General features: G+C 39.2%; 1 protein-coding gene across 9 annotated transcripts; it reads left to right on the forward strand.

The window, feature by feature from the left end:
- Window positions 1–2,419: 2,419 nt before the first annotated feature.
- On the forward strand, window positions 2,420–38,400 carry PEX4 (peroxin4). Of its 9 annotated transcripts, none has more exons than XM_089459611.1 (6): window positions 2,420–2,570; window positions 2,898–3,001; window positions 37,245–37,364; window positions 37,452–37,580; window positions 37,783–37,912; window positions 38,002–38,400. In XM_089459611.1, the coding sequence occupies exons 2-6, from the start codon at window positions 2,993–2,995 to the stop codon at window positions 38,094–38,096; spliced, it is 483 nt and encodes a 160-aa protein (XP_089315737.1). In that variant the 5' UTR covers window positions 2,420–2,570; window positions 2,898–2,992; the 3' UTR covers window positions 38,097–38,400. The 9 variants fall into 9 exon arrangements, with proteins under 9 accessions (XP_089315737.1, XP_089315739.1, XP_089315738.1 ...); XM_089459613.1 differs by having other exon boundaries at window positions 2,420–2,563; XM_089459612.1 differs by having other exon boundaries at window positions 2,525–2,678.
- The last annotated feature ends 33,689 nt before the right edge of the window (window positions 38,401–72,089 follow it).

Below are 72,089 nucleotides of genomic sequence, written 5' to 3' on the forward strand. Positions count from 1 at the left end.
CATTCTAGTACAGGTGGCACTACAACAAATTTATGTTTTATGGGCTCACCTCTTTATGATTCCTAGCTCCATTGTCAAAAATATTACATCTATAGTGACCAACTTTCTCTGGAACGGAGTAGGGACTCCGACAAGGATACATCTCTGTAAATGGTCAGATTTAACTATTCCAAAGGATTTTGGAGGGTGGGGACTCCTGGACAATTACTCCTTTGGAAAAGCACTGCTCATTAAATCCTTTTGGAGAGCAGTTAATGGAAGCGACATCTGGCATAACATAATACAATAAAAATACACGAGACATACAAACATAGAAGGATTATTCAGAAACAACATTTCTTACAGGAAAAATGGATCCATCATCTGGAGGAGCCACTTGAAGATTCTCCCCTAGTGGCGCATGAGGATGGAATGGGGGTTTGGGGATGGCTGGAAAATTCTGATTGGCTCAGACAACATTAAAGGAATGAATCAGGAGTAGAACTTACAAGGACACTTAGTAGACATCATTAATAGAAATGGATATTTTTTCCTTGGCCAATCTATAAGAGGCTATCATAACTGTTGTCCTATATGGAAAGAAGCATCAAAGATGGGACTGTCTGGACAACATGCAATCAAATGGCATGATTATACCACCACACTCAGCCAGTCTGGTCTTTTTTAAAATGGTCATGGAGACCACATTACTTGGGGTGGGAAACTGCTTAATCAAACACCAATCGTCACCAAAGCCTACAGATTCTATATTACTCAGAGATATAATCTTTTACAGACTTCTTGGTTCTACAAGGTATGGAAATTAAAAATCCCCATTAAACTACTTTTGTTTGCCTGACTTGTTTGGAGAAATAAAGTACCGACTTGAGACAATTTACTCAAAAGACGATATCATGATCCTGATATATGCTCCTTCTGTAGAGATTCCATTGAATCGGCAGAACGCATCTTTTTTTCCTGTCCCTCAACTACTCGGGTTTGGGGAAACATTGCACACTTCATGAACATTTCTATGGTTTTGAATACAAATCTTGAACATATGATGTTAGAATGGTCTAACAACAACACTCAAGGAAAGGTGATGCCCATATATATCATTTGGAAGATTTAGAATATAAGGAACCATTATATCTTTGAAGGGAAGCCCATCGATTACAATTGCATCTGTTTCAAAACTATATCATGGGCAAGCGACATTTCTTTGGACACAAGTACAAAAAAGATCAAAGAGCAGATGAGATCCCTCCCTTTGATTATTTTTCCTGCATGATGGTTTGGTGGTGCATCACAGTTGGGATTGTGTGGTTGTGGTGTGGTTCTCAAACCAGATAACAACACACAATACAACCTTCACTAGAATGGTGGCCTTAGGACCAACACCAAAGCTGAAATCATGGCACTTTGGGGGTTGCTCTGGTTTGCTGCGGAGAAACACCTAAATATCACCAACATTTATGGAGACTCCAAAGTTATCATAGATGGTATACAGGGCCACTCTGCATTCAACCCACCTCTATTAGCTGGTTGGATCAACAGGGTTAAACATTTGATGGCCTCCCTCTCATCCTACTCCATCTCACATGTATATAGATGACAACAAGGACGCAAATAGGTTATCAAAAGCTGGATTAATATATCAGTTCAAAATCATGCATTAAACTCTTTCTGTGGATCAACATATCGGAGAGGTTGGAGAGATCCGATTGCCATAACAATGGATCCTGATATACTGTTTAAACTTCTATATCTCATCCTTCTGATGCTCCTTGTTGTTATGACAATATTGCTCTCGTTTGTTGTTTTAAATTTTTTGAACATATGTTTTTGGATATGGTACATCAGACTGTACATCACATATTGATTTTTAGATGCCATGACACATCTTTTGTCTCTATGACCTATTTTGTTGTCTCTTTAAACTATCCATTTTCATTAGATACATATATTAGTCTTTTTACTAATATAAAAAAACCAATGGTTTTTTTCCTTTAAAGGAAAAATTTAACAATTTTAAAATAGAAAAATTCATGAGATAGAAAGAAGTTGGTGACAAAGAAGCCAACTAATAACCCACGAACTAGCACTTAGCAAAAAAAACTTATAACATAATACGAAACTAGAACTAAGCAAAAAAAACCTTATATCACATTAATGAAAGAGTCCCTCTTACAAAAGACATCTAACTTTTTAACTTTATGATATTCCACCCAAAGTTGCAAAAATATAAAATAGGAGAAGTATGACACCTTCTAACCATTAGAAAAAGCCACTCCATCTAAAATCAAACTCTTCTATTAAATAATATAATTAAATAGCAAACAAGCATTTAGCACGGAGTCAATATTAATAAGTTGAAGGGGTAAAGTAACCTTATGAGACTTGACATGCCACTAAGAACTGGTTTAAGGAACAAAGTTGAGTAAAAGTAAATTTCGTAGTAACCAAAGGAAAAAAGTATGGTTGTTTTCCTTCCGGATGATAAAACCAATACGCGATAAACTGGGGCTGTTTATCGGATTGGATTCTTGGTTAAAAGCTTGGAATCTTTTCAGATCTGAGGCAGGTGGGAGGTATTTATTATTTGTATTATTGTCATCGATCTTTGTTTTGGTCCTCCATTAGACGATCAATCCGAAGACCTCTGGGGCAATCCTTAGCATTGTTTTCACGTTTTTCAGGTCTTTGGAGGTTGTGTTTTATTTTTCCCGATGTTTCTGTGGGATTAATCTGTATGTTCCTGTCTTTCGTAAATATTTTTGATAGTTTTCGTCTGGCCTCTTGAATTTTGAATTTCGGCCAGAATCAGGGTTTGGAAAAAAACGGTAGTTTTATAATATTTTGTATAAGTAAGTTCTCCCGTGCAAACCTTTGAATTGTTGCCGATTTTTGTGGGTTAGACAGCCAGCTGTAGCTGTAGAATACTGGTTGAAGGTGACGATCTCAGGAATCGCCGTAATTGGGATTTGAAGAGAGCTTTACCCATTCAGCAATCATGATGCAGGTATGTCTTATGCCCAAATATAGAGATCCTGAAATGTGAAAAATATAAACTTGATGGCAAGTATTGAATACAAATTTTATTGCTCATGATTCCTACAAATATATTTATTTCAGGAATTAATCATATCAAAATGCTGGTTTAGCGAAATCTGTCTAATTACCCATTTGGAGTGTCACAACTCATATTTTTTTTACCTGTGTTGAAGCATTCTTTTTGGATGCGTTTACTAGTTTATGGTTATCATGATGTCCTCAGTTCACCCTTGCCCAATTTGGGAGAATTTTAGAATACTATGGCCAGCTGACAACATTCAAATGAGGAGTTTTTTGCTAAGCTGCTGTTGGTGGGGTATCTATCCTGGATGCGTTTACTAGTTTATGGTTATCATGATGTCCTCATTTCACCCTTGCCCAATTTGGGAGAATTTTAGAATACTATGGCCAGCTGACAACATTCAAATGAGGAGTTTTTTGCTAAGCTGCTGTTAGTGGGGTATCTATCCTGGATGCGTTTACTAGTTTATGATTATCACGATGTTCTCAGTTCACCCTTGCCCAATTTGGGAGAGTTTTAGAATACTATGGCCAGCTGACAACATTCAAATGAGGCGTTTTTTTGCTAAGCTTCTGTTAGTGGGGTATCTATTCTGCTAGCCCAGGACTTGCACCAGCCCCAATTGCTATCACAAGCACAGGCACACAGCAAGCACAGGCATGAATGTGTCATTATTAAGACATGAACTCTGATGAGTCAATAACAGCAGGCCACTTTTACTGATCCGGAAAGCTACCATTGATTGTACTGAAGCATTTGGCTTCCAATCATTTTGATAAAATAAGAATGCTACGGATTCCCTTGAAGAAACTCTTTTTCATTTTTTAACAAAAAGAGGAATTTTTATATTGCTTTAAAAAACCAGTCTTTTGCCTAAGCATGCCAGTGGCAGTGGCTCAATCATCTGCACTGATTTTGTTATTCTCTCGGAGTCTCTGAGAGAAAAATTGACCTCCTTTAGATTCACAGAGCTTCCTTCTATGTCACGCTCATTTTAGATATATCAGACACTTGGAAAAACGGCAGATAGATATAGAACATATATATGAACTGAAATATATAGATTGGCATACGTAAAAGTGAACTGTTGAAATGCGTTAGCTTCTTCATAATCTCAGCCATATTTGCACAGAGCTCAGATTCTTCATAATCGTCAGCCATAATTTCAACCAGAGATGTTATAAACATTGATTCACAGAACTGAGGCTTGCATTTTTTTAATGCCTGGTCAATAACGAGGATGTTAGTGCTCTTAGCAGATCCTTCCTATGAGACCAGGAACCGTGTTTTTCATATTTTTTAAAGCTGAAAAACTATGAAACTCAAGTGAATTCTGAGCAATCCGGGTCATTCGGTTTCAGGAGTTTGAGAACTCTATCTGGGATGGAGGCTGCATCGTCGGCCATTTATCAGCTACAGAATCAAACTTCCTTAGGACGTGATGGATTGTCGAGGATGACAAAGACTCTAGGAGACCATCTCATCTTTGAACTACTCTATTAACTTCTAAATTTTTAGCAACATGATCACCCTAGAGTGCCAACTATATTATCATTGAATCCCCTATGCATATGACATCTCCATCTGTGATCTTTTTTAGATCAAATGTCTAAATGCCATCACATACAAGATATCCAAGAATAAGATAGAAATCCTCTTTGCTTGATTATATAAAACTACCCTTAAAGTAGGGCAACTCTTTACGATGATATATTTGTGGAAGGAATCCACTCCTGTACACTTGCCTTTTAAGGTTGGGTGAGCTCTCGATGACCTAAGCTCCAAATACAATAAACTCCACGCATAATTGATAAGGAGGACTCTATCTTTATTTATAGCTAACAAGAAAACCTAATCACAACAACCTTCTTACTACCTAGTGAGCCTTTTTTAAGAGACCACATTACTACGTGCAGACACACACACACATATAGGTGTTTAGAGGAATTGGCAATTAAGCTGGGCTTGTACTTGCATGACATGGGGTTGATTCTAAGTTCTAAGTTCTACCACTATAACTTTAGATGCACTGCACACCCCCCAACTATGGCACACGGGTTAGCTGAGGTTTGAACCAGTGACGTCGCAAGGAGTGCCTTAACAATGCACTCTATTGCTACTGCTATACATCCCTGGAGGCTACATTTATTCAATATCAACTGCCATAGCAGGTCTTGTTTATAATAACAAAGATATTGGATCTATTCCAACTTACATTGAATAGCCTCCACTATTATTACTCTAATGGTTCCTTGGGCCCCTATTGCACCCTGGGGAGGATCCCAACGGAGAACTTCCATTGACTCTGCTATATTATTTGTGTTGTAGTCTATATTCAGGGAAAATTTCTGACTACTGCTATATAATTTGTGTTGTAGTCTATATTCCGGGAAAATTTGCAGACTACCTACAATCTTGGATCATAGAGCATCACACGCTACCCCCAAATTAGAAGGGCTGGGATTTCCTTTAGATGATCTATCAAACATTAGAACATTCTTCTTTTGAACTTTTACCCCACCGCCGACTCCTCCGCTATGTTGCTACTAGGAGGCAACAATTTTGGCGATCCTCTGGGAATCTGAACAGTGCTACTCTGCTTCAAGGTCCATTCTATTATACTTCAGGTGTCTGACCAGGTCCTTTCTCTAACCTCACAGGGATTAAATTCTCTCGTGCCTTGACAGTTTGATATTATAGATTCTGTAATCATGGCTACAATGGATTGTTTTCTGTTCCACTGGTTTCATTTTATCATTAAATATGGTATCATTTTGGGTCAGCAACACTTCCCAGCAAGTAAATCTGGGAATTAGAGACACAATCGCTTTTGCCAAGGGATTTTTGAATTTTCTGGAGGGAGTCTAGAATCTAGATACCTATTCATCCAGAGTTGGATCCCAGGATTGAGGTATACAGGACAAACGAATACCTGTATCTTCCATAACTAGGCTTGAAAGTTTGAAACAGACACTGAAAATTTGGATTCAAGAAAAAATTGGATGGAGGATTCTGGCTCTGATTTATGTAGGACACTCCAGCACGGGCCATGTATGCCATGTTTTGAAAAGGATTCTGGCTCTGATTTACGTAGTGCACTCCAGCACAGGCCATGTATGCCATGGTTTGAAAGGTTCTCAGATGTTAGGTTTTTGTCATCGGTTATGATCCAAATGATGAAATGCTATATGCTTCTTTCATAAAATAGTTGCCTGATATAGGTCCCCATGACAGGAAATATTTCTATTGATGGGATCAGCATATCTTATTTGCTGAAGCAGTTCTTTCCACAGATGATCCAGGTGGTATATGAAGGGCATTTCCACACTGGCACAGAGCCTTCCTTTCATATGGAGAAGTCAAAGACTGTTCGGATGTTCTTTCTACTGAGCCAAGATCTTAATGGCCCCGAAGTAGGATTTTCAGAAACAGGTCCATTTCTCATAATTGAAGCAATTCATAGGTCAATTTTTTGCCTATTTCTAGGAGCTCAACGGACACCAAATTTGATTGGTGAATAGGCCATTGATGAGTTCTTCATATTTGGGACCCCTCTAGTGGAGGAGCTCTAAAAGGAATGTTCCTATGTTGTTCGGATATTTTCTTCAAATAGTTTCCTTCTGCAATGCGTCTTTGTCGCTAACTAGAATCCATGCAATTTTGGCTCCCCTTGGCATGTCTGATAGAAGTGGATCTTTGCTATGTAAGTGTGACAATTTCAAGCCCTAGGTGACTAATGTCCTTACCATCTCAATCAGACAAGTAGACTGTTGAATTTAATTAGTGCTGAAATTAAATTTCTGACCATAGCATAAATTACACAAGCTAAAAATTAATGTCTTTCATTCCTTAAAAAAAAACTTACAAGGAAACCTCCACATACTGCCCAAAAAAATCCAGCACTGCACAGATATCAAAACACCCTGAACGGAGCTTGTACAGCCTATTGAAAAGACCGGAAACAATAGAAAACTGCTGCATGCCCTGTAGGACAGCCTGTACAGCCTATCGATATGACTGCATGGATCTGTCCATATGGTACTGTTTGTACAACTATACGGATCAGTATGAAAATGGACATACACTGTATGAACTTTCATACGACTGTACAGAACTGTTGTATGGTACTATGTCTATCGATCAACTTGCTCAACTGCTCAAGTGTATTGAAAACCTCTACCTTGCCCTGTCTTTATAGTTTGAGCGGAGAATCTATTTATAAGATTACTTCTAGTCTAAGTCATGCACGAGATACAATTTTAGATTCATCTACTAGTCTGCTAGAGAAGGTTGCATAGGACATCCTGCTAGTTGGAGAAGACTGCCAGCATTCAGGCATGCATCTTGAGGCCTTGAAATCAGCGCCAAGGCTAAAATTAGGAAGCTTCTTAACTCATGCACTTCTCCTAAATTTAGAGCAACATTTAACTAGTTGCACCAAGAGAAGCAAGGTGCATTCTACAGCTCAGTATTGAAGAGATTGTAATGTCTGCCCCATTTGGCCGTCCCAGCATATGTTGGCTGAATATAATATTTTATACAAATCTTTATACATACACACTCACACACACATTATGGTAATCAAATCATATCAACCTTTGGAACAAGAGAAATCTAAAGCACTTTTTGCTAGAAGGCATATACCAAGGATTACAATCAATCTATCTCTCTATCGATAAGCACACCACTGTGGATTCATCTTAACACCGGATATTTTAAGCATCTAGAGATTTGCATCTCAATTTTTCTAGATACCTCCCAGTGTTTAATAGATCTGAAGTTAAGATGAATCTATGTTGGTGCTAAACTAAGAACTGAAAGGCACTTTATAGGGGAAAAAACAACACTTTCTTAACTGGATCAACATCTCTAAATAAGGATAGTTTTATTCGAATTTAAGCTTCTGTGATATAACCATTTATATCATTAATAGTTGATTTATTTATATATATATTGATTAAATCAACTATTAATGATATAACCATTTAGTTAATAAGTTAATAAAAATATATATATTTATATATAAATTAATTAAATTAACTATTAATAAATTATTTAAATTTAATTAAATAATATTAAACTATTTCTTTTCCTCCCCTGGTCAAATATAGCCGTTTCTTTCTAGCTGTTAAGTTTGACCTGTCTCCCTATTTAACCTTCTTCCTGGATCTGTTTCTTCATCGTGTCCTAATGATGAACCACACTTGTTGGTTCGAAACGCGTCGACCAAAATCTTCAATGTGACTTCTTCCAAATTTTTTTTATACAAAGGATAGTTTTTCCAAAATCTAGATAACATCTATTAAATATAACAAAAGCTAAAGGTGGTGCATGCATGCGTCTCACAGACAGGCTTTCTTCCTAAATGCTGTCGTGCCCTTATTGCCACTGGGCTTGCCTCATATTTGCACAATCATTGAGGCTGTATGAATATACTGAGTGCGTTGCTACTGAAGCTACTGTAAAATCTGCCATTGATAAATTTTTTGCTGTGGAATTTTCTCATCACTTTGTGCCTTAAACAAGGAGAACACATATGAGTCTATGACACAACAGGTAAAACTAAAAGGAACACTCCCTATCTGTGAAGAAAGTGTTCTCCACCACTCCAAGTCTATCCCTCAACATCTTGAACTGTCCCTTAGTCAGTGGTGTGACTTGTATACGATTTTTGCCTTTTATTAACTTCACTTACTGCAATTCATACATATATGCAGCAACTCATTACACATGTGCATCACATAAGAATAACCGAAAACCATAAGCAACAACATAAACAATAAACAATTCACACAATTACATCATCACACATAAGACACAAGATTTCTGGTGGAAACCTTTCTGGGAGAAAAACCACCCTTGCTGCTGCTACTCTGCTCTGATTTTCTATTATGTCAAGAAATTTGTCTTTTACATAGTTAGCTAACTCCAATCTCCCTGGAGACTCATGCTGATATACAATAGGCCAACACCAATTGGCTAGAAGACTCAATTCTACTGATCATCTCAGAAGACTCTGTTCTCACACGGATCTACGACAACCAGCGACTGAAGGCCACCACAATCAGTTGATCATCGGCCAACTCTGATTGGATGGAGAAACTGTTCCTTTCGATGAAGCTTCAAAATTATTGCTCCCTATCTTATGAAGTCACTGCTTCTCAACACTATGTGGACCTTGTTTCATATATTTTCATATTGGATCCAAGATGCTCTGCTCAACATTAATTCACCTTTGCAATTATGCTCTCTGCAGCAAGACTCTAAATCATAAACAAAAATACCACCAACAATGTGCTCTCAATACAAGCAAAATAGTGGCTCATATTCATGCATCAAAACTGACTATCCAACAGCATAATCTTGACTCCAATCCTCCAAACAAAAACTCTGCCACAACAAACATAAATCTGATATGAATACTGATGCATTGCTTCAGAATTCTGCTACAACACTGCCATTACCCTCACACTCTGAAGCATCTAAGCTCTCAATCAAATCTAAAGCATTCCTCCACTATGCAACCTTCTCCTACACACTCTCATACTCAACCAACCAATGTTCAACTCCTAAAATGATGTATATAAAAATTGTTGGGCGAAATTCATCTTGGGGCTAGGATCAAGAGTGCACAAACTTGACAAAATCAAGCCACTAACATCACTACTTGTGCACTAAATGCATTCACACCCTTTGGAGGACTTAATCAACCATTTCCGACCTTTTCCAATTCATCTACATGTATCTAGGAATTTCCATGTCAATTTTCATCCAATTTGCTGCAACACTACCATTACCCTCACACACTGAAGCATCTAAGCTCTCAGTCAAATCTAAAGCATTCCTCCACTATGCAAGTTTCTCCTACACACTCTCATACTCAACCAACCAATGTTCAACTCCAAAAATGATATATATAAAAATTGCTGGGCGAAACTCATCTTGGGGCTAGGATCAAGAGTGCACAAACTTGACAAAATCAAGCCACTAACATCACTACTTGTGCACTAAATGCATTCACACCCTTTGGAGGACTTAATCAACCATTTCCGACCTTTTCTAATTCATTTAGATCAATGTTTTAAAACTCCGACTCCAACTCCAACTCTGACTCGACCGAGGGTCGGCTCCAACTCCGACTCGGTATCGACTCGGTTGGCTCAATTTCAATGACTCGGTCGTTGTAAAAAATACATTAAATATTTATTTTTTTATTATAAAAAAACATAATTTTAAAGATTTTCATTCATGTTTCCAAACACACAACATTAGAATATAGATAGAAAACAACATATGATCAAAGTAGGCTCATGAATATATCCATTATATCAAAATGGCACCCAATGCACTGTCCAATACATACATGATGATGATATAGAGATCAAAACAAAAACATATAACCAAGGAGGCTAGAAATGGCCTCTACAACAAAAGTAAATTGTGACCAGTACAATGATCAAGATCATCTCAGTCATTGTAAAAAATACATTAAATATTTATTTTTTTATTATAAAAAGAACATAATTTTAAAGATTTTCATTCATGTTTCCAAACACACAACATTAGAATATAGATAGAAGACAACATATGATCAAAGTAGGCACATGAATATATCCATTATATCAAAATGGTACCTAGTGCACTCTCCAATACATACATGATGATGATATAGAGATCAAAGCAAAAACACATAACCAAGGAGGCTAGAAATGGCCTCTACAATAATAGTAAATTGTGACCAGTACTATTGGCTACTACTAGAGGAACCAAGATCATCTGGCTCAACCTTTGGACCAGAGTCAGACAGGCCAGCCCATGGCTCCTCCTCATCATCATCTCCAACTGCAACTGTAGAAGTGGTAGCACTAGCAGGCTGTGCAATCGCTGCAAGCTGAGATAGACGAGATATGCGCTTCTGCCGTGGCTGAGCAGATGAAGCCCTTGCAACTGGAGGACTTGCTGGCCTTGAGGCTGGTACAAGTGGATCATGATCTGCATTCAACTGAACATTATGTTTGAGTGATGCTATCATCTCATAATCATAATCAATATCCTCATTAGAATGAAACTTTGCTAGATGACTCTCCACTTCCCAATCAGATGTTGGATCAATGTCTTCCAACACAATGGGATCTGAATCAGGTTTTTTGCTCAACAATTGGTTGCATTTGAGTCGGAGGTTGTATTGGACATAGACTAGATCATTTCACTATTTTTGATCCAAACAATTTCTCTTCTTCGTGTGAATCCTCTCAAAAGATAGACCAATTGCGCTCACACCCAGTAGCATTGCAAGTTTGACTCAAAATACGAATTGCAAACTTCTGCAATTCAGGACAATGGCTATCAAAAGCCTCCCACCATTGCGCTGCAAAAAACATAGGAGTGTAATGAGTTAGCTCAAGTTTCAACAAAATTACAAATTATATCCAACTTTCAAATTATAAATGATATAACAAAATAAGTATTAAGAATTTGAAAATTGAAATTTTTGTTTACCTGGCTCATCTGCGTCCCTTGCAATCTTTGCTAGGTTCTTCCCAAAGGTACCTGAGGCATTGCTGAAGATTGTGGCCTGTAGGTGTATGTCCAGCTGATCACACTCCAATGGGATCATGCGATTAATGCAGTCAATCAATCCATCTCTAACCTCCCCCTTCAAAGCTCCTGTCGCCTTAGCTTTATAATGATACTGTGGGTTCAAAAAATACTCAGCTGCATGTATAGGGCGATGGAGTTGATTGTTCCATCTTTCATCAATGATTGCCCAAATGGGCCCATACTTAGCCACTTTATCCTTGTATGCTCTCTTTATTTGTTCCTTTTCTTGATCCATAGCCTCATAAATGAAGCCCATATCCAATCTTTCCCCATCCACCAACCACAACACCTTAACCAGTGGCTCAGCAAGCTTCACAATCTCTGCTGCCTTTCTCCAAAATATTTCTTCATTAACTTTCTTTTTCAATTCTTTACCTTTCTGTCTGTGAGACCACTGGCTTTGATTCCATTCTTCACTGGAAAATATCTTTTGCAAGTTTCTATGTTGTGAAAGCATAGATTGCAATGTCAAAAGAATGAGTAGCAAATCTAGTGATGGCAGGCCTAATAATATCCCTGCCGCCCTGTGTGTCTCCTCATAAGGGTCAAAATCCATGAATGGTTGTAGATAAATTTTGTGATGCTTTTGGCATGATTTACAGTGTTTTTGACCCAATCTAATTTGCCAATTTCCTCAAGGATGAGGTCTATGCAATGTGCAACACATGGGGTCCAAAAGATGGTTTTGTGTTTTTCCTCTAACAGTTTACCAGCAAGAAAATAGTTAGAGGCATTATCTGTGATGACTTGAACAACATTAGCCACCCCCACCTCCTCAACAACCTCATCCAATAGCTGAAACAACAATTGTCCATCTTTTACCTTATCAGATGCATCAACTGATTTTAGAAACACGGTTCCCTGTGGGCAAAAGATAAGAAAGTTTCTGATGGTACAGTTCCTTTGATCAGTCCATCCATCTGACATGTTGGTACATCTTGTTCTTGCCCATGAGTCCTTGAAATCTTTCAAATACTCATTAATGGAGGCAATTTCTTTCTGCAAATGATACCCCCTTATCTCATGCATAGTAGGGCCTTTGAAGCCTTTTCCAGCGGCATGTATGGCATCAAACATAGGCTCATAATATGGTGAACAGGAAGCATTGAAGGGGATATCAATATCACCACCATCGACATATGTAATCACAAGCAGTCTCTCTCAATTCTTTTTTCCAATGGTCATCTAAAGTGGGCTGCAAAGTTCTACTAGCTTGAGGACCATGTGCATCTGATGGAGAGGAGGGTGTGACAGTGAAATAACTTTTGATATTCATATCACCCTTCTTTTTCATTTTACCCCTACCTTTTTCTTGAATAGACTCCAAAGAGGGAGGAACATATCGAAAGGGGTTGGATGCATCAGTACAAGGGATGGAGGAAGAACCCTCAAAATCAAAATGGGGGTTGGTAGCCAACATTTTTTGTATACTCCTCTTCCTCCCAATTTCAGCCTCTAACTCTTTTTGCCTAGCCTTTTCTTTTTTAAACTTCTCAAAGTTGGCTAACAATTCCTTCATAATCTCCCAAATTTCATCTGATTCACATGGAGTAATTTGGCCTCTAATCCCCGCCAAATGTTGTTTCAGCCTATTAATGCCCCCAGGACTTTCCTTAATTTTTCTATGGCAAAATTTGCAATGCATTTGACTATCAACCATTTCAACATATGCCCAAACAACGTATTTCACTCTAGGTGCCATTTTTGACTTGGAAATGAAAGAAAAAAAATCTGAAAATGAAAACAAAAAAATTAGCATTGCTTCAATGTTCATTTCTTTCACAAAAAACACTCTTTTCAATTTCCAGATTTGTACATAAAAATTAATAAGCAAAAACAGATTTTTACAAGTGAAAAAAAATACCTCTAGGCACAAATTGGCTTCTCAAGGTTGTTCCAACAAACCAACTTCTCAATGCTGCTCCAAATGGCTGCCCAAGAAGCTCCTCACTCTTGCTACAATGCTTGCCCAAGACTCCTCATTATTGCTCCAAAAACAAACTCCACAACACCTCACAAACTCTCACTCAAATGCAATGAGATGCCTGTGAGGAAATGAGAGGGGTTGGATGGGTTTTATAGGGTTTAGGTGAGGGGAATGGACCCCAAAGGGCTTATAGGCAAATTAGAAATGGGTTTGCAGTCCCCAGAAAGCAAGTTAAAAAAAAATCGTTGTTCTGGCCTTTTTCGGGCTGCTGTCACCGAGCTGGCTAGGTTATTACCGAGCCTGCTGAGTTGTTAGACAACTTGGCTGGCTCGGTAATAACTTGGCCGGCAGTTTCGGTTCGAAGGCCAAGTCGACTCGGTGGGGGCATGACTCGGACCAACTCGGTCGAGTCAGTTTCGAGCCGACCGTTTTTCAAAACAGTGATCTATATGTATCTAGCAATTTACATGTCAATTTCCATCTGATTTGCGCGAGGAATTTGAAGGATTTCTCGTGAAAATGCTTAGTCGCTTGTGAAAATTCTTAGTCGCACGCACACCACTAGATAAGCTCGACTGGATCCTTTAGTCCCATGAAGGCTTATTTTCTCTTGTATCAACTAGAAAGTGAAAGAGTAGAGTAGTTCTTATGTTTCAAGTTAAATGCATGCTAACATACATATATCAATTCATGTTATGATGGGGTTTGGGTGTTAAACCCTCGCAAGAACTTGAAATTGGGTGGCCTGCATCTTGAGCATAAATTTTCTACATGGTATCAGAACGTGGAAAACTCTAGATTTGAGAAAGGAGCCTTCAGATATGAGGAACTTCAGCTGATAGAAGAAGATCAACAAGCTACCCTATGCTCAAGTCACTAAAACAATGAGAAGACAACCTAAAACATCTTCGGAAACCCAAGGGACTGTTGGTTGAGAGGGAGAAAGGCTGGCTAGTGTCAGATCTGAGATTTTGTGTTGGTTTGGAGGGTCATGGCTACTGGTATAAGGGTGGAAGATAGATTGGCAGGGGCAAAAAACTTTGGCCCCTGGAAGGAGAGGATGACGCTTTTGTTTGAGGAGTTGGAGGTTTGGGACATAGTGGAGAATGCCATGCAACCTCCTATAGATCTTGTTCAGGTGATTGAGTTCAACAAGAACAATGTAAAAACGAAGAGGATCATTGTCGATGCCATCAGAGACCACCTATTTCCTCATTTGTCTGGGATGAGGTTTGCCTACCAGATGTGAGAGTCCTTGGTCACATTACACCAGAGTTCTAATGAGAATAGGAAGATGGTGTTGAGGCAAAATCTAAGAAACACCAAGATGACCAAGACTCATAGCGTGACCTCTTACCTCACTAGGATCTCACAGGTGAAGGATGAGTTGGTTGCCGTGGGAGAGGCTATCCCAGAGGACCAGTTGGTCAGGATCACACTAGATAGTTTCACCCAGTAGTGGGATGGATTCATTCATGACATTGTGCCCAAAGAGCACTTCCTAGATTGGAGGAAGATGTGGGACGATTTCATCCAGGAGGAGACCAGGAGGAGTGCCAAGGTAGGCAGTTAGAGTGGTGGGGGAGCTGAGGAGGAGAATGTTGCCCTTGCCACTAAGGGCAAGAAGAAGAAGCAGGGGTCCACAAGTGGGGCCAAGCAGTAGGAGGGAGAAGAGAAGTCCGAGAAGGACATGAGCAAAGTGAGATGCTTTGCTTGTGGCGAGATGGGTCACTATGCTTCTAAGTGCCCCAAGAAGAAGGGGAAGAAGAGGAAGGATGTGGCAACATTAGTTGAGGTGGAGGAGTTCGCCTCTAGATTTGAGTCAGAGTTTGCGCTGGTGGTGAGCTTAGCCACTAGTCCTATATCCACGAGTGTTTGACTTATTGACAGTGGAGTATCTAGCCATATGACCAGAGTGAGTGATCACTCTACGAGTCTTACAGAGGGTTTAGATTTGTAGGTGGTGCTTGGAGATGAGACTAGGGTTAAAGCAAATGGAGTGGGGACTGTATCCTTTCAAGGGGAGTCATTGCCACCTTTGAATGTGACATAGGCCCTTTATGTATTGAGGCTGAGGAGGAACGTGATATCGATTTCCTGTATTGAGGACAAGGGATATGTTGTGGTGTTCCAGGATGGACAAGTGTTGATGTATTCCGTGGGATCTAGCATAACATCTGCTAGAGTGATTGGTGTCAGTGAGGGGAGACTTTACAGGTTCATGTTTCAGCCATCCAAGATCGTGAGGAGGTCACAAGAGGGTGATTGTGTAGAGCAACAGGTTCCTAGGCAGGGGAGCACACTACATGTTTTAGGGTCCACTGGTACAGGTTTACAAAGGCCAGGAGGATTACGGGCTTTTAGGGTGACAGATTCTCAGAGTGCAGGATCTCGGAGTACAAGATCACTACAGACCACGATAACATCTTCATCAGGGTGACAAGGCCATAGGTGTTAGGTGATGGAGATGAGGCTCCCATACTTGTGTAGGAGACTTCTTTAGGGAGGAGGAAGCTGAGAAGGCTTTATGATACCTTGAAGGAAGCACATGAGTCAGTGAGGGGGAGTAGATCACCAAAACGGTTGGATGGTGATGTGGCGAGAGTAGTGGGCGACATGATGGTACCAAGGGTGAGCATATCCACTTCAGAGATAAAGATGGAGTGGTGGGAAAAAACTTCCTCGGTAAGAGGGATTGTTGAGAAAAATGGTTCCAAGGAAGTGTTTCCTAGGCATTTATCCTTTTGGCCTAGGAAGACACATTAATAACCCTTTTATCTAGTGACATTATGTGTTTTTTTAATGTCAAGGAGCTAAAGTATTTTTTATGAGATACGTACTAGGTACTTTGATTTATTAAAGTCACATGTATTAAAGGTGACTTTATTGCGCTGAAAGGCACCCTACAACCCAATATGGGGTAGATATGTAGGATTTGGATGTTAGATGTTAGCTGTTAGACGTAAACATTCTCTAAATTCAATTTTTTTATAGTAAGTTTGTTTTTATTCATAAAATATTAAAATTTATTAGATAGAAGAAAATCATAATATATATATATCACATATGGTAGTTATAAATTAAGATCCATTTTACATTAAATTAAAATAATGATTGTATTAAATTTAATTAGTAAGCACATAAAAATTTAATACTTGAGATCTAACAAGATTCTTAACCATGAATATTCACCCCCATTTTACCATGGATATTATTAACTTTTAAATAGGTTTTTCTACAATACCATGGGCCAATACCATTGCTTATCAATACTACATGCCCAAAAACCATAACTCATTTCAAAATTAAAATATCCTATAAATATTATATTTTAGTTTAATTTTATAATATTTTTAAAATTAAAATTTAATACTTAAATTAAACTTACAATATAAAAAAATTATTAACCATGGATATTATTAACTTGTAAATAGGCCTTGTTACAATATCAAGGTCTAATACCATGGCTTATCAATACCACTTGCCCAAATATTATTAACCATATTTAAATTTAATTAATAAGCACATAAAAATTTAATTCTTATAACAAGATTCTTAACCAGGAACATTGACCCCCATTTTAGCATGGATATTATTAATTTCTAAAGAGGATTTTTGAGCCAATACCATGGCTTATCAATACCACATGCCCAAAAATCATAACTCATTTCAAAATCAATATTATAATTTAATTTAATTTTATAACATTTTTAAAATAAAAATTTAATACTTACAATATAACAAGATTCTTAACCATCAATATTCCCCCCATTTTACCATGGATACTATTAACTTGTAAATATGCTTTGTTACAATACCATGGCTTATCAATCAGTGTAGTATATTCATGGACATTAATTTTTTTTTCATTAATCTCATTAACTGAAACATTACATGAACAACTTAACAAATAATGACCAGCAGATTGAATATGTGCACAACAAGTAATAAGCAAACCAAAACATCACATCAACACATAATAACAACACATTGACACCAGATATATGTGGAAACCCATAAAGGGAGAAAACCACGATTTTATTATTGTTGTGTAAAGGCAAGCTCCTACTCCTTATTACATCTGATTTTCTGTAGGCTCCAACCTACAGGAGGCTGCTACCTGAATTTTTTGCAAGCTGCAACATGCAAGGAAGTTCCAACTCCCATATGTTTTTTGTAGGCTACAACCCACAGGAGGCTCTTATCTCAACCAACTCCAATTAGATATTTGTCAAGCCACAACTTGAAAGGAGACTACAACCCGTTGATTCAAACAAGAAACAACAATGTGCTGGTTTACCTGGACATAAACTTTGCATATCTCCATCTTCATTTCTGCATGTTCTTCCCTTCAAATCTGCTTCACATAAGCTTTAAATGTGCCAGGTAACTAATGCGTAATACCTCAATAAGCTCTCCCACATTCTCATACTCTCTAACCTCAACTTGCTTCCAAAAACATCTTTTATAAAGGAAGTTTGTTGGATGTTTGTAGTCCACATAAGAATATGAAGTGAATAGGCTTGACTCTTTGCCTTCCACTCATTCATTTCCAAACTCTTCATATCTTGGATATTAGAACACAAAAATAAACAATGCACCCAATATTATATTTCATCCACATGAAATAATTAAATTCATCAACATAAGCCAACATCAAATAACAATATTTATCATTAATGCATCACAACAATCTTTGCAACATCTTTGCCTTTGCCTTGGACTTGCATCACAACATCTTCATGTCATTGTCTCAACCTCCTTGAGTCTCGTCTTGTTTTGCTGTCATGGAGTCTTGCCTTTGCATCACAACAATTCAGCTCAACAACAAATTAGTGTCACCACAATTCTTCATTAAACAATCTCTGCAACATTATCCAAGCATATCACAACTCCTTTATGCTTTTACTTACATCTAATCATCATGATTTATCAAAGCCATCAACATGCCAACATATCACCATATGCGAGCATGCCAACATATCACCGTGCCATATCACATGTTGCTGCTCTTTTGCTTTATTGCTACAACATATCTTCAATGCTCCTGCATAACTTGTTGCTGCTCCTTGCCTTGCTGGTCTTGCGCTACCCCTATGCCTTTGTTGGCCTTGTGCTGCTCCCTTGCTTGCTGCTCTTGTGCTGCTCCTTGTGCAAGCTGCTCCTTTGTTGTTGCCCCTATGCCTTTGTTGGTCTTGCGCTGCCCCTATGCCTTTGTTGGCCTTGTGGTGCTCCCTTGCTTGCTGCTCTTGTGCTGCTCCTTGTGCAACCTGCTCCTTTGTTGTACTGTCATCAAGCATACCACACATAACTTGCTGCTTTGCAACTATAACAACATATGTCTTTCTCTGCTTCTTTTCCTTGATCACAACCATGCATGCTTGTTGTTGCTCCTTGCTTTGTTGCTGCTCTTTTTCCTTTGTTTCTATTTTGCTGATCTTTTGCCATCAATGACAATAATGCCAACAAGGTGCTCTCCAACTCAGAATGTAGAGACGTTGTAATGTCAAATTACATAAAACTGAAAATAAAAATAAAATAAAATATTAAATTGATAATTATATTTATAATTATAATCATAATTAATTATAATAAATAAAAATCCATTTTAGATCCATCTTAACTCTGGATCTATCAAGTGCTTAGAGGGATGGAATCTCTTTAGATACAAACCTCTTTTAGAGTGAAAAGAGATTTGATCCTTCTCGACCCTTGGTAGATGAGTTAAGATGGATCTAGGCTGGTGTGAACTAAGTAAACTTTATGTTATTAAAGTGATTTATATTTTAGAAGTTGCTTTATGAGAGAAAAAATGACCATGGTACTAAAACATTAAAAAGTACTAGGAGTCTCATTAACTCAGGGGGACAAAATGAGAAAGGGGTCATGTGGGGGATTTGATCTCTACCTTTGATTTAATGAGATGAGATTTAATCTCAGCCATTAGATCTCTAGGGTTAGGTTTCCCTCACAAAAGAAAGACAAAAGGAAAAGGAAAATAATTTTTCTCATTCCTTCTCACAAGGACTTGAGGAGAGCGAGGAGGAGCTCAAGGATAGAAAGGAGGAAAATGTTGCAGTCTAGGAAAGAGTTGTAGCAGCACAACGAAGGAGCCTGAAATTCTAGGCAAGATTCTTGGCACGAATCCCAAAAATTTCGGGTGGTTGTTTCAGGTGATTTTTACAGTGGTTTTCTGGCTGACCTTTTGAGAGGTATTTTAGGCCAAGTCTGCAGGGTTAAGCCTAAATTCTGGGAGTAAGGTTGAGTTTAAGCTGAAAATAGAGGTTATTCCCAGGCCCTAGCATCAATTTTTTCAGGCTGCTGTTTCCAGGCATTTTAGCAGGGGTTATTAGATTGAGTTGAGGCCTAAACTTTGCTGATCTTAAGCTTTCTTTTTAGGTTGAGTCTGTGTGTATAGAGGCCGAGTTAGGTCTGAGTTTGCAGGTGACTTTCAGGCTGAGTTTCAGCAGAGAAGAGGTCAAGTTTCATTGGAGTTCAGGTAAAAAATATTGCTGAGGATAGTCGCTGTGAAAAGGACTGCCAGTCCATATTCTGAGCAAAGTCTAGGCTGTGACTTGTGGAGTAGTCTGGCCGTGACAGTGGAAGGAACAACCTGTATTTTCTGGGTGAGTATGCCCAGACTAGAGTAGCCTGGTAGCATAATTTATGATCTGTTCCAGTGCAGAAAACAATGCTTACAGGATAGAGGTATTGGCACGAGTTTCTTGGAGGATTCACTCTTTTTGTTGACTTAGAAATTGAGCTACAGTCACAGTTATGTGCACAGAAATAGAAGCCAAATCACAGTTGTGTTGAAGACTGTGCGTGGGCTTAAAAATCTATGTATTGTGGCAAAGACTTCAACTATATTAAAGGGAGATAAGTGTTTTTATCTCCACTATGTAAATGTTTCCTAAATTGAAATCTAATTTCTCCTTGAAGTCTGGTTTTCTCCTTGTGGGTTTTTCTAGGGTCATTTGACCAAAAACAAGTGTGTAAATTCATGTGTGTGTGCTTGCTTATTTTCTCTTGTATCAGCTCGAAAGGAAAGAGTAGAGTAGTTCTTATGTTTCAAGTTAAATGCATGCTAACATACATATATCAGTTCATGTTATGATGGGGTTTGGGCATTAAACCTTTGCAAGAACTTGAAACTGGGTGAGCTACAGCTTGAGCATAAATTTTCTACAGGTAGTTGTTATTCATGTCAAATTCATTGGCTAGCATCTTCTTGCACCATCTAATTAACTTTTTAGAACTAGTTGTAAGTACTAAGGATCAAATCATCTAGACACAGGACCAAGACAACTAGTTTGGATATATGAAATAAATAATAAAGATTGGAATCTGTAGTAGTTTTGGTGATGCCCAAGTTGAGAAAGTACTCATGAATCTTAGAGTACCATGCATTTGGTGCTTGCTTCAATTTCCCAAGGACCTTCTTCAACCTGCAGATTTACATATCTTTCCCATGCACCTCAAAGCCCCTTGGTTGATTAATGTATGCTTCCTTCTCCATTGGACCATTTAGAAGATAAGCCATTACATTTATCTGGTGGAAAGACTAACCAAAAACTAATACGAAAGACATATTGGTTTTAATGGAAGTATACCTGACAACTAGATGAAAGGTCTTGTCATAGTCAACTTTCTATCCATGGGAGAATTTTTTCACAATGAACTTTACCTTGGACATCTTTATGTTGCCATCAGTTACACGCTTTACCTTGTACAACCACTTGGAATCGATCATTGATTTCCCCACTATTCTTGTCACAACTTCCTAGACATCATGCTTCAAAGTGAAGTTATACTTCTCCGTCATGGCATCTTGCCATATTTTTTCACAACTGCTTTCTCATTATTGAAAGGCTTTGAATCAATGATAGAAGGCATTATTGCAACATAATTGAGAAAACTCTTAAAGGGATGTCTCACTTTGAAAATAAGTCTTTGTTTCTCCTACTTGCTTTTGTGCCTCATGCAAACTCTTGGTAAGGCATCTCAATGAATTTGCTGAACTAGAATGTAAAGTGTTCATTTGTGGTAGGTGAGGGAGGTATTCCCCAACTACAAGTCGGCTCAAGTTAAAAGAAGGAAAAAGATTAATTTAAATTTAATTATTTAAATTTCAAATTACCTCCAAAAGTATAAGTCAGCTCCATATTGTTTAAGTCGGTCCAGCACAAAGAGACGTGCCCCTTGGGCACCTCTTGATCACTATATATACCAACTCAACGTCCTTCATTTGACACATCAATTCCAATCATCATCTATCATCTGTCTACATGTGCGAGGAAGAAAAGGAAGGTTTTTGCTGTCTGCTGTCTCAAGAAGACCGAGATTCTAATAATATTGAAGCCTTGGATCTGTTCCATATTGATAAAGAGGGTCAAAGCCCTAGAAGGAGGCCTAAAGGCCTCAAGTCTGCCAGAAGGACGAAACAATTTTGTATAAGAGCTTCTGTGAGAGGGCTGAAGTCTGATTGATGTAAAGGCTAGGCCAAGACCTTGACAGTCTGTTGTTCATGGAAGAAGGGTTGGTTAAGCCCTAGGAATTTCTAGGTGGTTCTATAAATCTCAGATTGTACTTTTGTTGAATTGAAACAATTTCTGCTAAGAAAAGGTTGTTGGGGTTTTTCCCTAGTTAGGGTTTTCCCAAGGTAAATTTTTTTGTCTATTGTGGTTGGCTGTCTCTTCATGACACTACTGTCATTATTGTTTTACCGCTGAGATTTTCTATGTATAATTGCTTAATGATGAATGCGACACAATAATGATTAATTAAGATGTCATTGGAAAGTAATTATTAGAGTGGAAGATCATGAAAATTCAACAAGGGATCAAAGGCTAAGTGAAAGAGCAACCTCGAAGGATTCAAGTTTGAAATAGGGCCGTGTTTGTTTAAGAGGTTCTGTCCAAGTAGAAATGCTGGCTGAGATTTAGTTGAGGTCCGAGTGACCTTAGGAGGGCCCAAAGGCCTCAGGAGTGACCTTAGGAGGGCCAAAAGGCCTCAAGAGTGACCTCAAGAAGGCCAAGAGGCCTCAGTAGGTAAACAAAGGAAGCCGAGAAGCCTAAGTTCGGAGGGAAGAAGAATCTAACATACCCCAGAACTGTGAAGAGGCCAGCAAAGTTGTCTTTCTGTGTAGGAGGTCAACTAATGTCTGTTTGCAAAAGGAGGTTTGAATTGATGCTTCCTAGAATTGTAATCCTTACTCATAAACCTAAGATTGTGGAGAAGGCTGTTGTTCATTATAAGATGATTATGAAGTCTGTTAGCAGCCGTGTATACAGGACAAGGAGCTTTTGACTGATACCTTGCATATACTACTAAGGTGGCATTACTTAATTCTTGCCAGAATAGATTGGAAGATTTTTTGATTCAAGGAAGCTAGAACCAGAGGGAGAGAAGCCTCAAGTTCTTAGTTCTCAGGTTGAGATTCATGGTTTAAGGGAGAATGTTTACAATTGAAGGAGATCTAGAAGCTTCCAAGCTCTATATCTAGATCTTGACTGCATGTTTTCTGATAGAGCAACCAAAGTCATCAATACCATTAATTGCAGAATGGCAATGGCATTTCATAGTTGTGATTATTTTGACAAATATTGGTAAATTTAAGGTATTTTTCAATATTTGTGAAGGACCGTTTTAAGTATCACATGCTCGTGCCACTTGGAGGTCATTGTGTGCACAAATATTGAGGATTGGTTGATGAAGCGAGTTCTCATGAAAGATTTTTGGAGGACATTGGAATGGCATGGTCTTATTCCCTTTTCTGAAGACATCTTACTTTCATGAAGCATTCTTTGTTGAGATTTGTAAATATGGCTCAAATATTGAAGGGTGTTGTTTCTTTAAGGTAAAGAGGCATAATACAAGTATTACAAAAGCTATATTGGATCATTGATCTTAGTAGTTTGACAAAGATGGAACATCCTTGATTCAAGCTTAGTTGGGCAGCTTCAAGGACAAAGTTGAAATCTGTTTAGCAAGAGACAAAATCAAAGAATGCTGCTCATTTATATGTAAGAGATCCATTGTATATGCTGTTGAAGTTTGCATTCGCTGAGATATGTTGCTAGGGTCTTGCCAAAACAAGATTGAAAGTTACTCTAGAGCCAGAGGGAGCTGAGGAGAAAGGCTCTCTCACATATAAAGCAAGAAAAGTCATAACTCTTGTGCTAAAGTGTGACCCCTTCTTGGAAGAATTGATAGACTTAGGGTTTTGTAAACCCTAGAAGAACTGAAGGTTATGACTTGAATAAGGGTTTGTGTGAAACCCTAGATCATGTCCAAGAATGTTGAATGCTAGTAAGGGTATGCACTTGTAGTATGAAAATGTCATTAGATTGTAGTTAAGTCCTTGGCGCGAATGGACAATTCACAGATGAAGAAACCCTAGCTCACACACGCATTAGTAACTGATGATGAGGATGATGAGTTTGCAGATGGATTTCTATGACTTTTGCAAGAAGGCAAGGATCAAGATGGAGTTGACAACTCCTTTCCATCCTCATTAAAAAAGATAAGTACTTTATATCCTTCTTCCTTAATTATTTCTTTATTTTTGGGTCAACCTCTTGTCTTTGTATCTTTTGCTTCATTATAATTGTTTCTTCTATGACATCCTAATGAGGATTGCAGATACATCGTGCAGGCTACGAAGGATCTAGCAGCTGATGGAAGCATCGGGCAGATTGAAGCAAAGCTTGTGGCAAGGAGATTCTCCCAGGATCAGGCATAAACTCAACTAGAGTGATTTGTGTTCAAGAGGGAGAAATTGTACTAACATCTGGAAATGTGCCTGATGACCGAAAGATCTCCTAGTTCAGAGGGAGCAGGCAGGCCAACAAGTTTGAAGGATGCCATGGTGGAGAAAATTGTGCCGAAGAGAAGTCAATGGTGACTTCCAAATGGAAATACAAGATCAAGTATGCGATAGGTGACAACATAAAGAAGTACAAAACGAGATTCGTGAGGATTCTCCTAGAAAGAGGGAGAGGACTATGAGGAGACATTTGCTCCAGTTGCCAAGTACACTTTATAACTATTATTTGTAGTGCTTCCATTGAAAGTTACATCAGATGGATGTAAATACCACTTTCCTCGATGGAGTAATTGAGGAAGAAGTGTACATAGAACTACCTCAGGGCTTTGAGGTACATGAGAAGGAATCTCATGTTTGCAGACTGAAGAAAGCTTTGTATGGATATCGAGCGTGGTATTCTCGAATTGATGGATACTTGATGAGTCTTGGTTGATCTTGTTATTATATGACTTGATTCTGATGGGAGCAAAATGACTCACGTAACAAAGGGAGTAGTAGTGAGTCTAGTGACAGGAGGATTTGCTTACATGATAGAGGAAGTAATCAACGCCTACCTCAGTGTCAGAGGGAGTTGACCTTTGAGTTTGAGATGAAGGATCTTGGTTAGATACATTACTTCTTGGGGCTCGAAGTGTGGCAAAAGCTGAGTGGGATCTTTCTTGGTCAAAGGAAGTATATTGTTACGATTCTTTAGAGATTTGGGGTAATGGACTGCAAGTCCATGGACACTCCACGGTAACCAATTTGAAGAAGCTGAGTGGTAGAGGGAGCAACCAGGATTGCCACAATAGGATCTGTTTTAGGAAGCACCCAGTTAGGGTGACTAGAAAGCAGCGATGGTAATGGATCTAGTGAAGGAAGCTGGTTAGTTTCTGGTTGAGCTGAGACATGCAACTCAACATGTGTTTGGGTACCAGAATGGTACAATTGGATTTGGATTGAAATACGTCTCAAATGATGAAGTACAACTGCAAGGATATATAGATTCGGATTAGGTAGAAAGTGCAGAAGACAAGAAAAGCACATTAGGATGATGATTTAGCTTGGGATCTGCTATGATGAGCAGGAAGATGACAACACAACTGAAGTAGAGTATATTATAGCTTGTTTGGCGAGTTGTGAAACAATGTGGCTTTAGAAACTACTTGCAGGATTGTTTGATCAGGTTCAAGAGACAACCGCGATGATAAGTTGAAGCACATTGAGATCAAGGTACCACTACGTCTGGGACATGGTACGGAAGGGAGTAGTAAAGCTCCAATGCATTTCTATGGACGAGTAGGTTGCTGACATTCTTATAAAACCTTTGTCTTAGGATGAAGTTTGTTTACTTTAGGGACATGCTTGGAGTGGTTGAGAATGTCTCTCTCGGTGATAGGGAGTATTGATGTTGGTAGCTGTGCGAGGTATTCCCTAGTGACAAGTCGGCTCAAGTTAAAAGAAGAAAAAAATAATTTAAATTCTAATTATTTGAATTTCAAATTACATCCAAAAGTACAAGTCCACTCCATATTGTTTAAGCTGGCCCAATGCAAAGAGATGTGCACCTTCGGCACCTTTTGATCACTATATATACCAATTCGACCTCCTTCATTTGACACATCAATTCAGATCATCATCTATCATTTGTCTACACGTGCGAGGAAGAAAAGGAAGGTTTTTGCTGTTTGTTGCCTCAAGAAGACCGAGGTTCTAATAATATTGAAGTCTTGGATTTGTTCCATATTGGCAAAGAGGGACGAAACCTTAGAAGGAGGCCTAAAGGCCTCAGGTCTGCCAAAAGGACGAAACAATTTTGTATAAGAACTTATGTGATAGGGTCGAAGCCCTAAGAAGGAGGACTTATAGGCTTAGATTGATTGGAAGGTTGGGCTGAGGCCTTGAGAGTCTATTGTTCATGGAAGAAGGGTTGGTTAAGCCCTAGGAATTTCCAGGTTGTTCTATAAATCTCATATTGTGCTTCTGTTAAATTGAACAATTTTTGCTAAGAAAAGGTTGTATTTTTTCTCTAGTTAGGGTTTTCCTAGTGTAAAATTGTGTCTCTAGTGTTTGGTTGTCTTTTCATGATCCAACTGTCATTATTGTTTTACTGTTGAGATTTTCTATGTATAATTGCTTAATGATGAATGTGACATGAGAAGGATTAATAAAGAAATCATTGGAAAGTAATTATCAAAGTAGAAGATCACTGTTATAGATCTGATCCAAAAATATAAGATAATAGAAATAAACCCAAGAATAATAAGATCTGAATATAGAAATGCTTCACTTTATTAATCAAACCCTTAAGGTAGGGCAACACCATACATTCACTCCTTAAGGAAGGAGAACACTCCACAAGCCATATCAGATCTGATGAATAACAGGTACCTCCCTTTGTACCCCATATTATCCCCCCTAGGTATACTACAATCACGAAAATCAATATAAAGTGGTCTTTGTTCCTTAGTTGAAATCTTACTAACCTAAATCTGATTTTCATGAAATCTATGGATCAACATAGTTCAAAATCAAAATTCATAAAATATAAAAATTACTAGTTGGATTTTAAAGTTCTAAGCTTTATAAGCCCAATCAATTTAAGCTTTTTGTTCACTTGAATAGTGGCATGACTTAATGCTAGACCCAGGGATTCCCAATAGGTGATGATATGCTCTTTAGCACTTTCTTGTGAAATATTGGACACAAATTTTGCACATCCATGCTTTATAGCTCCTTGATCCATCATTGATAATGTCATGAACCTCAACAAGGGATTTTCATTTCCTTTAGCTTGGCCTTGAACATTTAGTTTGTCCATGGTAAATCTCAAATGTTCAAAGAAATGTAACTTTAAAGTTTAAACATTATAGAACTCGAGAACACGTTACAATACCTTGCAAAGCAAAATGATGATAACTTCAAAAATCAAAATAACAAGAATTTACAACATTGTATGCATGAATCATTTTAAAATTCAAATTATGAACAAATTTTTAAATCAAGCATCATTTATATTATTAAACTAAAAATTTTAAGTTCAAAGTTGAAATAACCTAGAATTCCACCTAAGTAGAAAAAGTTGACACCAAGAACTTAAAGCATAAGCCAATTACATATAATAGTAAGGGGTAAAGAGTCAATAAAATATGAGTAATAGATTATATCCAAAATGAGGAGTCAGGAAAAGCATAGATGATAGTCCAAAATGACAAAATGCCCAAAATAATTAGTTGACGTGTCAAATGGTGAGATGCCTTAAAATAACAAAATTGCAAATAAAAATAGGGATGTCAGAGTTTTTGACTCAGTGCCCATACAATCCTGAAGGTTGAAGCTACTCATAAGCCTATCAAAAATTGCACCGACCTTACTTTCTTCTCCTTCATCATCATCATTTTGCTACAATTGCAGCTCAGTGTTGTCTAATGGCACATTAACCAATATTATTAGTTTTTTCACTTTTAGATAAAAGCTTATTTTTCTTAATGGAGTGAATAAAATCAAATGTGGACCAGTTCCTTTATGTAGTTGAGGAACTAGCAACTGGAGATAATAAACACAGAGTGTAGATCCATGGAGCTTTTCCCCCATACATTCTCCACCATCCACTAGGATGTCTTTGCACCATACCCAATTAATTTGCCTTTGTAATTGGAAAGAAAGTGGGGCTAGTGAGCAATGCAAAATCAATAAATTGTTCTCCAATTATGGTTGTTTGTTCATGTGTATACATCTTTTCTATGGCGTAAATAACCCTTGTTTCATCTCAAGATCATCTATTGGTGCAACTTTGCCTTCCCTTTCCACACTTCTACTTTTGATTAAGTGTATAAGCAACAAATGAAAAGGTGTGTTCAACTTTTGGAGTTCATTAAATGACTCCAACGAGTGATCGTGGACTTGATCTTTTTAGTCATGTTGTCAGTTGGCTCATATATATCCTTGAGACTATAGGAATTTGAATCTACATACATTATCTTCTCCACTATTGGATATGTGAAAGAGAATATATTTCATATCAACCCACCAATCATCATCCAATAACATGTCTTACCTTCTTTCCGTAATTTGTTTTAGATCCCCCTCATGTAGACAACTTAGGATGAATAATAGTGACCTTTAAGGCTTGCTACACTTATATTAATGTCAAGAAGAATAAAGTAGTTAGCATACATTGTATCTGTTGGTTTTAAGAACTTATTTCTGGCATAAATACTACAAATAGCTAGAAAGGCATGGTGGCCGCAAATGAACATTTGTACCTCTTTTGGATCAATAATGTGAGTGAGCTAAGAAATTTACTAATGTCTTTGGGGTGCATCATGTGTTGATTACCCTCGTTTGGACCATGATAAGCATAGGCATTGGAGATAACTTTCTCATGGATTACTATGCCTTGATTTGATACTTTTGTGACACACATTTGAAGAGGTTAGAGACCTATGTAACTTTGTGACGTCTTCATGAGTCAGGCTCATGTACGTTGGTTGCTTTCTTGGGAGGATGATTCACCTTGGAAGAGGAGCATTGGGCATATTGGAGGAGGAGGGCATCGAGCCCTAGATGTCATGGTGAACATTGCCACACAATCTAGAAGGGCCCTAGGAGGTGAACCTATAGGACAACTACTAGACCAAGTAACAACAACGAGACAAAGACCCACTGTCACTTCAGTCAATATCCCTTGCTCTTTACGGACTTTCACCGATGGGAGGAGTTCCGGTAGGATAGGAATCACTTGAAAAACAATGATCTATATGAAGTAATTCCATTAAGCCCATTTAGGAAAAGGCTCAATTAAGGCTTGATGAAAGAAAGGCTCTCCAAGAAAGACCTAGGAAATCAAGACCTAGGGCTTGAGATTTTTGCAATGAGGATATGTATGCCTAGGATCAAGACCTCCAAGATGAGATAGAACCTCTCAAGAAGCTTTGTGATATGATTAGCCACCATAAATAGGCTTTCGCCATCCTTAGGAGACATAATTAGGGCTTACACTAGACCTAGGGGTTTTAGGATATGTGTGGGAAGAAATTCCTTCAAAGTATTCTCTAGGTTAAGGTAAGATCGAAGAAATGGTCTCTTAGGGTTTGTTCCTTTGAACACTAAGCTCATATGCCCCTCAAGAATGTCATCAATCCAACAAATTTCAAACCAGGTTACCCTTCTAAGGCACACCTATGGCATCAAGATTTATGAAGAATCCACAATGGGAACTCAACCAAATTTTGATATCCTCTAGAGAAAACACTAAGGAAGAGTTCTATCCAAGCAGATTACCAAAATCCCTCTTCTAATGCAATTCACAGGATGCCCTAACTCGCTGTCTAAAGGAGAGGGGCTAAAGATTTAGAGGAGAGAAAAAGGAAGAAATTTGTGGATAGAGGTTAAGGATGATTATCAAGGGATGCAATTAGTGCCTAGACCATTGGGTGTATGTAGTCATAGATGCTTTAGATGATCTAATTTGGTCCTTAAGGAGGCCAAAAGTAGAAGCCCCAATTACCACTTTCAACAATTACCTTCTTTAAGCAAGGTCAATGGAGTTTCATGGACAAATTACAATAATTCTCCACTAGGAACATTCATTTCATATTATCAACACATTCAAAATTTCCCAAGATCACAATTTCAAACCATATTCAATAAATTAGGGCACAAATCTTCATCTTGAGAATAATATCCATGCATTAAACATTACATAGAGATATTCAACAAAAAGAAACACTTACTAGACAATATGAAGTGTATCCATCCATCAAACCATGAAAAAGAAGCTCCAAAATGATGCCAAACCAACTCCAAATGTCAAAGTGCATTTATACATATCCAAAACAATCACAAATTGTAGGTCCAAATTCTTCAAAGAGTGCGAAAATCCCAAGTGACGATGCTCTCTTACAATGGGAGAGATTTCTATTTATATGAGACCTTTAGGAGGTCGAATCCCTAATTTGAGCCCCTAACATTATTTTAATTGCTAAAACAAGTCCCCCACCAAGTAGCTTCAAAATTAATGAATAAACCATCAAATAATGGGCCGAAATAATGATGTCATGAACGAATGAGGTCGTTGGAATGCCATGAGGGGTCCTCTATGAGCTGTGATGTAGGAGATGGCTCCATGAATGATGGACAAGGGGGTGGACGCTTGATCCCTACATATGTCGTCAATGATGATGTGGTGCTCCAAAGTGGCTTTCGGGCACAAGTATTGGTCTCATGAGTCTCCTGATGAAAAATAAACCTGTAGACTGCGCCAGAATGAGTGCACTGACGATGGTGCTTGCCCCCATGTCTCAAGGGTGAGACAAACCTCCTCTGGGCCTTAGATCAATTGCCAAACCATGTGTACACTGCTAAGCCGGCTGGGGGCAATGCTGGTCCAAGTGCATCATCTCACGAATAATGTGGGGCAATGAACAAGCTACTAAAGGTGTTGAGGGTGCCCATAAGATGAGATAATGCTCTATCACATGACAGAGTCCCATGGCTCTCAACACATCCCTTACAAGTGTCAATATGATCCTCTGGTGGGCTTGGGCCCCAGTTAAGTTGCCCAACCCATGATGAAACCACCTACCAATTACGCATAAGATCCAATGCGTCTCCTCATCATCAAGTACAATAATTCATTAGTGCATCTAAGTGAACCAAGCTTGTTAATCCAGGGCACAAATGAGGCTTCATAATGGGCTTCCCTTTAAAATTTGGGGCTTTGAGCATGTAAGTGTGTTACCTTCCTAGGTAGGAGTGGCTAATAAACAACCCTATTAGGTGTTCCCAACCCTTAAAGGGAAAGACATGTCCAAGGTACATCCTTCAAGTGATAGGGGTCATGTGAATAATGATGAGATGGATTGGGACACAGGGGTCTCAAGGCCAAATGCCATGGGTTCAAGGGTGGTAATGATGAGGGATGTCCACATATTTGGGTGTATAGATGTAGGAGGGAGCAATCGTGGTACATGAGTTACCTTGACCTTTGTTTTTCCACCCTTCTTCATTTGCCTTTTGCCTTTTCTTGATTTTTCTTTATTATATTGCTCGGGGCTCCAAGGAATGAGAGCATGTTGTGTATGATATAAGCAGTGATTACCCCCTTAAGGTGGGGCAGTTCATTGCCCACCAGGGGTTGGGACATGCATGGGTTCCTTAATGATGCAAGGGGCACTCAAGGGGCCCTAGGAACTAGGGTGATGGCCATAATGAAGGGGTAGAGCTCATGTTTGGCTTTTGCCCACGCGCTAATATATTGTCCCAACCATCTTTTGCATTTTGTGGTATTATTTCCTTTTGTATGTGGCCATGATATGCTTTTAATCTTTTTTTTTTAGCTGCATCAACTTTCAGGGCTAAGTTCTAGGCTCAACCCAAACACGTGGACAAGGGGAGGGGGAGTACTAGAGCCTTGTGGACCCAGTGGACATGTGGACCCAAAGAGGGAAGATGATGAAATAGGCCATGTAATATGTGGAGGGGTGTGAAAAATATGAAACAAGAAAACGAGACCGCGCTACCAAAATCAGGGTTTCCTAAGTAGTTCCCATCTTGAAGCTATAAGCCAATAAGGGAGATCCCACGGGACTAGGTTTGAGGATTAACCCCCCCCTTTTAAGGTGAGGGAACAATACTATAGTCAAAACCCTTCCTCCTTCCAAGTCACCCAATAATCCATACCCAAGTGTGCCCAAGGAAAAACAAGCACCTGATTGCACAATAAAAGACATACTTTTAGGATTGGATGGCCCACCTTCAAACATACGCTCTTGATAGATGGGCGAGGGGACATATGACTGGCTCAGGGACATATGACTGTTGGGGGTTGTCGACTAAAGACAAATCTGGGAGAAAAATTGTCTCCTATGGGGTCACCCACTAGTGGTGGGTAACAATGACACTTGGTTGCTTGCATGGAAACTTGTACTAAACTTTAGGACACTTGGGTTGAGAAGTGATCATGTAGGTCTAGTGAACTTGGAGGTATACATGGTGTAGTACTTAACGCTAGAGCTTTGGTGGCCTTTTGGAGGAGTATTAGACCTTTCTTGAGGACCATTTAGCCTGGGATCCTTGCTTGTTAGATGTGCATGCCATGGAGCTTAACATGTGTGATCTGAAATGGAGCAGATTAGTAATGCTGTGCTAATTCCCCATTCAGAATAAAACCCAAGATGCTTATCATTTGCTTATCAAGTGCTTAAGGACTCACCATTTTTGCTTAATTAACTGATTCCCATGAGAGTTTCTTATGTAAATGTTAAAAACAATTTAACATAAAATATGCTGAACAACAGCTAAATAACAACAAAGAACATCAAAATACAACACACAACACAGAGATTTGATGAGGAGTTCACCCTTCCTGGGCTACATCTCTTTGGTCCAGCTTCCAATGCTTGGGCATCTCTATTATGCTCAAAATTACAACAAAAGTGTGTATACAATGCTCAAATGCCTCTGAAATCTGTCTCCATGAGTTCAAAATACTAAAAAATGGCTCTCTAGTCTCTTTTTGCATCCAATTCATTGGAAAACTGAAAAAGTTATGACTTTCCCTTGTTTTCCCACTATTCGTTCCATAATTTGATCCACATTTGGCATGATCCTACAAATTAGCCCCAAAAACTGCTAACTGGGCGAAAATTTCGCCGCGTGGCAGGCCATAATTTGTCGGTCAAATCACAAATCGCAACCGGCAGGGACCGGTGGGCTTAAGGTCTGTGAACACGGCGGCGATGTGCGATTGCGATGTGTGCAGACCCGACGGGAGTATTAATTGGAGCCTATAAACTTATCACATTCGGGATATCGCGATCGACAAAAAACCAATGGGTGCAGTATTGTGATTTGCGATTGCGATATCGCATCACAACCTTGATCTTGTTGGGGAGTGATTCTGTCGTACTTCACTCCCTTCGCCGATGTGTGATTGCGATTTATTGCATCACAACCCTTCTCTGCTCAGGGGCTGATTCTTTAACACGATCCGCCTGCGACTTGTGATTGTGATATGCGGGGGCCAATGGCGGCCTGCCACTTGGCGCCTCCTCATTTGCTGAAGGGCTTGCCACATCATCCAATCCTGCCGTGTGTTTAAGTCAAACCTGAACTTTGACTTGCTCTAACTTCTGCATATGAGTTCGGATTTGAGTGCCATTCGCACCGTTGTTATTAGAATGATGAGTTCTTCGATCTGAAGCTGAGTTTAACAAAATTTTGACACTTTGATTTTTGAGCATAAACTTGAGCACCTGATCAATGTGTCACCTGTGTTGGAGCACTCCACATGTGAGCCTATCTTATGGAGTTACATTGCTTACAGTGGACTAGGTGCACTTGTTTTGTTTTTTTTCTTTTCTTAATTTGAACAATAATATGGTAGATTATAATAGCAAAAAATGTGTCGAAGCATAGATGAGATGCATCCATAAGTTTTTGAGAGAAAATATTGCAAAGGGTTTTAAGACTACACTAGTATGGCCAGACTGGCTGTGCCTCAATCCTAATACTAAGTTCCCAAAAAATCCATACAGATACAATCTATAGAAAATGCCATTAACACAATAACACTTAGCTGGTGTCAAAATATAACAGGACTGACATCTATAATGATAAAATTTTCATCAACTACTTGATTAAGATTAGGCGGTTATGCTAGGGCCGATTGGGCCGAATTTGGAGAAGAGATTTTATGCTCATTGCCTTGAGTGTCTCCCTATTGCATCGCTTGGAGCCATTGCAAATAAAAAAAATTAATTTGAAATTCGTCATCATATTTTTAAGGTAGCAGTTCTTCTTGCAGGGTTCCAGAAATAACATAATATCATGTACTTGTGGTACATACTCCATATAAATGTGAACATTCATGTGTATAAAAGAAATGGTATTACAACATGATTTTTTAGAAAGCATGTGTCATAGGATCATAAACCATAAAATGGATCCACTAACACTGTCAGTATTTGGTTAAAGTTTTCCTCATTCATCACTATTGTTTGCATGTACACGGATAGATTTTTGGAAATGATTCCTCAATAAAAGCCATATGTCATTAATATAGATGCAACATTCTAATTTTAAAAGAAAAGTAGATGTTGTTCAATGCCTTTAGATCACTATCAGGATCCAGCTGAAGGGTTATTATATGGGTTTCAAGATTGCATGGGAAATAACAAAGAACATTCACCAGACAAGCTTTCCACTTGACTATATCAGATTACAGGCATTCATTCAAACCGCAATTGCATAATAAAACCTAGCGTGTGAACAGAGGATATTCCCAAAAATATATGAAGTTCTAGCATCACATTTCACCCTCATGTTTGGATCCCTTATTATGGAACTGAGTTAGCTAACAATGGAATTTGGTGCTTAGGAATACATATAATTTAAACTCTATAACCAAACCTGAAGCACAATAATTTGAATCAATCCTTTATTAACAATATAAAACCCTAAATTACTGGATTGAATTTTAATTAGACTTTCAGGTTGAATTAAAGATTTGAAATTAAACCCTAACTTGGTGATGAGGAAGCCCCAACAAGTATTTCAATCCTTAAATTTTCTTCTTAGGAAATTAAAGGAAAATAGAAGATTCAAATTGGAAAAACTAAAAAGATTAGTGCTGTCCTACTATTGGGTGATTGGAGTTGATCTTCCCATTTGCTGAATCTTCATTTGCTACTATATCGAGGCTTCTTCCCACTTTGCAGCTGGGAAAAAGGCTTCAACCTGAAATCAAAGGCCCCTAAACTCTTGAAAAGGACTATATCTAGATTTAGAAAATAACCTAGGCTAAGAGATAACTTCCCAGATTTGATAAAGTAGCAAGAGAAAATATGGAATATTTATCTTATACTTTAACTAAATGTAAAAATAACTTCACAAAATGCTAAAGGATAGAATAGTCATACCCTATAGACGTTTTACCTTAACCGTTACTACTTAAGGAATCCTAGATTATTTGATTTCCTTCATGATTTGGGAAAATTGCACACAAAATAAAAGAAATTATTAAAGGCAATTGGTATGCAAACTGCTCTTTATTTTCCAACGAGTAGAATGAACTAGACAACCTCCTTTTATAGGAGAGGAGGTGCCTAAATGCAACCATCCAAATACAATGTGCTTTTACAAAAATATGTACTAGAATAAGTGTTTTTTCTGACTCCAAACTTCCCCTTATCCACACATGTGAGAGCACTTTAGTGGTTTGATTTAGTCAACCTGAGTGAATTTCTCCTAAATGGGTTTTGAGGATCTTAGGACAGTTGCATGTGAAGAAGACATTGTTGTTATGACATTCCTCTCATCCCCTATGGAATATCAAACATATGAAGGAGCACTTCATGTTTCCATTGATAATCTACATGAGAACATTGCTGGTGATGGAGCATCCACTTCATCCATGCAAGAAGTCAAGGGTTTGATCAGTTTTGATAAGTGTTTTCTTATGATTTTGAGCAAAGTGCTTTAAAAACAAACCCTTGGAAGAAGAATGTTATTTACTCTTGTTCAAGGGCAGCCATGTAGATCAGACTATTTCTATTAGTAATCATTACAAGGAACATGGGTTGTTGGAGTTTCTATTGAGACCCCATCTCTGATGCTGGTAGTGAAAAAATTGAAGTTGATAGTGCAGATTCTGGGGCCTTTGGACAACTTTATGTTATGGATGAGTTAATTGAAAATGAGGAGATAAAATCAGTAATTTTGTAGCTTTGTTTTTCCATACACACTTCAGATTTATCTTAGCTTTTGCACCATGTTGTTGATGGTGACAATTCATAAATTTTTCATCCATTTTCTTTCCTACATGGTTCAGAAATTTTTAAAAATTTGGGTGATCGAAGTGCTAGAAATTTTCAGCTATCTACTTTTTCAAATTCCTGTGATTTTACATGGGATTTTTTAGCTGGAAAGTGTGTTTTTGGTGCTGGAAATTGTTTAGGGCAGCTAGATATTGAGTGTAGATTTTATAATAGTCATTTCCAGCCATCAAATAGTCAGCATAAATTTATTTCCAGATTCAAAATTTCATCTTATTCTTTTTACTCATGCTTGGTTGAAGGCATTTTCTTGTTTGTCTACATCCTCTTTGCTTGAGGGTATGATTTCTGTTTGTCATGCAGATTTTTCTTTTAAGAGGCCCATATATGATGATTTGGAGGTTGATGATGGGCTTCCATGTGCATTTTTCAGCGCTCTTCAACATTGGGTTGAGTTAACGTGTGTTGGAACTTGCTACCCTTGTTCAGATTTTTGCATTTGCCACCATATTTGTAATGTAATTTCATTTTACAGCCATGATGTATTAGGGATTCATGTAACCTTGCTTTGGATCATTACCAAACATATGGGTAGGTTCCATGGCCTTGAGGAGATGCTTGGATGATTGTATTGGCTATTTGTTTCATCCTAGGTTACAGTAGTGTAGGATGAATAAGCTCATTCTTGATGTGGCTATATGCCTCAGAGTGAAGTGGAAAAGCTGCTTGGTCTCTATCTCTTTTTTTCCACACACCTTGCGTGTTATGTTTTTCCATTCCTCTTTGGGTTCCTTCCATCTTCCTGTGTCAATTTATGTAACCTACTTGGGCCAAAACCTGCTTTTCTCTCCATGGTGTGTTTAGATTCAGGGAATCTTGAATTCTGATTTCTTTGTTGTAGTTGAAGTTGTGTGTGTAATACTGCTGCTTTCTCCTGGGGTTTCTTTTCCATTTGCTTCCTCTGTAACATTCTTAGATTTGAAGTTTCAAATTTAAGTTAGTATTCAATAATTTTGTCTCTTAGGGAACAACCGAGATTTCCATCTCTCACAATTTACCTATGTATGCCATTTTCAGGCTTCAAGGGCAAGACTCTTTAAGGAGTACAAAGAGGTCCAGAGAGACAAGTCTGGGGATTCTGATATCAAGCTTTCCTGCGATGACACAAATATATTCAAATGGACAGCCCTCATCAAGGTAGGGCCAATATTTGACAATCGTGTTGTGCAGTTATTCCTGTGAAATTCTTAATCCATTGCTTTCTTCTGTATATTTTGAATACAGGGTCCCTCAGAAACACCTTATCAAGAGGGTGTATTTCAGCTAGCCATGACCGTGCCAGAGCAATATCCACTTGTTCCACCTCAAGTGCGCTTTGTGACTAAAATATTTCATCCAAATGTCCATTTCAAGGTGTCTTTCCTTCCATTAATTATTCTAAATAAAATCTAGCTAATTCTTAGGTCTCGGATATCAATTCCTTTTTTTGTAGACACTAAAGTGAAAGTGAGATCTATTAAATTTAATACTAGTATTTCTGTTAGGCCTTACATTGTTTTTTTCTGTATAAAATATAATTTTAGTATTTCATGTGGTTTTTGATCATTTGATGCAGACAGGAGAAATATGTCTTGACATCTTGAAAACTGCCTGGAGCCCAGCTTGGACTCTGCAATCTGTCTGTCGTGCAATAATTGCTTTAATGGCACATCCAGAACCTGATAGCCCCTTAAATTGTGACTGCGGTCAGTGAAATGATCTTTTTCCATGAAAACATTGTTGTGGGAACCATTTGAATGAAAAAGCTTACTTTTGTGTTTTCCAATAATTTCAGGCAACCTTCTGCGATCTGGTGATGATCGAGGTTATCAGTCAATGGCCAGAATGTATACACGGTTAGCAGCCACGGCTAACAAGGGTAATCATTGAATTATAATTTGAGAATGGTGCCTTGGTTATGCATGTATCGCAATAACTGGTTTTTTGTAAAGACAGAAGAATGAGAACGTGGATAGTGATAAATACAGTGGTGATTATTTATGCCCATGTGAGGAGAAAAAATTATATCATTTATGTAATTTAAAGAAAAATACTAGATTGGTTCTGCATGTGTTGGGCTCTTCCAGTGCCAAGGAAAGAGTCTTTGATAAGTATGTACTGGCCTTAACCCGTACATAATGCAGATTTAAATATATTGGTGGTTGATCATCTTTTAACTATCAGTTTTTCTTTATACTTTTCTGTATGTAATTGTTAATTTATTCTACATCCTTGGAAAATTGAAATGATAAGTGCATCTAATTTTGTTTCAAACTTTTACTTAAAAATTTAACATTACCATTAATTGACTCAGGGTGTTTGAGAGTAGTTCCGATCTCATCGGATTTCATATGGAGAAAGCAGAATGTTAGATTTCACTCAAAACCTATTTTATTATTTATATATTTCCACAAAAAAGTAGTTTTTTATTCATAGACAATTAAAATTACATTTTCAGGTGCATAAAGTACTTTTGTATTGCCCTTCCTCTTTTCCAAGCATAATGACGATTCTGCAGAACTGTTACGAAAGTCAAAATAGTTTCAAAACAAAAAGATTGTGAGGTAAAAGTCTCCCCAACTAAACCAGTTATCCCACTAAATCTTTATACAAAGAAAGGAGGTCCTGTAGAGCCTAGACTTTCATTATATCTCAGAAAATGAAACCTTCGAGGCTTCCCATAAACTGAACCAAAGCGTATTGAAGAAAAAATTTAAACAGCCTGTCGAGTGACAGGAGACATCATCATTTATCTCTATCAAGGTCATCAGGCCTTCAATTGACTGCTGTTCCTCTTTTTGAAAGTATGTCTGCCGTTGTATTGTGTTCCCTGAAAACATTGTGAATGTAATGAAATATTGAAGAAAAAATTTAAACAGCCTGTCGAGTGACAGGAGACACCATCATTTATCTCTATCAAGGTCATCTGGCCTTCAATTGACTGCTGTTCCTCTTTTTGAAAGTATGTCTGCCGTTGTATTGTGTTCCCTGAAAACATGTGTGAATGTAGTGAAATCAAATCTGGAGTTGATTTCTTTCAACTTGTCTCCCAGATGTCTGAGCAGAACATTGTGGAGATGGGAGGTTCCATTCATCTAATCTAATCACCCATTGCAGATTCTCCATAAATTTGAAATATTCATATCCAAAGCACATTTCATTAGTAATTTTAAAGCCAATAATTCAGCTGAGTTGTTTGATCTTTTCTAGGCCTACTCTAAATTTTATAATAATCATCTGAGAAATAGAAGGCTCCTCCTGCACTACTGAAGTTTTGTCTACTCTGAAAAGCCACGTTGAAGAATACCCAGAAAAATGACTTTTCTATTTGAGCCTCCTGGATCTGCATTGGAATCTTTTGAATTTCTGGACAATGGCATAAATCTGAGAATATACCTGAAAATATCAAATGGAACTGTCCTTGAACATGCACAAGTTGAGTTAACCGGATGCCCCACAGGAACAAACATGTAATAGTTCTGAATTTGGTTCTTTAAAGTAAGCACACAAAGTAGTTCTGAATTTGGTTCTTTAAATTAAGCACACAAATATTCATTAATTGTATTTCCATTCCAAACAATGTCCTCAATTATAAAATTTTCTTCTGCACAGCTTAAGAGTATTAAGAGTATAAGCAATGGAGAAAAGGGTGAATATTTATTTTACAATGCTTTCTGCACAGCATACATATATTTGGTCAGCCAAAGGTGGTGAATCAGCATACTATATTTGGTCAGCCAAAGGTGGTGAATTCTGGCTTTTTTTGGTGCCTTTAATTTTGGGAGGGTGTGCTTTATATATATATATATATGATCCTTTTTTATCGTATTATTGAGCCAAGAGGCTCATTCTACAGTCCAGTATGATGTGTAACGCTGTCAGTTGGTCATCAAAGTTGAAATTTTGCTCATGCTGACCAAAATAATTTAAAAAAAATCTAAAAATAAAAAATTTAAGTAACTATACAAAACATTTAAATAATGTCGGCTCAAAAATTTGCACGTGAAAAAATTTGATCGCTCTTGGCTCATGTTATATCTGTATTTAAGATGAATTTATACCTGTGTATATTTAAATGCATATTGATATTGATGCAAGTCTTTATGTTTAAATCATCATAGTCTGTTCAATTATATTCCACGTCTGTGCATTCGAAAGATTATTTTATTGCCCATACAAAAGATTAATAAAGATGTATTGTTTACTAAAATCATAGTAAAATGAAAAACACATTAATACCCTCCAATAGTCATCGCATTAAAATGCTATGCCTAGGGTTCCCTTGAACGGAATATGCTGCAGATCCAAATGTTTTCAGCTTTCGGTATTCATGCTTTTCAATCTCTGTATGTAGATATTTTTAGTATTATTTATATCCCTGAATTAATGAAACGACAAAGCAATTCCATTATTATTAAGTTTATTCAGCATGAATGAATGCTTCCATTCAGCATGAGGGGTTGCTTGTACAATGGTGTTATTTCTGTTGATCTGAGTGGAGATTTTGTTACTTGTATTGAAACTAAAGATGGAAAAGTTTGGCCTTTTCATCATTTTCTGAATCCAAGATGCTGTGAGATCCAATTTTTTGATAAACTGACCTGTATGTCTTGCATGACATGGCTGTGTCCAAGAGCTCTTTTCAAAGGCATTGTTAATACAAGAGATTTAATGAAACCATTGAAATATATTTAAACTAGTCAGGGAAGTATTTAGTATTAATAAAGATTACTTAAGAAGTATTTAAGAGTGGCAAATTAGTTAAGGAAAAAGGTTAGACAAATGAGATTCAAAAGCAACTAAATAATTGTATATGCAACCAGTAAAGTGCAATGCTATTTTTCCTAATAAGTTGCAAATTGGAATAGAATAACTAAGCTTTGTGATAGCAAGACAGTTACATATTAAAAATTAAATCAGACTTTTTTTAAGAAAGATTGAAGATTATGTATTGTAACGAAGGATTCTTTACCTAGTCAATTCACCCCTGTTTTTGCTTTTTATGATAATCATCTTATATGATAATAATTCCAATGCATTGAAACCCTCAGTCACTTCCACATGTCAGTGTTGATAATGACATCTGGCCTAGTACAGACATCAACTGTGGCACACAAAAGAGGTAAGGTTATAATGACACCTGGCCTAGTACAGACATCAACTGAGGCACACAAAAGAGGTAAGGTTATAATGACACCTGTCCTAGTACAGACATCAACTGAGGCACACAAAAGAGGTAAGGTTATAATGACACCTGGCCTAGTACAGACATCAACTAAGACACACAAAAGAGGTAAGCCAACCTGGGTAATTGATCTTGAGGCCCCCTAATTGAAGTTCAAAGCACTCACCATTGGAGCTAAGTTTGTCATGTAAATTTGTGCTTTGATATTGGTAATCAGTTTGCAATTTTAGATCAGTATGTTTTCCCTAATAAGAAATGCTAATATAATTTTATCAGTGAATCATATTCATGCTTCACATGTTCAGAACATTTATTCTGAGTAAAATAAAATGTTACTTTCCATTTATCATCAAATAAACTCAAAATCATTGAAAGACAATACAATGCTCTATAACCATTAGAAACAAAGTTGAGACTTAAAAAGGGTTAAAGAGCTATGGATCTAGGAAGTAGAATCTTCTCAAAAACATCCCTGAAGAGTTTGATCAACATAGAGCCAAATATGTGTCCCATGTTGTACTTGTATATGTGCTTGAAGCTAATTTGTGCGAATGTTCGATCTCTTTGGTTTGCTAAAAATTCCAATGAAGATTATTCACCCTGCTCCCCCGATCTTTTTAACCAATGCAATTATCATCTAGGAGTCCCCATATGTAGCCATCTTCTACATTCTATGATCCTTTTGCAAGCCACATTAGATCAGCTACCACCTTTAGCTCAACTATATTGTTCATTCCTTCATCTAAACCATGGTTGATTGTGAGTTTGAGAGATGGGTGTATTAACAATCTGCCTTCAGCCCACTATTGTTGGGGTTTATATTGGCTGCACCATTAAAATAACCACAAGGATTTGCATTGCTTATTTTTGGGATTATTTTCTTCTTATATTTTCTCTCTTCGTGCTCTTCTTAAAACTTTGGAACGTCCCTTTCAACCCGTAAAAAACTAAGGTAGGTGGGATTGTCATATCCTTTCGAAAGTAAAGTAGCCTTGATAAGAAAATAATGCTAGTAGAATTTTATTCATGTTTTACATGTTTGTAACTTTTCAAATGAAAAAAAAATTGTAACCTTTCTATTTATCTTCAAATAAAAGGATTATATTTAAATCTACACAAACTTGAAGCATAAAAAATTTAAAACAAGAGTGAACCCTCTATAATAGGCACAAATCCATTGTCTTAAAAGTAAGAAATTACATCTTCAACAATATGAATATGCTCAAAAATAACTTAAAGACAATATAATGCTCTATAAAAACAAACTTGAAGTCTAGAATGAGTTATAGAGCTATGTATCTAAGAAGTAAGTCTCCTCTGCTCCATCCTTTGAAGAGTTTGATTAACATAGAGCCCAAACCTCAAGACACTGCCCACTTCTGAAGTAAACATGCTTCAGTGTTGTATTCTTTGTATATGTACTTTGAAGAATGTTGGTTTGATCTACTTCAACATGCTAAAAACTGTCAGGAAGAAAAAAAATAGTCTTTAATCATTTAACCATGCAATTATCATATAGGAGTCCCCACACACAACCAACTTCTCCACTAAATGTTCTTTTGCAAGTTGCATTAGATTGGTTAACGCCTTTAGCTTAGTGCTCTTACTAGTTCCTTCACCTAAGCCACACTCGAATGTGATTTTAGAGATGTGAGGATTAACATTAGACTTCTAGCCCTACTAGCGTTTGGGTTTACATTGGTTACACCATCAAAATAACCACAAGAAACAATACCATCCATGATCTAGATTGAATTATCATACAATTTGTCATCTGTCTTGATACATTTTGGGTGAAAACAAAACTAGAGGAATTAGCTTGCAGGGTGATTTTAATGATAGGTCCCAGTTTGGAAAATTTGGGTTGAAAATTGTTTGAAATCTTCCAGATCCATTTTGAGGCATCAAATGGCACTCTTTTTGTCCAAAACATTACTTGGACAAAGGCATAATATTCTACACACCGAGACCTTTCCAATGATGCAAAAATTGCCTTAATCGAAGATTGCATCCAAAACTTATGCTTCTTGCAAGTTGATCTACCTTGTTGACCACCACGCTGTGAGTGGATGCCAAGTCAACCTCCATTACTCACACATGTGGTGCTATACCTTATCACGAATTGCGGGTTGAGAAAGTCAAAACCCTAAACCTAGACATATATTGGACTATATTAAATACTAGGATGTTAGGAGGAGAAGAGGTTCCATTCTAAGTATCATAATTGTTCCATATCTTATGAAAACATCTAGGAGTGGTATTTTGAGAGCATAACAAAAGAGGAGGATTCTACAATATCCATTCAAGCCACAATGTCAAAAGGTCGTTGAGAAATCTAGGGCAATTAGATGAGGGGTTCTTTCTCACTACTTTGGTAATTGCTTGTGATATTCTTTTACTTCAACTTGTAGTTCTTATGATTGTTACCTTCTTCTTATGTTATTATTATATTGTTCTAATCATCAAACAACTACCAAACACATCAAGATCAATAGAACAAAGAGGACACAAGATATAGGCTGCTAGCCAGGGCCAAAACCTCTCATAGAGAGGAAAACCCACAAGAAAATTTTCTATTCTTATAGAAACTTCAAATTATGAATTCCAAGACCTTTAGACCGAAGAATGAGACCCCTCCAAGACCAAGTCAACCTTGTTGATTATCTTTACTTAAACAACTTCCAACAACAAATTTCTACCCTCTAGCAACTTCTCCAGCAACTGTTGCAACTTTGACCCCAACAACTTTTGCAATTTTGACCCCAAAAACTTTGACCTTCCAGAATCTTCTGCAACTTCGCACATGTGGGTGATATAAGATAATTTAGGTCTCCTTTCTTCATTTCTTGGATTGACTATTTTTTCTCAGACAAATGAATAATGTGTCTTGCCTTTTGATCACAAATTTCAGCCTTTCTTGGAGATCTGAAATTTTGTCCTTTGTAGCTACAAAAACCCTAATTGCAATTTCCATGTGAGAGAAAAGAGATGGAAATAGGCTTCTAGACTTTGATTTTTCTTTCTTGGATCCTCCCTCTTCGTCACTATCTTTTCCTTTTTGTGCTTCAAAGATGAGTTTGATTGATTGTGTATCCCAAATGAGGTCGAATGCTTCTTATAAATAGGCTTCCAAGGAGGTCGAATAGCCCTTAATGAGACCGACTTCTTCTCTATAGGCTGACTTGATGTTTTCTAGGCCGACTTGGTCTTGGAGGGGCATTTTGACATAAATTTGACTCAAATAAATCTTTTGACTTGTTACAAAATGCCCAATAGGGTCTAATACATATGACAATGACTCTTTTGACTTTTTAATTCTATGACAAAACCCTAGCAACACACAATGGATGCTTTGACCTAAAACCAAAATAACTTTGAGCATGGAACCCATGCTATAAAATAACAATAATAAATTTTCTTTCTCTTTTACATCAAATTCATAAAATCAAGAATACATAAGATATTATGAAGACCGAACCTAGTTACAAATTTCAACACTCCCTCTTAACTAGGGAGGTATGTTGAATTTCCATGATCTTGGGTCTAGGTTAGAATCTTAAAATCTCTTATGCTACCAAACCAAGAATCTCAACAAGAGCTACTTTGCACAACAAAAAATATAAAGCAGTAAATCACATATGCACAAATATACACACTTTTAAACAAAATTGTACAATAATGTACAACCCAATATTCGTTATATTAAACCAATCTGAATAATACAATAGCCTATGGTATACAAGATACAATGACAAACTTCGTTGCAGCTTCGATGTCGTATCTTGTCCTGCCGGTCCTTTGCTTCTGTACTGTTGACTAGTTGCCCCTTAGTCCTTCAAAGGACAATACATCGATACTCCAAGAGGGATGCCTCCTAACACTGCTGCATGTCACTTCTGCCTCATGTACACAGGCTCATAAATATACTCATTTGGTAGGCCTAATTCTTGAGCTTCAATCTGCCTTCTAGCAGCCTCTTTCATCCATCAAAGAGCTATTCATAAGGCTGCAAACTTCACCCAATCACGCACCAAACAACGTCCTTCTTGTATGCTGCTCTAGGACTACTTTGGGTAGCCAACACACTGCCTTCCAATTAGTTCAATGGCACCCAATCTAATCATTGTGGAATCTGCATCGATGAAGGCTTATGGTCACTCAAACAAGCTTCCAAATTGGCTCCCATAAGCTGCAAGTTAAACTGATCCAATTTGGTCAATGCATGACCCAATGTTCCTCCAAGACATTACTGCACACATGTTTGCACTTCGTTGTTTGTGACAGTCCCGGTTAGGGCACTTGCTGCAACCCTAAATCCACCCAACAGTCAGAAAACATTGCCTTTAAGGGCCGCAACACACCTTATTAGACCTCCTCCCTTGCCACGTTGTTTCCTTAGGGAATGTGTCAATCCTTGACAACCCTTACGCAAGCCCAACTGTGTGTTATGGCCTGCTGCCTAGCAAAGCAAACCTACTGTAGCAAATTGCCTCAAAAAATGGTGCCCAAACAACCTCGGATCAACAATGTTTTTCTCTTCATGAACTTGGCCTAACAATCATCCACCTCGACCCTTGGGACAACACTCTTAGACCTGTTTTGACCCTAAAACAATCCTCCAATACCTCATTTTCTTGTCTCTTCCTTTGCTGCGACTAGGGCTAGAGATACTCCTCTCCACAGAGTCATTTTCCTAGAGGCAACGTTGCACAAATGGATGCTAAAATGAATCTCATTCACCCTTTATTTATACACTAATAAATGGGCTCCACGAACTCATGAAGAGACACATCTATTGGACAATCTTACTTCAAGCCTACATGACTTGAATACCAATAATTAATTGTCAACTTCAAAAATTCATTTTTCCACTTCTACAACTTGGAGCTCGACGATTCTCGAATTGTTGATTCTCCTTTCCGCCCTCTATCGTCTCAAGCCATCACATGTAGAAATGTGCTTCCGGAATCTCCCCAAACATGATTGGGTGCAAAACCCTATCGTTGGGTTCCAAGCCCATAAGTGACCCTTGTGGGGCTTTTCTCTCCAAACCCTAAACCCTAGGGCTTCGAGTACCTCCCAAGCTACACAAATCAACACTCCCTCTTAGCGAGGGAGGTACTTCCAAGACTAGGAAGCACTTCGTCATTGTCATCACTGCTCGCAACACTTACCCAACTCCTGGCGCTCACAATCGCAACAACCCTTGTATGGTGAACAACACCCTTCTCGGAAGTGTCGCTATCACTGCTGGAAGCACCCTGCTTCTTTTTATCTTGTAACGTCTTCCACTCTTTCCATGATTCCTTATTGACAGTTGTAGGAGCACCCTTTCTCCCGATTAACCACACGCTCTTCTTGGACTGCAGAGTCTCCCTCTAAATTTGCAAGCTCCCTCTTGAACTTGACTCCCTCTGAGTCTCTAGAACTTGGACCTTATTCTCGGGAAGTTGTACTCGCTCCTCTGAATCTTACACCTGCACCTGTACCTACTCCTGCTTCTTTGGAACTTGCACCTGCTCCACCTACTTCTTTCCATGATCCACAGGCTTTCCCATCAACCTGTAGAGACCATGCTGTGTTACTCCAAGTACAATCCCACCGGAATGAGAGCCATTGGGCCTAAGTCTTGCCTTCCCATCCTGAAACGTGACCTCAAACCTCTTCCTCTCGATCATCGAGACATAAATCATGCTGTATCTGAGTCCTGGTACAAAAAATACATCTTGGACCCGCATCACATGTCCTGTCTCCATCCTGAATGGCATAACACTCAATCCTCGGATCTTCAACTGAATCTTGTCGCCCAACCCCATGTGAAACTTCGAGTCCCATTCAGCTAGAGTCTCAAAAACCTCCTGTGACCTTGTCATATGCTTTGTTGCACCATTGTCCACGTACCATCCATCCTCATTGAAAATACCTTGTGAGAAATGAGAAATCATAGAAAAGTCCTCTTCGAATCTCTTTGTGAGATCATCTATCTTAGTTGAAGTGAAAACATCTGCGGCTTGCTATCCTTTCCTCTTCTCATAATCTCCCTTCTTCTTCATCAAACATCTTGATGAATAATGACCCATCTCGCCATAGTTGAAACACTTGACTTTACTCAAGTCCTTTTGCTTACCCTTCATTTGCGCTGCAAGTGCCACGTCATCAGTGAAAGATTTCTTCTTTGGATGAAGATCCTCGTCTCACAACTCTTCCTAAATGAAGTCATCCCACAACCTATCCCAGTCTAGAAGATTCTCCCTGGAAACGATCCCTTTTATGAAGGGCTTCCATTCCTTGGTGAACCCTTTCAAGGCAATCGTTACCATATCTCCATCCGAGATAGTCACACTAATGGCAACAATCTCATCTTTGACCTGAGACAATCTCATCAAATACAAGGTCACGCTTTCACCCTTTATCATCTTGGTGGACTTCAACTTATCCTCCAATACCAGTACTTGGTTCTCGTTCTTATTCTGGAACAGATTCCGAAGAGCCATCCACATCTCATGGGAGTTGTTCTTCCCGAACAAATGAGGTATTAGGTTATCCTTCACACCATATAGGATGATCAATCTCTCCCTCACATCCAAATCTTCATATATTTCCAGCTCCTTAGGGTTGGTTGGCTTATTGACCCCTTTCTCGGGGAACTCCCAGATTCTATTGGCTTGCAAGACCAACTTGATCCTTTCCTTCCAAGGACTATAGTTGGAAAACCCCTCCAACCTTTCCTCATATCGGAGACATGCCTGCAACTTCGACATTGTCACCTACAATGTGACCAACTCCCTCTTAAGTTGTACTTCATTGTGCATAACTTTGATTCATTGACTTCCAAAGTAGCTCAGACACACTCTGATACCATGTTGAATTTCCACGATCTTGGGTCTAGGTTAGAATCTTAAAGTCTCCAACTCTACCAAACCAAGAATCTCAACAAGAGCTACTTTGCACAACAGAAAATATAAAGTAGTAAATCACATATGCACAAACATACACTTTTTAACAAAATTGTACAATAATACACAACCCAATCTTTGTTATATTAAACCAATATGAATAACACAACAGTCTATGGTATACAAGATACAATGACAAACTTTGTTGCAACTTCGATGTCGGTCCTTCGCTTCCGTACTGCTCACTAGCTACCCCTTAATCCTTCAAAGGACAACACATCGATACTCTAGGAGGGCTTCCTCCTAACACTGCTGCATGTACACAGGCTCATAAATCCACTCTCTGGTTAGGCCTAATTCCCGAGCTTCAATCTTCCTTCTAGTAGCCTCTTTCATCCACCAAAGAGCTACTCATAAGGCTGCAAACTTCACCCAATCATGTACCAAACAACGTCCTTCTTGTATGCTGCTATAGGGATACTTTGGGTAGCCAACACACTTCCCTCCAATCAAATCAATGGCACCCAATCCAATCACTATGAAATTTGCACCAATGAAGGCTTATGGTCACTCAAACAAGTTTCCAAATTGGCTCCCATAGGTTGCAATTCAAACTGATCCAATCTGGTTAATGCATGACCCAACGCTCATCCAAAACACTATTGCACATATGTTTGCACTTCATTGTTTGTGACAGTGTTGGTTAGGGCACTTCCTGTAGCCCTAAATCCACCCAACAGTCAGCAAACAATACCTTTAACGGTTGCAACAGACCTTATTATACCTCCTCCTTTTCCACACTACTGCCTTAGGGCATGTGTCAACCCTTGACAACCCTTATGCAAGCCCAATTGTGTGCTATATTCCGTGGCGTAGCACAACATCCATACTGTAGCAAACTACCTCCAAAAATGGTGTTCAAACAACCTTAGATCAACAACGTTCTGCTCTTCGTGAACTCGGCCTAGTAGCCATCCACCTTGGCCCTTGAGACAACACTCTCGGACCTGTTTTGACCCTAAAATAGTCCTCCAATACCTCACTATCCCATCTCTTCCTTTGTTGTGTCTAGGGCTAGATATACTCCTCTCCACCGAGTCCTTTTCCTAGAGGAAACTTTGCACAAATGGATGCTAAAATGAATCTCATTCACCCTATATTTATACACTAATAAAGGGGCTCCACAAATTCATGAAGATACACATCTATTGGACAATTTTACTTCAAGCCTACATGACTTGAATATCAATAATTAATTGTCAACTTCAAAAATTCATTTCTCTACTTCTACAACTCAGAATACAATGATTCTCGAAGACTTGGATTCTCCTTTCCGCCCTCTATCATCTCATACCATCACATCTAGAAATGTGCTTTTGGAATTGCCCCAAACATGATTGGGTGCAAAACCCTATCCTTGGGTTCCAAGCCCACAAGTGACCCTTGTGGCGCTTTTCCCTCCAAACCTTAAACCCTAGGCTTAGAGTACCTACCAAGCTACACAAGTCAATAATTTATAATATATAGATGGTACATGGACATTCTCATACTGAAGAATTCTCATAAGAACAATCAGATTGGTAAGTCATCTCATAAGCTATATTTTCAGCTTATATCAGTGCAACTCATCATATCAACCAACATTATCATATAGCTTATTATCTCATAAGCTATCTTTTCAACTTATATAGTGCATCTCATCATATCAACCAAAATTATCATATAGCAAGGCCTTGACTAACAACTTTATCTCTCCACTTGATTAGATCACAATGTTGGGGAGACAATGATTTATAGACACCATCATCATTGTCTCTCAAGGCACATACCCCATTTGGATGTTCACAAGGTATGTCCTTCTAGGACCATTCCCTTCTTCGATTTACACATCCTCAAGGAATTCCCTCTTTGAATACTCTTTCCTATTGGATGTCCTACCTCATCCTCAAAGGGTATTGATATTAGTCTCAGATGATTACCCAATCCTCCATTCTTTCTTCAAGATGCAGAGACAAGAATGATTTGTCTATCTCTGCCTCTCAAACTAGGGAGGATATACTCATTCCTTTACATGAAAGGAATATACCCAAGCTCCCTCTTTACTAGGAACTTGTTTTCAAAACAACTATCTATTATTCCATGGAGATCACATTATTATCAATTTCTTGTAGGGCTCCTCTTTCTGCATCATCGTGTCATGAATAATTGTGGAGCCATCTTCTTTTATAACTTCTTCGTAAGGCTTTGGACATCTTCTACATCACTTTCCCTTTTTCTTTTCAATGAAACATAGTGTTGAACCAAGTAATACTAGTGACGTCGTTCCTCTTTCATTGGAAACCGACCTTCTTTGTCATCATCTGGCTATCCTTCATACTACTACCTTTTCCAAGTCATGTTCTTTTCAGAATCATCCATCCAATTTTATGTGTACTAGTATGTGAATTTCTATAACCTCCTTTCAGTAGTCCTGTTCCAATCCAACCATATGTTTTCTTTCAAAAATCATAGGTGAACATCAAACCAAAATTAACTCTTTATGATGGCCTTTTGTCATAACATCTACTTCTGCAACAACACCATGCTTTTGCATACTATACAAATCCATCTCCAAGACATCTATTAACAAGGTTCTCTTTCTTCACTATACTCATCAGAGTTTTCATAGCTTCTTGATGGAGATGTCGTCGCTAATCCTTCTAATTGTTAAATGATGTTGATTAATCATCTCATCTAAGTCGATATAGATACATATTTACATACTCTTCTTCCAACTTCTTCATATACTACTTCTTGTTGAAGAATGTAACTAGTGTCGGTCTTCATAATTATATTTAAAATGTATTTTTCAAAAGAGATATTTTATTATTATTATTATTAAATAAATTAACTTATTAAAACATGGGTTTCATGCTTGGGTCCATTTTTTTTAGGTCAAAGTCTCATTTGAAGACTTTTAGGGTTTATGTTAAGTGTCCTTGTCCATGTCATAATGTAAATAACCCTTCTTGGGATTTATTTGTTAAGAAATAAAATTTAGTTTATTGTGAAATAGGTCAATTAGGCCTCCTCCACCAAGTCAGCCTCAAACTGGACAAGTCGGCCTAAACTGGGCAACAAAATAACTATATAAAGGCAACAACTCGACCTCATTTGTCACTCACTCACAACAACTTTGATCTCCAGTTTTTGGGCTAAGGAAAAGTGAAAATTTCAAGAGAAGAAGAGGAAAAAGGATAGCGAAGAAGGAGGTCTCTCGCAAGCATAATAAGTCAAAGTTCTCTCTCTTTCTCTCACACATGTGAAGTTGTTGGAGGGGTCAAAATTTTGCAGTTGCTAGGAAGGTCGAAATTCTGAAGCTGCTGGTGAATCTGGGGCCGAAATTTCTGGGTTGATGTTGGGTTGTAGCTCCTAGACAAGAAGAGACTATTGAAGGGTCCAATATCTCATTAGAAGGCTAACTTGGTGGAGGAGGAAGGTAGGAAGAGTTCTTGACTGGGTTTTCCCCTATATAAAGGTTTTTCCTTGGCTATGTGCCTGCATATGGTGTCCTTGATCTTCATGTTTGGGTTTTGGTAATTGTTTGATGAACTAAGATAAAAGAATAACATAAGAAAGATAATAATAATTCAAGGAAATCACAAGTAATTATCAACAAGGGAAAGTCTTTCTGATTTTCTAACATGGTATCCGAGCTAAGGTGACAAAGTAAGAAAAAGGCAGGCTCAAAATCTATTGAAAAAAAGGATCAAGGGAAGGTCATTAAAGAGGATCATATAAGGAGATAAGTCTACCAATCTACATGAACTATGTCAAACTCAATGAAGGGAGAAAACAAATTAGAAGGATCCTCCAACTACAGGGCCTAGAAAAAGAGGATAAACCTTATTCTTGAAAAGAACAAAGTCTTGGATCTCGTTCAAGGAAAAATCAAGAAGCCTAGATGAATCAAGTGAAGCAGAAAAAGCAATGTTTAGAGAAATAGAAACCTTGGATATGAACCTAAGAGTGGATGGAGTTAAGGATAACCTAATTCCATACATATCCAACATAAATTCCACTCAAGAAATGTATGAGTCTCTCTCCAAGTTACTCACAATCAAGAACATTGGTCAAATAACAAGCCTCAAGAATGAAATAAGAATTGTTAAGATGAAAAATGATGATACCATTTCAACATATTTTATAAGGATATCCAGAATCAGAGATGAACTCCAAGAAATAGATGAAGTTGTCCCAGAAAAGGAGCTTGTAATTACTGCCCTTCTAGGACTACCAAAATCTTGGAGTGCCTTTGCATCAGGACTTAAAAGTTGGAATGATACTCCAACATTTGAACGAATGTGGAATTCATGTAGCCAAGAAGAAGTCATAATATCGTTAGTAAGCAAAAAGGAGGAGGAGGAAAAAAAAAACTTCGAATTCATATTTTTCTCATCACAAGAAGAAGGGAACCTTCAAGAAATTCAAAGGACCAAAGAAGAAAGTGGACCTGTACAAGATTGAATGTTACAACTGTCACTATATGGGTCACTACAAAAGCCATTGTCCAGAGAATCCAAGAAATAAGAAGAGAGAGAGAGCACATAAATTCCACTCAAGAAATGTATGAGTCTCTCTCCAAGTTATTCACAATCAAGAACATTGGTCAAATAACAAGCCTCAAGAATGAAATAAGAACTGTTAAGATGACAAATGATGATACCATTTCATCATATTTTATAAGGATATCCAGAATCAGAGATGAACTCTAAGAAATATATGAAGTTGTCCTAGAAAAGGAGATTTTAATTACTGTCCTTATAGGAATACCAAAATCTTGGAGTGCCTTTGCATTAGGACCTAAAAATTGGAATGATACTCCAACATTTGAATAAATGTGGAATGCATTTAGTCAAGAAGAAGTCAAAATATCGTTAGTAAACAACAAGGAGGAGGAGGAAGAAAACACTTCGAATTCCTATTCTTCTCATCACAAGAAGAAGGGAACCTTCAATAAATTCAAAGGACCAAAGAAGAAGTGGACCTATACAAGATTGAATGTTACAACTGTCACAATATGGGTCACTACAAAAGCCATTGTCCAGAGAATCCAAAAAAATAAGAAGAGAGAGAGGGAACATGCGAATGTTGCTAATGAAGATTCACCTAAGAAGAACAAGACTGAAGAATTAGAAGTCAGAGACTTATACTACTAATTCCTCTCTCTCTCACATAGCCCTCTTAGTCTTTTATTTTTGTTTTGAATTGTTTTCCTTTATGTTTTGATTTCTAGAGTTTATAGGTATAACATGTCTTGTTAGAAAAAAATTAATTTTTATAAGTGATGAGCCCCAATTTTTGGTACAATTTGGGCTCATATTGGCCTACTTACCTTGTTCAACCATTCATGTTTTATCACTTATGCATTCATTTCTTAGTATATTCGTGTTGTTTGTAGGAAGAAGGGCAGGCATTATATCTATGTGACTAATACATGATGATTTCAGGTTCTTGGCATTAAAGAGAGCAAAAGACCACGCAAAAGGAGACAAGGAGACAACAAAGGTGGCATTGCATGTTTATAGGGAGGTTGTCTACAGCTTTAAATGACTTCCCTCGTGCTTTTCACCTTAACTCCGAGCTCTAACAGCTCTCCCCACCGAGCTCAAAGGCAGCCAACACGTTCTACAAGATCAACAGTTTTACAGCAGTTTGACTTTCAGTTAGACAGCCAAGCTCCACGAATGAAGGCAGCCAGCTTGATCCTCATTTTGTATAAATATGGAGGCCGTAGCCTTTGTTAGAAGCTTTTTGGACTTTTGAAATTACTATTGTAATCTCTGAGCACGAGTTACAGCTCGGTTTTTGTTATTTTGTAAGCCAGTTTTGGCATGACATTAGACTTTTGATTATGAATAAAGGCAAGCAGATTTGGATCTAATTCTGAGTTTTTAAGGGAGCTATAGCTCTCAGGTTAGGGCCCAACCTGAGAGCAATAGATCTCCTCTTCTTGTAGTGTTATTTGCCTTTCGTTCCAGCACTTTGTTTCTTTACTTTGACATGCAATTCGAATTTACAGTCTGCTGATTTAGTTTTCGTGTGATTGAGTAGGATTAGCTTATGGTTACTTTGCTTTCAGCTGCTTAGATTCGATAGGAGGTTTGTAATACACAGGAGCTCCAAGAAAAAGGTTGTTAGAGATCACTGCCATCTCTGTTTAGGGATTGGGGTGCAGTCCATATCAACCACCAAAAAGAAACGCAGTCTTTTACTTCCATGCAAGCTGCAACATAGTCATTTTCGTTGAAGATCCATCCATGCACTTTTGATATTGAACCATACTTCTACATTTTTCATTCCATGCACGGCTTCTTTTCTCGGTTTTACATTGCTGTTCATAGGTTTAATGGCACAGGTATCATAGGTTAATGAATTCTCGTTTTTGGTGCAAGACATAAGTCATTTGTTTCATTTACACTGCTCCATATCATTCCACTTCCTTCTTCTTCTTCTTCTTGACCTCTCCTCAAGCCACCTACTCGGCCTCTGTCCAGCTCGTTTACCCTCCAACTCATCCATTGCCACGTAGCTTCATCTTTTCAACCTTTCGTTGCTGCCATCCTTCTATCCACCAACCAACTTCGTGCACTCATTCTCTGTCCTATTTCTCTGCCCCTGAGTCATCATAAGTTCCATCTCCACCTCACCTATCCACCCAAACCATTCCATCCCTTCACCATCACCCAAAACTTCCACTTACAGCACATCCTGTAGAAGTTAGCAGACTTCCTGTAGAATTCCTTAGTTTCCTGTAGGATCCCCTGCAGACATCCTGTAGAAGCCTGCAAACTTGGTTGCCGAGCATCCGAATGTTGTAGACCTCTGTGGACTAATGCTAGGGACCCTCTGGGACCTCTCCTAGCCATCCTGACCTTTCCCAAGCTTTCTCTCCCTTCGCACCACCTCTGCACAGCCAAACCCTAATAAGAGACAAATTCATAATCACTCCATCCACTTAAGCAAAAATACAAAAACAATGTTCTTTTCAATGGAAGTAGTTTGAGTTCATGCATTTCACATCACTAGAAGTAATGGCATCCTTTTTAGACATTTGCACTTTCACCATTGCATCATAGAGGTTAAACTAGTCAGATTAGGGTTTACTAGGGTTTCCATGCTTTGGTTGGCTTTCAGTTCATTGTTGCAAAGTAGATCAATTTCCCTTGAGATAGCCTTCGTCCATCATTTAGAAAGCTTCTTCTGAGAGCATATAGAAGTTGGCTTGAGCCCTAGCGGACTTGTGCCAACTGACCAAGTGACAGCTGCGACAAGAGCTAGTACTTGTGCATACAGCACCGTCGCTTCCAAGATTGTACGAACTACCGGGTTGATAAAATTAGAGATAGGGAGCCCCAGGAGTTGTAGCATTATTGCTACAATACTGGAGCCCACCATATTTTTGGCGCCGTTTCCGGGGAAGCGTCAGAGTATTGGTGATTGTCGCTTTTCTTCTATTTTCCACTACAATCTTCTGCTAAGTAGTTTATTTCATTTCCATTATGCAAAAGTAGCATAGACATTTCTTGCTTTCAAAGATTAGCATTTCCTGCTTTCATAGATTAGCATTTCCTGCTTTCATAGATTAGCCTTTCATTTCTGCAAGCGTAGACTAGTGTTTCATTTCTACAATTTCATTTGAGCAGAGTAGATTAGTTCTTTCCTGCTTTCAGTTTAATTCTGCATCTTTATAGTTAGCTGTAGATCAATCTGTTTCAGTTTTGCAGGTACAAAAGAAAAAGCAAAAACAATAAAAAAGAAAGTCTTTTCCCTTTCATGCCTCGTAGGAACCGAGATAGATCAGGCAAATTCCTACCAAACACCCCCACCACATCACTGAGTCACCCTCCTCTCTTCTTTGGTGACAGTGACCCAGAAGAACCTATAGGTGAACATCCAGAGATATACAAAGATCCTATAATAGAAGAAGAGTTAGAGACCACTCCATCTGAAGCTATGGCTGACAATAGAAGAGAAGATGAGAGAATAGAAGGTGCCTTCCCCATCCGAGAGACCAATGGAGAAATGAAAATGAAGAACATTAGCCCCTCCGCCTTACCTCACTTCCATGGACTGACTACTGAAGATCCTGATACCTTCCTGTTTGAGTTTGCTGTCCTTTGTAGAACCTATGACTATACTGAAGATGAGCAAAAGCTGAAACTCTTCCCTTCAACTCTTAAGGATGCAGCATTACGCTGGTTCATGGGCTTACCTGGGAATAGTATCACCACTTGGGCTCAGATGCAACAAGCTTTCAATACCAAGTACAGGGATTATTGTAGGTCTAAGGAAACCAAGGGAGAAATCTTTAGGATGACCATGGGAAATGATGAGTCCTTAGAGGATTATGAGGAGAGGTTCCAACTAAGCTATAAGCGGGCCAGGTGCACACTTGACCCTGAATCCCTCAAGTTGGTCCTGCTCCGAGGAGTCCTTGAAGACCTCTTAGATACCCTTCACATGTTAGCTGGGGGGGACATTTACCAACTGCCTTATGAGGACATCAAAACTGTGTTTAGAAACCACTCCAGGGCAGCTCGGAAACGAGGTAGAGGAAACCTCCCCTCAACTAGTGTCCCTTTCTCCAAACATGAGCTTGCAAATCAATTAGAAGATCTCAAGAGTGAGGTGAGACAGACCATTGCCATGCAGCTGGACACATTCAGAATCCAGCAGAAGAAAGAAGAAGCTGAGAGAGCCTTGGCTGTCTTCTGCCCTAGGTGCACAAGGAGACACCCTAAGAACGAATGCCCATTGCATTCGGTTGAAGTATGTTTCGTTTGTGAGGAGGACCATCCCACAAATCAGTGTCCAACCTTACCTGGGTTTAAAGCCATGTACCAAGGGACAGAAGCTCCCACTAAACCTCTCTATTACCTCAACCAAAGGAGGCCACAAGGATCTAGACCTTATCAGCAGGGGATGCAAGGGGCACCTCAAGCTTATTACAGCCCCAACCAATCGACTCCTATGCCTTCCTGGGGTCCCCCTGCTCATCCTTCATGGTCCATGCCTCCTCCATGGTCTTATCCACCTCAGTACCCCACTCAACCTACTTCTCATTCATATCATTCACATGCCCAGCCACAGCCTCAATGGAATGCACCTCAGTCGGGGTGGAGGCCCCAATACAACACTCCTCCTGCCATCTTGCCTCCACCACCAGTTCAACCTCAGCCATTACCTCCTGCTCCTCCAAGGCAACCTCAAATGCCTGCTCAACCGAACCCGAACCCCAACAATAGACAGGCCCAGCAGGTATACACTGGGGAAACCTCATGCCCTACCTATGCTGTGGAGATCCAGGAGATCAATCTTCGATCTGGAAAGACTCTACCAGATCGCCAACCTCCTCCCCCAGAGGATGAGGAAGATAAACAGGAAAGTGAACCAAAGGCTATTCCACCCTTTCCTGAGAGACTAACAGCCACCACACAACCCAACCCAGAGGAGGATGAGCTTCTAGGTGAGCTCAAGCAGTTGTGTGTAAAAATACCACTTCTCCAAGCCATCAAGGATGTGCCAATATACAACAAACTGGTTAAGGAAAAGTGCTTCAAACACCCAGGCAGGCGGAAGAAATATGCTTCAACCATTAATGTCATAGGACAACTGTATGACCTGATGCTAGGACAAGTCATCTGCCCAAAGTACCTAGATCCTGGAAGTCCTGTAGTAGATGTCCACATCAATGGCACCATCATACCTCACACCTTGATTGATCTGGGGGCTGCCATTAATGTGATGACCAGGGATACCATGCTCAAACTCAATCTTCAGGGTTCCTTGAGGAAGACCTCGACAGTACTGCAATTAGCAGATCGCTCCACCGTGACTCCCGAAGGGATTGTGGAGGATGTCTTGGTCTCTATTGACTCTTGGGAATACCCTGTAGACTTCCTGGTTCTCCAACCAAAGGCAAAGCTTACTGGATATCCTCTCATTTTGGGAAGGCCTTGGTTAGCTACTGCAGATGCTTACATAAGTTGTCGTGCAGGAAACATGACCATCAAAAATGGTCCCATGTCCAAGCAGCTAGTCCTATACCCTCCTGCCCAACCCTCCTTAGAGCATGATTTACCACTCTGGTTGGAAGAAGGAGAGGAAGACGAGGTGTACTCAGCACCTCTGTGCACCTTAGATACCACTAGAAGAGACCCCCCAACCGAGGATGACTTGATCGAGACCTTGATCCAGAATCCACCTTCCAGTGCACTACCCTTAGAGAAATTGGTGGAGGATGCCCAAGCTAGCACCTTAGTGGATCTTTGTACAACCAACCCTGTTACTTCCAGAATCAAGAATGTGGAGTTCGGCCCTGAGAAAGCATTGAAGATCAGCTCCTCCCTATCTCCTTCCCAGGAAAAGGAGCTGTGTAGTCTGTTGGCCAACCACCTAGATGCTTTTGCTTGGAGCTATAAGGAAATGAAAGGAGTCCATCCTTCGGTCTGTACCCATCATATATACATCAAAGAGGGTTGTAAACCAGTTAGGCAACCCCAGAGGAGAATGAATCCAGCTCTTAAGGACATTGTCAAGGAAGAATTGCAAAAACTGTTGGATGCAGGATTCATCTACCCCATCTCAGATAGCGAATGGGTGTCCCCTCTGGTGTTGGTTCCCAAGAAAAATGGGAAATGGAGAATCTGTGTGGACTACCGAGAACTGAACAAAGCTACCAAGAAAGACCATTTCCCTCTACCTTTCATAGATCAAGTGTTGGATGGACTGGCAGGAAAGAAGTTCTTCTCTTTCCTGGATGGGTTTAGCGGGTACAACCAAATCCAAATCAGCCCGGAAGACCAAGATAAGACCACCTTCACTTGCCCTTGGGGTACCTTTGCCTACCGAGTTCTTCCCTTTGGGCTATGCAATGCTCCTGCTACCTTCCAGAGAGCTGTCTTGAGCATCTTCTCGGAGCTGGTCCATGATGCAGTGGAAATCTATATGGATGACTTTACTCCTTATGGGGCCAACTTCCAGGAAGCATTGTCCAATCTGGGAAAAGTCCTAACCAAATGCATCGAGATGAACTTGTCCCTTAGTCCTGAAAAATGTGAATTCCTAATGACTGAAGGGACTGTGCTAGGCCATACAATTTCTTGCCAAGGGTTACAAGTGGATCCTAACAAAATTGCTCTCATCAAGAAGGTTCCACCTCCTCAAAAGGTAAGGGATGTCCGGAGTTTCTTGGGGTTAGCAGGATATTACCGGAGATTCATTAAAGATTTCAGCAAGCTAGCCTCGCCATTGTTTGGCCTGTTGGCAAAAGATGTGGAGTTTAAATGGACTGACGATTGTCAGAGGGCTTTAAATGAATTGAAGGACAAGTTGGTGTCAGCCCCAATCCTGAGAGGTCCAAACTGGGCCCTACCTTTCCACATCCACACTGATGCCTCGAACAAAGCCATAGGTGCAGCTTTATGACAGGTTGAGCAAAAACTTCCATATGCCATTTATTTTGTTAGCAAAAACTTGTCCAAAGCTGAGCTGAATTACACTGTAACCGAGAAAGAATTCTTGGCTGTGGTCCATGCACTGAACAAGTTCCGACATTATATTACCGGTTACCAGACCTTTGTACATACAGACCATGCTGCAATTAGATATTTAATGAATAAACCAGATGTGAATGCTCGTATTATTAGTTGGTTACTTTTATTGCAGCAGTTTGATTTGACCATTGTTGACAAACCAGGTAGAGAAAATGTTGTTGCTGACTTTTTATCTAGATTGGATTTGTCTGCAGATGAGGATGGAACAGTGGATGACCAGATGCCCGATGAACATCTGTTTGCTATTTCAGTACTCTCTCCATGGTTTGCTGATATAGCAAACTACCTTGTTTCAGAACAGTTCCCTCCGCACCTATCTTCCAGAGAGAAGAGCAGAATCATCAGAAAAAGTGCCTCATTTACTTGGATCGGGGGCAATCTGTTCAAGCTTGGCCCCGATCAGATCTTAAGGCGTTGGGTAAGGGAGGAGGAAGTCTTTGATATCCTCCTCACTTGTCATGATGGGCCTTGTGGAGGACATTTTGCAGCAAAGAGAACTGCCTTCAAGATCCTGCAGGCAGGCTACTATTGGCCCACACTTCATCAAGATGTCAGAAGATATGTCAGCCAGTGTGACCAATGCCAAAGAATGGGGAAACCGACCCGAAGGGATGAGATGCCTCTCCAACCTCAAGTGACTCTTGAGCCATTTGAGAAGTGGGGCATGGACTTTGTGGGCCCAATCAACCCTTCTTCGAGGCAAAGGTCTTACATCATTGTGTGTACTGACTATTTGACAAAGTGGGCCGAGACTAAAGCAATCAAAGCAGCAACAGAAGAAAAGGTGGCCGAGTTCCTAAGAGAAAACATCTTCTATAAGTTTGGCTATCCAAGAGAGCTGGTCACCGATCAAGGGAGCCAGTTCACATCCAACCTGGTTGAAGATCTACTAGCTCATCACAAGATCAAGCATAGGACTTCCACCCCCTATCACCCTCAAGCAAATGGGCAGGTGGAAGTCACCAATAGAGCATTAGAAGGGATCTTGACTAAGGTGGTGAGAAGCAGCAGAAAGGACTGGGCATATCGCCTGGTTGAAGCCACATGGGCTTACAACACCACTTGGAAGACCACCACCGGCTTCACACCTTATGAGCTGGTCTATGGGAAGAAAGCTTTGCTGTCCATTGAGTTTGAATACAACACTTTGAGGATGGCAGCTCAGCTGGACCTAGATCTCAGCCATGCACAACAAGAAAGGCTATTGCAGCTGAATGGCCTGGATGAGCACCGAATGCAGGCCCTCCTTCACTCAGAAGTGGTTCAACTTCAGAGAAAGGTGTGGCATGACCAACATCTCCATGACAAGCAATTTCAGCCGGGAGATTGGGCTTTGTTGTATGACTCCAGATACAAAGATTTCAAAGGGAAGCTGAGAACCAGATGGCTAGGGCCATATTCAGTGGAAAAATGTCATGACAATGGATCTGTACTTATTAGGACCATTGATGAGGAAGCCATCCCCATGCTTGTTAATGGGCATCGATTGAAGATCTACAGGAAGCCTCCCTCAAGACAAGAGTTCATCAAAACTATGGAGAAGGCAGTGTTGGTCATAGAGAAGGGTTCTGCCTCTGCTTTGGGCATACCCTAAAGAATCTGAAAAAGAAAAAGAAAAGAAAAATAATAATAAAGATCCTTGGGTGAAAACCTTTCTGAGGCACCCAAGGCAGGTGGTAGGGGTGAAAACCTCATTGAGGCGCCCCTATTGTCTTTTCAAAAAAAAAAAAAAAGAGGAGATTGGAAAAAGATCCTTGAGTGAAAACCTCTTTGAGGCGCTCAAGGCAGATGGCAAGGGTGAAAACCTCAATGAGGCGCCCCTGTTATCTTTCAAAAAAAAAGAGAAAAAAAAAAGAGAAAAAAAAAACAAAAGAAAAACAAAGTCAGCAGATTCATTATGTAAAATTGCATGCAGGTGTTCTATGGAGGAGAGGAAGCCTCTCAACTCAAAGCCAAGGGTCCTCATCATGCAGCAAGGACACCTCACCAGCACCTCCTCCAAGAATCCTCATTTTCTCCAAGGTATGTGCAATTTTATTCCAGCTTGAGTCTTCTACAGGAAGACGCAGATTTTCTACAGGAAAATGCAGAGTTTCTACAGGAAGATGCAGACTCTCTACAGGAACGCATCCTTTCTACAGGAAACGCTGTATTTCTACAGGAAGCTTCCTGTAGAAGCTCAGAACGGGCCAGAATTCATTTCATGAGGCGATCTAACGGCTAAGGATCGGTTTGGACGCATGCATGCCACGGTTGTCAACCATGCACATTGCTGTTATCTTGCTCCACCGTCCTTGTCGACATGCAACCAAGTACCTGCACTAGCAAAGCAGATCGATGAGTCTCGAGAAAAAAGCAACCTGTAAATGGAAAAAGCGCTAGAGATCTCACACCATATTCATCACAGTCAGCCCGAGGCTCCGAGAGCATGATCGTGAGGCCATCCATAGTCGTGCAGCATGCACCCAAGGAGGAAGAACTGTTCCAAGACATCCCGCAGGAGTCCTGTAATAGTTAAACCTGCTAGAGTGGATACCATTCACCGCGCAGGCCATCTGAAGGGAAACGTGGGCGCATGCAACTGAAGCATCCCATCCATCGACGGCAGCTCATGAACATGGACCTCCGGGCCTGTGTAAGTCCGCCAGCAGCAGGTAAATCGACTCATCAGCGTCCAAAGAGCCGAAACATCGTGTACAGCCACGCAGGTAAGTGTCTCGACCCTTCCTTCCATCAGACTGCATGAATGTTACTTTGATTGATTGCTAAGTGTAAAGGTGAATTGGTTGAGCGACTGTGTGGCCATTTGGCCGGCCACGTCGGCCAGTTAATGCTCTAGTTGGATGTGTGGGTGGCGGCCATGACAAAGAGAATGGGCAGCATGCACGTGAGAACGATCCCGTCGAGGAAACGAGTTCAACAGGAGAGGCGGCGGAAGATCCGCGGGAATTGATGCGGCAGCAAGTGAACGCACAGTTGAATGATGGGGTGACGTCACCCAACGGTCCGGCGGGGACAGCTCACCCCCCGCGCCACGGATTCCGACGAATTTGAAATCTAATCGGCTCGATCGCATTCATGCATTTATCACCCACCGGTTTGAACTCAAGCGGCTATCCTGCTCCTTCTGCAGTGTGATACGCCGAGCCTTTGGCTATCAGAGCGATTGAGAAGCACGCCCAAGGCGCAGACCGACTGCAGTCTCTCCCGAAATCCGCGCGCTGCATTCTACAGGAACGCTGTCATTCTACAGGAACGCTGCATTCTACAGGAACGCTGTCATCCTACAGGAACGCAGTTTTCTACAGGAAAGCGGGTGCCTCACGTAAAAAGGTGGCCAATTAAAGAGGTAACCCTGAACTCTTCATGCAACTGGTTATTAAAGGTGGCAAGATTGTCGTCCACAGTCCGGTCATAGAAAAACGGTGAAATTGTTGTCTGTTGTGCCTATACTGTCATTCTACAGGATGTCGAGTAATTAAATTGTGTCAAAGTTCCTCAGGGATAAGTTTGTGGGTTATGTGCATGATATCCTACGCTCTGTCTCAGTAAACCAAAACCTCTTCCACAATCACCACCTCTGGTTAACAAAACTGTGTTATCATGCCGGGTGGGTTTATTAGACGAGAACCCACTGATTCAGCCAAATTAAGGGAAAACCAGGAAGTGGTAGAGCTCTTCACACGAGCACAATGGATGTCTTTTTGTGATAAGCTGCAGGGTTACGATGATGAAGTGGCCGAAGAATTCTTGCAGGCTCTGAGGCCGAAATCCAAGACACTGGCCACAGTGAATTTCAGGGGCCTAAGCCTCAAGCTCACCCCGCAATATATCAGTCGAATCACTGAACTTCCAATGGGTCTGCCGTGGGATAAGGAAGAACAGAAGTTGAGCCAGCAGGCCAAGAAAGAATTCTTTCCACCTGAGGAGGAATTCTTGGAGGACAAAAATGGGGTGCGAAGAACGAGTCTGTTGCCACCATGGAATGAAGTCAGTTTGCAAATCATGAAATATATAACTTGTGAAGGCCGTTTTAGCATCGTGTATGCATATCACTTTCGGTTGCTCACTGAATTGAGACACCGGATTGATCTTCCTGTAGAACAAAAACTGAGCATCCCTTATTTCCTGTTGCAGTCTCTAATTGAGTGTGCCACAAAGCTAAAAGAGGGCATACCAGATCAGATAGCCCACCATGGGTTGATCAAGCTTCTTGTGGAGGATGCGCTGCATTCATATAAGGTTCCCCTCTCATGGGAATCCTTCCGGAATTTGACAAGAGATGGAGACATTAAAATGTTGATTGAAGAAACGGGTTCTTCCAGCAGTGAGGAACAAGAAGCAGTGGCCGAGGGAAAGAGAGAAAAAGGCCAGAAGACCCCGACCACAGTGCAGAAGAAGGAACAAAAGAAGAAGCATGAAGAAAAGGATGACAAAGAAAAAGGTGGCACACCCATCTTGTCAGCAAGAGAAAAGAGGTTGAAGAGCAGAATGGACAAAGCTGAGGTGGTCCACGTCAGCCCAAGTACCTCATCAGCACCTGCAACCAAAGCAAAAAGCAAAACCCATGCGGCTAAGCAAGAAAAGGTGGTGACACCCGTGTCTACAGGAAAGCAGAAACAGGCTTCTACAGGAAGCCCGAAGACAGAGAAAGGGTCTTCTACAGGAAGCCCAAAAATCATTGAGAAACAGGCTTCTACAGGAAGCCTGAAGGCAGAGAAAGGGTCTTCTACAGGAAGCCCGAAAATTACCAAAGCAGGGGCTTCTACAGGAAGCCCGAGAGTGGCTAAAACCGGGTCTTCTACAGGAAGCCCAAAATTGGTAAAGAAAGGATCTTCTACAGAAGGGCCGGAAGTGGGCAAAGCAGGGTCTTCTACAGGAAGCCCGAAATCTGAAAAGAAGGGGCCCTCTACAAGGAGCTCTGAGAAAGCAAAACGCAAGAAAGAGAAGGATGGCATTCTCGAAAAGGAGGCAGCAGCTGTGCTGGCCGCCCTCAGTACACCTCCAAAGCCGAAGGAGAAGAGAGAGAGGGAGACCCCTCTACCATCTGAAGCCAGGAGAAGTAAGAGGATAAACACGGGCAAGCCGCAGCCTCCACCCAGCAGCCAAACCATTTTAGGGGATGTCCCTACTTCACCCAGTGCAAGAACCCCCTCTAAAACATCAGTCACCCCCGAGAGGGGAAGCCCAAAAATAACTTCCTGGACACGAAAAATAGGCCAATCGCCTTCCGAAGCCTGGCTCAAGGAAATGGAAAAGGGGGAAGAAGCGCCACCCTCGTCACCACCAGGGGCAGAAAAGGCAGGGCCACCAAAAACAGGAAAGGAAGAGCATGCTCCGGGCTCTAGTTCTCGGCCAAAGACGAGAAGCCAGAGCAAAGTTGCTCAAGGATGAGCAAATAGTTTAGCTGGGGGGTGATGATGAGCCCCAATTTTTGGTACAATTTGGGCTCATATTGGCCTACTTACCTTGTTCAACCATTCATCTTTTACCACTTATGCATTCATTTCTTAGTATATTCGTGTTGTTTGTAGGAAGAAGGGCAGGCATTATATCTATGTGACTAATACATGATGATTTCAGGTTCTTGGCATTAAAGAGAGCAAAAGACCACGCAAAAGGAGACAAGGAGACAACAAAGGTGGCATTGCATGTTTATAGGGAGGTTGTCTACAGCTTTAAATGACTTCCCTCGTGCTTTTCACCTTAACTCCGAGCTCTAACAGCTCTCCCCACCGAGCTCAAAGGCAGCCAACACGTTCTACAGGATCAACAGTTTTACAGCAGTTTGACTTTCAGTTAGACAGCCAAGCTCCACGAATGAAGGCAGCCAGCTTGATCCTCATTTTGTATAAATATGGAGGCCGTAGCCTTTGTTAGAAGCTTTTTGGACTTTTGAAATTACTATTGTAATCTCTGAGCACGAGTTACAGCTTGGTTTTTGTTATTTTGTAAGCCAGTTTTGGCATGACATTAGACTTTTGATTATGAATAAAGGCAAGCAGATTTGGATCTAATTCTGAGTTTTTAAGGGAGCTATAGCTCTCAGGTTAGGGCCCAACCTGAGAGCAATAGATCTCCTCTTCTTGTAGTGTTATTTGCCTTTCGTTCCAGCACTTTGTTTCTTTACTTTGACATGCAATTCGAATTTACAGTCTGCTGATTTATTTTTCGTGTGATTGAGTAGGATTAGCTTATGGTTACTTTGCTTTCAGCTGCTTAGATTCGATAGGAGGTTTGTAGTACACAGGAGCTCCAAGAAAAAGGTTGTTAGAGATCACTGCCATCTCTGTTTAGGGATTGGGGTGCAGTCCATATCAACCACCAAAAAGAAACACAGTCTTTTACTTCCATGCAAGCTGCAACATAGTCATTTTCGTTGAAGATCCATCCATGCACTTTTGATATTGAACCATACTTCTACATTTTTCATTCCATGCATGGCTTCTTTTCTCGGTTTTACATTGATGTTCATAGGTTTAATGGCACAGGTATCATAGGTTAATGAATTCTCGTTTTTGGTGCAAGACATAAGTCATTTGTTTCATTTACACTGCTCCATATCATTCCACTTCCTTCTTCTTCTTCTTGACCTCTCCTCAAGCCACCTACTCGGCCTCTGTCCAGCTCGTTTACCCTCCAACTCATCCATTGCCACGTAGCTTCATCTTTTCAACCTTTCGTTGCTGCCATCCTTCTATCCACCAACCAACTTCGTGCACTCATTCTCTGTCCTATTTCTATTCCCCTGAGTCATCATAAGTTCCATCTCCACCTCACCTATCCACCCAAACCATTCCATCCCTTCACCATCACCCAAAACTTCCACTTACAGCACATCCTGTAGAAGTTAGCAGACTTCCTGTAGAATTCCTTAGTTTCCTGTAGGATCCCCTGCAGACATCCTGTAGAAGCCTGCAAACTTGGTTTCCGAGCATCCGAATGTTGTAGACCTCTGTGGACTAATGCTAGGGACCCTCTGGGACCTCTCCTAGCCATCCTGACCTTTCCCAAGCTTTCTCTCCCTTCGCACCACCTCTGCACAGCCAAACCCTAATAAGAGACAAATTCATAATCACTCCATCCACTTAAGCAAAAATACAAAAACAATGTTCTTTTCAATGGAAGTAGTTTGAGTTCATGCATTTCACATCACTAGAAGTAATGGCATCCTTTTTAGACATTTGCACTTTCACCATTGCATCATAGAGGTTAAACTAGTCAGATTAGGGTTTACTAGGGTTTCCATTCTTTGGTTGGCTTTCAGTTCATTGTTGCAAAGTAGATCAATTTCCCTTGAGATAGCCTTCGTCCATCATTTAGAAAGCTTCTTCTGAGAGCATATAGAAGTTGGCTTGAGCCCTAGCGGACTTGTGCCAGCTGACCAAGTGACAGCTGCGACAAGAGCTAGTACTTGTGCATACAGCACCGTCGCTTCCAAGTTTGTACGAACTACCGGGTTGATAAAATTAGAGATAGGGAGCCCCAGGAGTTGTAGCATTATTGCTACAATACTGGAGCCCACCAATAAGGTTGTAGGTATCCCTCAAAATATTGGGTTAAGAGGATTTTACCAAAAGATAATAATTCTATTCATGGTTTCATCTTTTGATATTTGGTTTCCTCCTTATACTGTATACTAATAACCTTTCTCTTTATATTTTCCTTGGATAGGAAAGCTTGATGATTGCTCAAGGGTTATGGAAGGGACTTCAAAGGATAAACTTAAAGCATGAAAGAAGTTATATTGAAGCCCGTCAAGATTTTATGTTCTACAAGCTTTGTTAAGGAACAACTCAAAGGTATGCCTTAGAATACAAACTTTGTTATAAAGTTTCCTTCATAAAAGGTATGTTCATTCTATTTTAAATTTGCTTTACATTACTGACATCATTATGTCTAGGGTTTTGAATCACAAAGATTCTTGTTAGGGTGATTAATCATTGAATTGAATCTACCCTCATTATATTATCATTTTTGTGGAACCCTAAAAAGGTTCATTGTAAAAACCTAGCCTAAGGGTACGTCGATGCTAATATCGAAACCCTAGTCTACTTCAGGTTGTTGATGATATCTAGAATTCCTATTCTTTTGATGTTTGGAATTTTTATATAAACCCTAGATCTTTAGGGTTTGGTAATTTAGAGTTTATGAACTAAACATGTGTAATATCTATAGCAAGGTCCTATGAATGAATCCCTAGGTATTTTTTCGCATGTCTAATCGAAACCCTAGCTTGATCAAAATTGTTATATGTCTAACTCTAATGTATTGATGTTTGTGTAGATATTGGTGTGAATTTCTAGTGCATGAAATCCTAGATATGTATTTGAAAGTATGCTGACCTAATTATTGATGCTCATAAATTGTGAATTCTAGGGTTTGTAACAAATCCCTAGTAATTGATATTCTAGGATATGATAATATTGTTTTTTGACATGATTTAGTTTTGATGATAAAATCTAGGGTTTGCAAACAAATGCTAGTAGTGTCTAACATTGTTGAAACCTTAGATGCATGATAGAATTGTTATTAACTGCTGATATCTAAGGCTTCATGTCTCAAAGTTGGAATCTAGGGTTTGCAGTAAATCATAGTAGATTCTGTCATATCTCTGAAAGTAATATTGAGGTCCTAGATAAAATGAGACTGATTTCTTGATTAAGTTGCTTTATATTGTAGTCAAAGGGTTTATGACAGTAACCCTAGCAAGAAGTATGTGTCTCTTGTTGATCATGAACCTAACTAGGTGTTTGATGTCTAAAGTCTAATTTCTTCCATTATATCAATGATTATGATATAGTTAACTCCATGCTTTTCTATTTGGTTGTGCTTGTTGTTTAAGTTGTGCAGGTACATAATATTCAAGATGTTGGAGATGTTTATAAGCAAATTTGACTTGATGATATTGGTAAGCATGATAAAGGAAGTTATAATGGTAACCGTGATATTGTAAGAAGGAACGAAGCCATGATAGATTCTTCGATGTTATAGAAGAAGTGGTTGATCTTACCAAGTTAAGAGGGAGCATGGTCAAAAGAAAAGAGTACATCTCCCCAATTAAGAGGGAGGGCATATTATGAATGAATGAACGAGGGCGTAGTATATTATGAATATTATGAATGAATGAGGGTGTAGTATATTATGAATGAATGAATGTACTATAATGTATTGAGGATGTCTTGATACTGCTAAAGAAATAAAATAAGGAAAGCTTTCGGTTGGTTGCATATGAATAACTTGATATAAGTGGCATTAGGATGATTAAGGACCCTGAAGGTTTGTGTTTACTTGTATATGTATATTTGAAAGTTTATTGTTGATTGGGGTTTGTGTTTGAACAAGTAAATCTCTCCATGAAGAAGGATGAACACTTGGGAAGCATGCTTGGATAAATGGACATATCTATTTTATTAGGGAAAGATGAAGCATCTAATGGTGGATACTTGGGAGGAAATCTAGACGACCTGCGTGTGTTTGATGTCTAGATCCCGAAGAGGGAGGGTGGCGTTGGTCTTGGATCTCTTATAACCTTGGATACACATCTAGATCCCTGGGTTGATGGTTAGTTAGTAAGCCTGATGGTAGCTAGACTGGTTGAATGCTTTAGTCCATCTTAGCCCCACCCTAATAGATTACCCTGTCAGGAATCTAGTCCACAACACTTAGTGTGCTAGAAATATTCGTATTTCATTTTGGAGATCTTCCATGTACCACTATAAATATAGGTAATTATGAATACCTCCCTAGTTAGGAGGGAGTGTTGAATAATGTATCTAGTGTCGATCTTCATAATTATATTTAAAATGTATTTGTCAAAAGAAAGAAAAATAATTTTCTATTATTAAATAAATTGACTGATTAAAGGATGGGTTTCATTCCTAGTTCAATTAGTTTTAGGTCAAAATCTCCATTGAGTACTTCTAGGGTTTATGTCAAGTGTCCTTGTCCATGTCATAATGTAAATAAACCTTCTTGGGATTTATTTGTCAAGAAATAAATTTTATTTTATTGTGAAATAGGTTAATTAGGCCTCCTCCACCAAGTCGACCTCAAATTGGACAAGTCGACCTAAAATGGGCAACAAAACCACTATATAAACGCAACAAGTTGACCTCATTTGTCACTCACTCACAACAAGTTTGATTTGTAGTTTTTGGGTTAAGGAAAAGTGTGAATTTCAAGAGAAGAAGAGAAAAAATGATAGCGAAGAAGAAGAAGGTCCCTCACAAACATAAGAATTCAAAATTCTCTCTCTTTATCTCACACGTGTGAAGCTGTTGGAGGGGCCAAAATTCTACAGTTGCTGGGAAGGCCAAAATTTTAAGGTTGTTGGTGAAGATGGGGCCGAAATTTCTGGGTTGATGCTAGGTTGTAGCTACTGGAAAAGAAGAGACTATTGAAGGTTGCAATATTTCATTAGAAGGATGACTTGGTGGAGGAGGAAGCTCTGTTGGTCTAGGGTCTTGGTCTATCTCATTTGAATTACTGAAGGAAGAGTTCTTGATTGGGTTTTCCCCTGGCTGTGTGCCTACATCTGGTGTCCTTGATCTTCATGTTTTGGTTTTGGTAATAGCTTGATGAACTAAAATAAAAGAAGAACATAAGAACGATAATAACAATTCAAGGACATAACAAGTAATTATCAACAAGGGGAAATCTTTCTGCCTTTTTGATTTTCTAACAATTCTTGGGATCTCTATAAATAGCTCCTTATGCATAGGACCAATTTTTTCCAACCACCTCATATTATCCATGAGGTCATATAATGTTGATTTTATCATGTCATCATGTAGAAGAGTTCAAGGCATATTGTATTTATGCCTTCATGTGTCATTTAGAAAGAATAGTTCCTTTTTCTTCAATCATGCTAATGAAATAGAGCATTTTAATCATTCTATCTGCAATTAAGTGATGACTTGAATTTATCTATCTATTAAAAATTATCAAATACATCCATACCTTTTTCCTTCATGTGTTCATCTAGACTTCCTTTAGTAGATTTATTTTCCTTGCTTGAAGATGAAAACGCTTCAACTAAATTGTCATGCTACACTTCTCTGTTACCATACTTCATCCTTCTAAACTATGGATCCCACACTAGGTGGCATGTAGACTATCTGTGTAGTACTTTCTTCTTCTAAGTAGAGGTGAACCTTTCCAACAAAGATTCTAATGGAGGATATTTGATGATCCTTATTCTACAAATGATTCTTTCTAATGATGATGAGGTGTGATGATCTCTTATCTTCCTATCTTGCTAGATGACTTGCTTCAACCATGCAAATTGTTGTTTTTGCTATCCTTTCATGCTTCTAGTATGATGCCATCTCAATTTATGCTATAATGCATCTTATCATAACTATAATGCTTCCTACCGTGACTGTTGTCTTGAAAATAAACTTAATGTATGAAAGACCTTTAATAATAGAGGTCTTTCACTCCTTCCTTAGATTTCTTCTCTTCTGTTACTTCTACTTCTTTGGTCACATGAGCTTCACTTCTTTCTTTCATTTTCTTGTTCCAATTCTTGAGTTTAGGACAATTCCTCTTAAAGTGCCCATATTCATTACATTCATAGCATTGAATCTTAGACATGCCAATTTTCTTTTGAAATCTCTTTCGAGGCTCAAACATTCCAAACTTTCCTTTCTTCCTTGTCATAGTTGCAAATTCTTGTGATTTCTCATTTGATTCAATGTCATTCTTTTCTTTTAATCTGGTTTCTTCAATCTTACATAATGCCCATAGATCACTAAATGGTGTAGCTTCCTTCTTTCCATATATTCTTGATACAAAGTTTCCCCATTCATTTGGTAGTGCATTGAGTACACAAGTGGTCATTTTTGGATCTGACATTGTTTCTCCTAGCTCTTGTAGTTGATCTCTAATTTGAGATACCTTCATGAGATATGAAGCTATCCCTTCTTCCTTTGATACTTTCATTTTGTATAATTCATTTCTTAAGGATATTATTTCCTTGGCTATAGTTATAGAGTATAGCTCTACCAATTTGTCATAGATATGTTTTAATGTCTCCAATTTTTCTACAAAGGGAATGAGAAAATCCTTGATAGATTTGATGAGGATTCTTTGAGCCCTTATTTCTCCTTTCATATATTTTGATAATGATTGAGATTGTTCTTGAGGATGCGTTGTGATGGAGCCCTTGACATAATCAAAACTTCATCTTATATGAGAATCA

Source organism: Pinus tabuliformis, chromosome 7 (assembly GCF_031772625.1).
Source record: "Pinus tabuliformis cultivar Carrire ecotype Pingquan chromosome 7, CPIR1, whole genome shotgun sequence".
Classification (NCBI taxonomy): Eukaryota; Viridiplantae; Streptophyta; class Pinopsida; order Pinales; family Pinaceae; genus Pinus; species Pinus tabuliformis.

Excerpts from the sequence above, each read along its gene's own strand:
- PEX4 (XM_089459611.1), top strand. Across the intron at positions 37,365-37,451 it reads AATGGACAGCCCTCATCAAG|GGTCCCTCAGAAACACCTTA; the intron begins GTAGGGCCAATA and ends TTTTGAATACAG. Across the intron at positions 37,581-37,782 it reads ATCCAAATGTCCATTTCAAG|ACAGGAGAAATATGTCTTGA; the intron begins GTGTCTTTCCTT and ends CATTTGATGCAG.